The sequence below is a fragment of the Aegilops tauschii genome, chromosome 2 (genome assembly GCF_002575655.3).
Source record: "Aegilops tauschii subsp. strangulata cultivar AL8/78 chromosome 2, Aet v6.0, whole genome shotgun sequence".
NCBI classification, from domain to species: Eukaryota; Viridiplantae; Streptophyta; class Magnoliopsida; order Poales; family Poaceae; genus Aegilops; species Aegilops tauschii.
The window spans coordinates 26,767,554-26,839,642 of NC_053036.3; the positions used below are offsets into that span (position 1 = coordinate 26,767,554).

Sequence of the window (72,089 nt, forward strand, 5' to 3'; positions counted from 1 at the left end):
TCATTATTCTTTATAGCATACATGTCATCAAAATATTCATCATAGATAGGAGGCATGCTTTCATCATAATAAATTTTCTCATCAAAACTTGGGGGACAAAAAATATCATCTTCGTCAAACATAGCATCCCCAAGCTTGTGGCTTTGCATATCATTAGCATCATGGATATTCAAGGAATTCATACTAACAACATTGCAATCATGCTCATCATTCAAATATTTAGTGCCAAATATTTTAATGCATTCTTCTTCTAAAACTTTGGCACAATTTTCTTTTCCATCATACTCACTAAAGATATTAAAAAGATGAAGCGTATGAGACAAACTCAATTCCATTTTTTTGGTAGTTTTCTTTTGTAAACTAAACTAGTGCTAAAACAAGAAACAAAAAGATTTGATTGCAAGATCTAAAGATATACCTTCAAGCACTCACCTCCCAGGCAACGGCGCTAGAAAAGAGCTTAGTTGACGGGGTGTGAGTGCCGCTTACCTAGCCTCCCCGGCAACGGCGCCAGAAAAGAGCTTGATGTCGACTACGCAACCTTCTTCTTGTAGACGTTGTTGGGCCTCCAAGTGCAGAGGTTTGTAGGACAGTAGCAAATTTCCCTCAAGTGGATGACCTAAGGTTTATCAATCCGTGGGAGGCGTAGGATGAGGATGGTCTCTCTCAAACAACCCTGCAACCAAATAACAAAGAGTCTCTTGTGTCCCGAACAGGCCCAATACAACGGTAAATTGTATAGGTGCACTAGTTCAGCGAAGAGATGGTGATACAAGTGCAATATGGATGTAGATATAGGTTTTTGTAACCTGCAAATATAAAAACAGCAAGGTAACAAGTAGTAAAAGTGAGCGTAAACAGTATTGCAATGCTAGGAAACAAGGCCTAGGGTTCATACTTTCACTAGTGCATGTTCTCTCAACAATAATAACATAATTGGATCATATAACTATCCCTCAACATGCAACAAAGAGTCACTCCAAAGTCACTAATAGCGGAGAACAAACGAAAAGATTATGGTAGGGTACTAAACCACCTCAAAGTTATTCTTTCCAATCAATCCGTTGGGCTATTCCTATAAGTGTCACAAATAGCCCTAGAGTTCGTACTAGAATAACACCTTAAGACACAAATCAACCAAAACCCTAATGTCACCTAGATACTCCAATGTCATCTCAAGTATCCGTGGGTATGATTATACGATATGCATCACACAATCTCAGATTCATCTATTCAACCAACACATAGAACCTCAAAGAGTGCCCCAAAGTTTCTACGGGAGAATCAAGACGAAAACGTGTGCCAACCCCTATGCATAGGTTCATGGGTGGAACCCGCAAGTTGATCACCAAAACATACATCAAGTGAATCATGTGATATCCCATTCTCACCACAGATACGCACGGCAAGACATACATCAAGTGTTCTCAAATCATTAAAGACTCAATCCGATAAGATAACTTCAAAGGGAAAACTCGATCCATTACAAGAGAGTAGAGGGGGAGATGCAACATAAGATCCAACTATAATAGCAAAGCTCGCGATACATCAAGATCGTGCCAAATGAAGAACACGAGAGAGAGAGAGAGGTCAAACACATAGCTACTGGTACATACCCTCAGCCCCGAGGGTGAACTACTCCCTCCTCGTCATGGAGAGCGGCGGGATGATGAAGATGGCCACTGGTGAGGGTTCCCCCCCTCCGGCAAGGTGCCGGAACAGGGTCGCGATTGGTTTTTGGTGGCTACAGAGGCTTGCGGCGGCGGAACTCCCGATCTATTCTGTTCCCCGATCGTTTTAGGGTATATGGATATATATAGGCGGAAGAAGTATGTCAGGGGAGCCATGAGGGGCCGACGAGGGTGGAGGGCGCGCCCAGGAGGGTGGGCGCGCCCCCTGCCTCGTGCCTCCCTCGTTGCTTCCTTGACGTGGACTCCAAGTCTCCGGGGTTGCTTTCTTTCCGAAAATAACTTCTCTAGAAGGTTTCATTCCGTTTCGACTCCGTTTGATATTCCTTTTCTTCGAAACACTGAAACAAACGAAAAAACAGGAACTGGCACTGGGCTCTGTGTCAATAGGTTAGTCCCAAAAATAATATAAAAGTGCATAGTAAAGCCCATAAAACATCCAAGATGGATAATATAATAGCACGGAACAATCAAAAATTATAGATACGTTGGAGACGTATCTGGCGGCGACGAGCTCTGCTCGATGGTTGCGTGCGAGAGAGCCAGAGGAGGAGAGGAGCTCGGGGAGAGAGTGAGAGGGCCTGGGGTGTGCGTGTCGGCGTCTAGATGAGGGGGAGGAGCTGCGTGGCTAGCAGGAGGTGGCCGCGGCTCGGCTGTGCGCGCGCCACGCGCAACGCGAGTAGGCGCGAGGAAGACGAGGCGCGAGGGGCTGGGCTGGGCCTAGCAGGCCGGCTGTCTGCTAGGCCGCTAGTGGGCTGCCAGGTAAGGCCAGGTGAGTCCTCTCCATCTCTTTTATTTCTTTTTTTCTATTTTTCTGCAACTTTAGAGCTTTATTTAAAATACTAAAACTAACTCAAAAATCATGAAACTTCTCATGCCCACTGTTTGGAGTATTTCCAACAGTGAACATTTAAGTTATGATTATTTGGACTATTAAAATATTTTATAGCATTTAAATGTCCAAATGCAAATAACATATGATTTAATCCAGTGACCTTAGGATGTCCTAGAAAATTGTGCACCATTTTTGTCAGAGGTTTAGGACCAAGGCAAAGATGATGATCGTTTTAGAAGGGCATTTCAGGTTCATTGAAAAAGATTTTAGTAAATCCTAGTTGGATTAAGGGGGTGCTGGGCGTTTTGTCATCCCCATTTCAACTTTCTGAGTAAAGTAGACATGATGCAACACCAGATGCTAGCACTAGGCATTACCAGAACTAGGGATGTGACAACTCACCCCCACTAAACAAGAATCTCGACCCAAGATTCAAGCGTAGGGTAAGATGGAAGGGGAACGCATTACTAACACAACCTTCACGGTCCAGGTTGTACTTCATAAGAACGTTGATACGATCACCATCTTTGTCTCGATGTCTTGCTCTGAGAACTCCAACTAACATGACAACGAGAGGAAAGGGAAAACTCTAGAAGGATCGATCTTCTTAGATCGAACAACTCTGGATCAACTCATGGAGGGAGACATTGAAACATGTCTCGAGCTAAGACACGACACATACATCCAGAGGGATGGAGTGTAACAGATGACGAAGGTGCACTACGTAGACAACAATTTCACGCTTAAGAAAGTGGTGAACGGTTGTCAACGTAGCGAGGAGTTGAGTTGCCATGATACCATAATGAGACATCTTAAAGATGACTCGCGGGTATATTCCCTTAAGTGGCAAAAAGAATTACTTTTGATTCAGAGATCATTGAAACTCTTTATCCCAGCCTAAGGCAAATCACAACAATCATTTGGCGGACTACGAAGGGATGGCATACCCGGACTAGGATGGATGATGTGGACTACCTTGTTGAAGACAACGCAAAGGATGATTTTTGCTTATCATCGGAAATGGATGGGACCCATGGTAGGACCACTTTTGAAGGTGATCCTGACCAGAAATTACCGAGAAGGGTAGTCCATGGTTGAATGGCACAATGGCGGTGCAAGCTAGGAACAAAATGCTAATGCTGGGAATGATTCTAGTAACTGGGAGAAACTCAAAAGTAGAGAGTGATTCCACTGTTAGAAAGGTTATGGCATAATCGAAGAAACTGAGAGCGGATCCCAATTAATGCCGACGATAAATCCTAGTGCTTGCGCGTGCTCTCAAGAACTTGAGCATTTCCATATTCATCAAGGTTTTACCAATACCCGTGTCAAGGTCCTGGCAACACAACATACTACCATGATGAATAGTGATGGACGATGCAGATGCAAAGGGAGATAACACATTCTCAGATTTCTCCTTAGCGAGGCCAAGGAAACAAAATCTGATGATCGACCGAGAGACATTTAGCACTCTGCTTCTAATGTTCTCCTTGATGTGCTAGCGTAACCCATTTATTGATATGGTTTGGTATCTAGAACATCAGGTAGAAGCTCGGACTTCGGGAGCGCAAGAATCCATAAGGAATAACTATGGAACTAAATCCTACGGAATCCTTGGGAAGGTGGACAATTTTCACAATCAAGATACTACAATAATGGTTCTTTCGGCTGGGTGTGTTGGCCACAACATCCACTTTACCGGGTTACAAAGAGACCAATATTGTAGTTCTTGGGAAACGTTCCAACCATCACACCTGCCTGAGATTCAGATCTGGTTGGTGTCAGGATAATCCAGACTCATCCAGTCTAGAGAGAAAAATGAAAGTTTGCAACACAAATCGACGAGATGACGTTGCGAGATTCTCGAGAGATGAACTACGATAGCAAGCTCCAAAACATGAGCTGGTTCTGCTACACACCTGTGAACACACTGTCCTAGACAAGCATGACCACATGGTAGTCTTATAATAAAACACTACCGAGTTCTGGTTGGGAACCATCATCACGGATAACGAAGTCCTTGCATAAGTCATATGATTAGCTCTTATGAAGGAACTTCTTCTCCTTGAAAAAATCAGTTAGTGGCTTGGTGTGCTAGGGATACATATAGAATGAAGGTTGCAAGTCTCCAAACCACAGTATACTTCGCACATATGCATGACTGACTTGGGATGATTCCAGAGGAAGCAAAATGAACTTTCTCGAATTCACGGCGGCAACTTGCATCTAATGCACATGAATTAGAGGAAGTCACTTCTTTCATCCAACATATCCTTCATGAATGGGACAAGAAGAAAATTCTTACACAAGTTTACAACACTAGCTTAATGTTCAACATGAATCATGGACAAAATGAAAATGTTGCCAATAGGCTCAACAACAATCCATCGATGCTTCCCTATGATGGAATTCCACAATTATGTGAACCAGGTGATAGCATTGGTCAGACCAAAAGATATAATGGTGCATGCTCGAGGAATCAACCACGAGTGAGACAACATTATGAACATCGTTGGTAATGATTTGATTTGGTGATAGCCCATACTCAAATCAAGTTTTGGTAAGACAATAGGTCCAACAACTGATCACAGGGACCAATCGATGAAGATATCATCTTTCTTTGATACACACACACAAATAGATATACCTTAACATGAACTAAGTCGGATAAGATTTTATCTTCCAACTCTCCAAGTTGTTGTTTAGCCTATCCAACTAGCTCAGGGGTATTCAACACAGATTCTTGGAGAAGGAGTGGTTTATAAGAAAACCAACTTGATCGCGAGCTCAACATAACGGTCAGGTGACAACCTGGTAACACTTCCGAGAAGATATTCGAAAAATCACGAACCATCGATATGTTACTAAGCTCGAGAACAATCTTGCTTTTCAAGGCAAAACGATGTGATCAAAAGAGCAAGGGTTTGACAAAATCATCACTCATCGATCGAAGAGTGCAGCAACAAAAATGGACTAGGTAGCACGATCAGTCCTAGGATGGTGATTCAATAACCAACATGCTAAGGATGAGAATATTGTCCTTTAACTACCAAGCAACGCAGTTGCTAGGAGTATTGATTTCACACATCATGATTCACTTGTCGGTATTCCGGTTGCAGCAACACGGGAACTGACGACTGAACAACGATGGCGAGAGGTATCACTTTATCAAGAATTCATAAGATGGTGTGCAATTCCCATGACATTCTTGACATAAGACGGTAATACTTCAGGGTAGAACAGAATCAAAAGCTAGATTGGCATTTTGATCTGTGATACTCAACTATTTTGACCCAACCCTGGATATGGATGAGGTACTGGAGTTTGTTTCTCCTAGTCATTCTGAAATAGAATGGCTTGACGGACCACAGGAATAATAAGCATCGATAACACGGATGCGCATTTACTCCTGACTATCAATTGATAGACGATGGTCGAAATACAAATGACGAGGGACAACTCAAGGGGACATATATCTTTCTGAGTTGTGGATGCATAGATTAATATGTCGAACCAAGTTCAACAGGTTTCTTCCAGATAACTCATGCAGAAAGGTAGAACTGGCAGAATCACAATTATGAATGGAGAACTCCTCAAGAGTACTCTGATTGTGATCTTTTGGTTCAAAGAATTTCTGCCTTAATGGTTCATGGTATTTGGAAGAAGGAAATACCACGGACCTCGAGGACTGTCGCAAGGTTACTAATATCCTAAAGGAACTAGCAACACTATCAACATGAAGTAAGTAGGGTGAATCTTGGGATCAAGAACCCATGAATAGAATGCCTATTAACTAAATGGCATCACGAGATGCTTTTGAGAATGACGGCCAGAATCATCACACTGGGATATAAAGCATTGCTAGATTACTGGGTGATTCCCTAAGACACCTAGGGTCATAATAATAGCTCCAACATATATGTCGAGGCAATAGAGTACCTCAACTCGGCTTTTAGTGTGGTTAATCTGGCACAACGGAACATCGATAACGGAAGAAGGGATTTACAGATGCATCAGACTATTTCGAAACCTAGGATGACTCGGACAGCATAACGGCTATAAATGCTCAAAAGATTTAAGACATCCTGCAAAATAGTGGCATGACCACTCAACATCACAACATCAAGGTTTTGAGGCCAGCTATGAACATACGGAGGTAATAGAAACTGAACTGAGACTTGAATCCATCAATCCTATAAGTCTACAGATTAGTAACACGTCATCTTGATAGATAGACGAGAAGGCCTAGTTCTTAATCCCCGTAGAAAAGAAGAGGTTGACTCAGATCAGAAGGGCATAAGGTAAAGAAGTAAAAAGAGCCTTACGTTCCCTTCCACAATCAATTCCCTTACATAACTAAAGAATTTCTAGACTCAACTTCGACCAGTTTGGCTTGGTAGTCCTACAAACAGTCAGGCTCTGATACCAAAGCTGTCAGGACCCCGATCCTAAGTCACACCGATCTAGCATGTAACACATCATATCACTTTGCGGCCTCACGCACGGTATTCCCACGGGTGCCACCTTACCTGGCCCGGGACCGTTTGCACCTTTTGGCTCACGTATATGATAGTGTCGCTAGCATCCATATGACAGAGAAACCGGGCCGACATGACTAGTCGTGAACCCAAAGTGGCGCTAACTTACGGGGACAGGCATACATGAACCAGCATCGAATGTGTCGGTCATCAGCGTGTGAATCCGAGCTGTAGCAACTGGGCTAACAGGACTCCAAGAACCCGGGCTGTAGCAGGCTAGCAGGACTCCGGAAGTCACCGCGTGACATTTCCCCGAAGGGACAGACACAGGAACGAAGTGGGTCACATGCCGGCCAGTCTAAGTGTTCCGGAGCAGTAGTAACTGGGTTAGCAGGACTCCGGTAAACCGGGCTGTAGCAGACTACCATGGCTCAGTGGAAGCACTAGACTACATTTCCCCATAAGAGAGGCTACCAAGGATAAACAACTAGGTTGTCAGATCCCACACATACCAAGCATTTCAATCATACACACAATATGCCCGATATGTGTAAATACAACATGGCATCACAACAAAACTCTACGACTCAAAGTATTTATTCATTAGGCTCCGAAGAGCCAGATATTACAAACATGGGTCTGATGACCCAACATACAGAGCATACAAGCAATAAGCACATGCGGAAGCTTAACTTGTCTGAGTACAGACAACTACAAATGAAAAGGGCTGAGAAGCCTGACTATCTACAAGACCCCGCCGAGGGCACAAGATCGTAGCTGAGGTAACAAGCTAAACGTCAAAGTCCACGCAGAACTACTAGTGAGACTGAAGTCTCTCTGCAAAAACATAAATTAAGTAAACGTGAGTACAAATGTACCCCGCAAGACTTACATCAGAACTAACTACATATGCATCATTATCAACAAAGGGATGGTGGGGTTTAACTGCAGCAAGCCAGCTTTGACTCAGTGGCTATCCTAAACTACGACTGCAAGTAACTCTTTTGAGGTGGCGCACACGAGTCCACATATTCACCATATCAATACACCACTATGGATCCGCTCGTGTCTCTCTACGAGAACGCCATCCATAGCACTCACGCTTAGCTTGCACATTTTAGAGTATCCACTTTCACTTGTCTATGAACTATATAGGCAACCCAGAGGTCCTTTACCGCGGACGCGGCTATTCAAATAGATGATGTTAACCCTGCAGGGGTGTACTTCTTCACACACACTCTCACCACTTACCGCCATTTACGCGACATGTACTCGGCAACCTTCAAGCGGAAGCCCAACGAGGGCGTCGGCCACGGCCTACCTAAACACTCAAGTCTCTAGTCCAGGTTTATCGCCTATTCATGTTCCATCCGCAGGGAGTCTGGCCGAGGTTTCCACATACGGCCCCGAACGATGTGTACAGGGTTCCGCGACACCAAACGGGCGCCCGGCATACCCGGCCACGTGCCTACCGCATCACAGCCCACCCCTCGGGTCTGCGCTGCGCACGGCCTCTAGCATACTACAAACACCAGAAACTACTTGCAACTCCTGGACAGAGGACAAGGGTGGTTAAGAAGCCGAGAGAGTCAATTAGGGATCCCAATGTGTGGTAGTAGCTGTTCATGGATCACAAACATAGAACTCAGTTCCTAAGGACGGTATCAATGAGACAACCCACCATGTACTCCTACATGGCCTCTCACCGCTACCTTTACCAAATCGTGTTCACACACTTAGCTCACACACAGTAGGACATGTTCAAAACCATTCCAATTCATCCCTGATGAATCAGACCTGACTCAACTCTAAGCAGTAGCAGGCATGACAAACAACATGAATGAGTAGGCACATCAGGGCTCAAACAACTCCTACTCATGCTAGTGGGTTTCATCTATTTACTGTGGCAATGACAGGTCATGCAGAGGATAAGGGGTTCAACTACCGCAGCATGTAACAATTGAATCGTTGTTGTTCTAATGCAGTAAAAGAGAGCAGAGGCGAGAGAGTGGGATTGTATCGGAATGAACAAGGGGGTTTTGCTTGCCTGGCACTTCTGAAGATAGTATAGCTCTTCATCGGTGTCATCGAACTCATCGCCGAATCAACGTCTACTAAGGGGGAACAAATACCGGCAACAGAGAGGAAACACAATCAATGCAATGCACAATATGATGCATGATAATGACATGGCAATATGAGTGTGTTGGGCTAATGCAACTACAACCAGATGGGTTTGAGCTTATTTGAACCAATGATTCAAATACAAACTCAAGTTATGCGTTCATATAAGTGCATTAACATGTTTGACCTAAACAGCAAGGTTAAGTTTCTCTAACATGCATGAAACCAGTACAGATGGATAGATTGGATTTTTCTGATCATTTTTCATATATAACTTATTTCGTTCTGTGTTATGGTTGAATTTCTATGAATTTTAGAAGTTAGCACTAATTTCTGGAATTTCCTGAGTAAGAATAAATCCAGAAAAACCTATTACTGCGTCATGCTGACCTCAGCAGGTCAGTCGGCGCCGTCCAAGTCAAACCTGACCAGTGGGGCCCACTGGTCAGTGACACAACTAACTAACAGAGTTAGTTAGTGTTAGGTTAAGCACTAATCTAGGTTAATTAGCACTAAACTAAACCTAGCTAATAATTAACAGCCGCGGGCCCACTGGTTAGTGACCCAGGGGAGGTCAAACAGGGGTCAAACCCGGGTCAACTGGGTCAAATCACCGGCGTTTAAACGCCAGCGACGACCAGACGCGGCGGCGGTGCTCGGGATTGAGCTATGGTGCCCCGTTTGATGTGCGGCTAGGCTCGTTGGAGAGCTCTTGCCGGCGCGCATCGGATGGGGGTGGTAGACGGGCGTGTGGTGGCCGGAGCTGACGGCGACGAGCTCGGCAGCGGCGGCCAACGTACGGGTGTGCGCGGGAACGTGGCTGCGCTGTGCAAACGGGCGAGGTGAAGTGCTAGAGATGCTCTACGAGGTGCAGCGAGCTCGGTGGTCACCCGCCCGGAACCAAATGGTCACCGGAGCATCGGCGGCGGCGAGCGCAGGCGGCGGCAGAGTCGGGCGAGAGGGGCGCGGTGGCTACGGAGTGCAAGAGAGAGAACGGAGAGGGGGAGGAGGATCAGCAGCTCACGGTGAACACGAGGAGCGAGTCGGCGAGCTCGGGGAGGGGCTGAAGCAAGCGAGGCGGCGAAGGGGATCTCCGGCGGCCGATGGCGAAGATGAAGATGATGGCGTCGCTTCGGGCATCCCGCGGGGGCGTGCTTCATCTTGGAGCTCCGTGGCGTCGAGGCGGAGCCTCTAGACAGCACGGAGAGGCGAGGTGTTGGCTCTGGCCACGGCAACGACAGGCGGCGGTGACGAGCTCTGCTCGATGGTTGCGTGCGAGAGAGCCAGAGGAGGAGAGGAGCTCGAGGAGAGAGTGAGAGGGCCTGGGGTGTGCGTGTCGACGTCCAGGCGAGGGGGAGCAGCTGCGTGGCTAGCAGGGGGTGACCGCGGCTTGGTTGTGTGCGCGCCACGCGCAACGCCAGTAGGCGTGAGGAAGACGACGCGCGAGGGGCTGGGCTGGGCCTAGCAGGCCGGCTGTCTGCTAGGCCGCTAGTGGGCTGCCAGGTAAGGCCAGGTGAGTCCTCTCCCTCTCTTTTATTTCTGTTTTTCTATTTTTCTGCAACTTTAGAGCTTCATTTAAAATACTAAAACTAACTCAAAAATCATGAAACTTCTCATGCCCACTGTTTGGAGTATTTCCAATAGTAAACATTTAAGTTATGATTATTTGGACAATTAAAATATTTTATAGCATTTAAATGTCGAAATGCAAATAACATATGATTTAATCAAGTGACCTTAGGATGTCCTAGAAAATTGTGCACCATTTTTGTCAGAGGTTTAGGACCAAGGCAAAGATGATGATCATTTAAGAAGGGCATTTCAGGTTCATTGAAAAAGATTTTAGTAAATCCTAGTTGGATTAAGGGGGTGCTGGGGGTTCTGTCATCCCCATTTCAACTTTCTGAGTAAAGTAGACATGATGCAACACCAGATGCTAGCACTAGGCATTACCAGAACTAGGGATGTGACAGTAGTAATTCAAAAAAATTCCTAAGATCACACAAGATCTATCTAGGAGATACATAGCAACGAGACGGGAGAGTGTGTCCACGTACCCTCGTAGACCGAAAGCGGAAGCGTTAGGTTAACGCGGTTGTTGTAGTCGAACATCTTCACGATCCATCCGATCCAAGTACCGAACGTACAACACCTCCGTGTTCAGCACACGTTCAGCTCGATGACGTCCCTCGAACTCTTGATCCATCAGAGGATCGAGGGAGAGTTTCGTCATCACGATGGCGTGGTGATGGTGATGGTGATGTGATCCGCGCTACAACAAAAACTACCTGTAGAGACGTCATATTCCATACCTAGAGACGTGTTATTTCATCTCTAGGCAACCATAGGGTCGACTTAGTAAAGCGTCTTTGGAGCGTCTCCTCACGGACCGTCTCAAAACATATAGACACGCTGGCTAAGCGTCTGTACATGGCATGAGACGCTATATTGGGACGTCCTAAGGCATCTCTAGTTATGACACGCTATATTTGGACGTTCAAAAGCGTCTCTAGACATGTAGAGTCGTTGTGCTACATGTGCTCGCACGTCTCTACTAACAGGGCCATTTAAATCGCCATAGGTCCTAGGCCCATTCCTATGCACGCTCTGTACAGACGTTATATTCGTCTCTAAATATACAAAAAGGTTTTTTTAACCACATAATATTTTATTTTAAATAATATTTGATTCATTCCAAATTTGTACTTCGCCATTTCAAATCCAGTAACTTTATCATGCCATATGCTTGTGCAGAATGGTCAACAAATATTGTTATATAAAAGCATCCACCATATCACCAATCACATTCATAAGCAATCAATATCATTATATGAAGGGATCCACCCATATCACCAATTGTATCCACAACAATCCCATTAGCACAATTTCATTTAGTAGGAACAAACACTTTTGGTTCACAACTGAATCAAATCAGATCTTCATATAAAATATGCAAATAATTAAGAAGTGATCATACAAAGTAGAACTAAGTTTTCCTCTAAAGATAAAATCTTTATATAATACATAATATTTGTCCATCTAAATACTAATTCTTCTATAGTTGCTCATGGCTCCTGCAATGCACTCCTTTTCTAAATCTTGAGCTACCCTGAAAAAGAAAGATAACAAAGAAAATTTTAGAACATAGCTTGAAGAATAGTGTGAGAACAAATTTACTTTGATGATGTTCCATACCAGCGTTTGGTGGCTTGTTTTGAGGTTGTGCAGGAGTGGTTAATTTTGGTTTTTTTACCTAAAAAACACAAAGATTCTTCCTAAATATAAAGCCTTAAGCACGCACATTGGAGCATATGATGATTGCATGGAAGTGTACTTACATGTGATAGAGGCCATGCAATAACATGACCAATAGCATCCCTTACTATTTGCAATTGTCCATATGGTCTAACCAGTGTCTGATTTTCAAATTTTTGAAACAGCACAAACAGAAACCGCTACATATTGCTCTCCAAGCATGTTTCCTCCAACCACATATGTTTTATCTCTACTCACTAAAGTTCCTTCGGCCACAAATTTATCTTTGCTTCTCGGGTTCAACGAAAACAAAAAAACTTTCATTTTATCCTATTTTTCAAGAAATGAAGCATTCATTATCACAACACATGGAAGATTTCACTTTAAGCACAAAGGGATGATTGCACATGGATTAGACCAACTAACTATTCTAACCATTGTCATTCAGATATATATAATATACCTGCTTAGTGATGCAATGAAGTTGCACACTTGGTTCAGGACCACCTTGCTTGGTCGCATTGTTATTTTCAGCATGACCATTCTTTGCTTCAGGACCATCATGTGCTTTCTACAGTTGAGGTTCAGTTTAGGTGATAGTAAACTTATAGAAAACATAGACATTGTTTGATAACACAACGGAAATTTATGCACGCGTGCACACACACCTTAGCAACTGTGTGTTCATGTGGTGAAAATAAGCTGGTGCAACCCTCTTTGGTTCTTGTGCAATTGCTAGGATGCAATTCCTGGTTAGTCTTGTTCGGTAAAGTTAATTCTGCACACCCTTGATTTATCCTTAGCAACCATTTTTTTCTTGTGGTAACGATAAACCGGATAACACTCTTTGGTTCGCTCGCAGTCGCTAGAATGTAGTTCCTGCAACTTATGATGAACAATTGTTTAAGTATGAGAATGAAGTAGAATCTCGAAAAGGTGTCTATTCCGCTTAGTGACAGTAAGATTCGTGCTGGCGTCTATTCAGGAGCAGAGCATTTGCAGTGTCAGGCCATTTAATCAACCAATTTATTCAGACAAACAGCGGCGCTCCTATGCTGTAGCAGGAAGCATAGGTCAGTTAGGAGGTCAGGCAGTGCATGGGAGTAGGCGCGATAGGAGGTCAATCTGGTAAAGATTGAAGTGACAACACAGAGTAAAAAGATTGAAGCGACAACCAATGGACGGTGCATGCGCTGTATCGCATGGAGATGTATCCCGCCACGTATTACTTAGGATGGTCAGAAGAAAGCAGGGCCCCAGGGTCTCTACATCAGCGCCCTTTCAGTTTGCATATCAAAATATTGTCAACGCCTTCTTGTTTCATTTCGGAGGGTAGTAAAGCTTTTAGAATATAGATTATGCAAAGGTCTACAGCATATATACACTTTTAGACTGGCTGATATAGTCAGGTTCCAAAGGCGAGATTTCTTTTCGCCTGTTCAAGAAACGGGCCAACGGGTTTATATTTCCTGTATATAGCAGGCTGACATGTCAATTCAGTTTTAGACTGGCCGGTCACAGGCTAGGTGGATTCTGCCTATGATGAACAGTGTGGGTCTAGCCTATTTCCGTTTTAAATATTTCTATCTCCCCGCGCTTAGTAAATCCTAGACCTGCTAATTACTGGACATGGCACATATCTCTAGGCGATGCTCTTTGCACAGACAGTCTGGATATGAGGGTGTCTAGGCACCCGGGTCTTGAAAGGCCACTCTCAGTAAAATATTTATTAGTGAAGAAACTATTACATCACCTGCATAGCACTCAATGGAGCATATTCTTCTGCTTCGTTATGTGATTCATTTGGGAGGTCACTGCCAACAACTTTTTCATTGAGATCAACCTGAAACAAGAATAGGATAATAGTATATTAATACTCATATTTTTATCTCTGCAGAAAGAGGTGTGGTTTAGATACTAACTTCATTACTTCCCGCGGTTATAAATTCATTTCTCAAATCCTCTGTGGGGAATTTTCGCTTCAGGAACGAACGGATCATAGCCAACTCATCTGTCACATTTTCTACATTATCTCCTAGTGCCCGCAGTCTAAATTGAACGTTTCCTTCTTTCTCAGGATGCTGAACAAAAGTCAGTCCCTGAGATACTTTTATTTCGCTCCAATACTTATCACCATAATACCAACAAAGTTTTTTTGCCTCTTCCCCATGCACACTTTTAAATACTTCTCTATAATCACTAAATGAAAGGCTCCCATTGTTATCTTTCTTTCTTTCTTCCAGTTTCTCATGTTGAAATAAATACAAACATCTCATTATACTAAGTAGTTTTAAATTAAAACCTTTACTTTAATCACAAGTAGAAGTATACCATCACTATCTTTGTATTCGCATTTTTGTATTCACCGTCCTTCTTCTGCTTATGAGCTTCATCCCACAGTTCAGTCTTGCTAACCTTTCGATTGCTCTTAATTTCCTGTTCAACAAAGTAAATTAGAATGTCTGTTAGTGTTTCTGTTAGAACATGTTCAGTTTTCTTCCTAACAAAACTTTTCTGAGCCATCTTTAGAAGAAAAAGTTTGACCATCTCTTTTCTGGGCCTAGCATGGCTTTTTCTCCCGGTTGTATGTGGATTCTTCTGCTTCTTTGCACACTCAGTGTTCTTTTCGCATAATTTCTGGGAAAACAACACATCTAGTCAATATTAATGTCATCCAACTAATTATGTACAGCAGATTAAGTATGAGAATATAACACATTACCATGTGTGAATCCTGGCACCAAAACCCAACAAGAGTATCCCATTGATGTTCATTAACACCTTTGGGAACACATGCTACAATTTCAGCCAAAGACTTCTTGTCACGCTTGAAATATTTACTCTTCAAACGAGACTTATACACTCTCCATTTTTTGTTAATATTCAATAGGATCCAGTCTCTTGTAAGTTGTAAATTTTGTTCATCTGGTTGTACACTTTCAGAAGCTTGCTCTGGGATGTTTAGGCTTCGAAGCCGTCGAGGTATCCTCGACATGATATCTTTACCAAACAATGTTAAAATCATATGTTAAGGTCAAGCATCGAAGCATATGTCAAGGTCATGCATATGATTTCGCAAATTTTTTTGGAACCAATCAATTCTTATATTTGCCTCGCAAAAGATGTGTAAGAAAAGTTATCTTCCAAATGCTAATAACATAACACTGCCAACAAACTCACATAGTTGGTCTAGTCCTAAATAGTAACAGCAATGTCACAGATGGCACAGTCCAGTTTATCTTACATCTACTAGATAAATAGCATCTTTATGCTATACAAGTTTTTTAAATAGAAACTAGTTGTAGCAAATGGTATATGTTGGACAGGGGGGAGACAGAGGGTGGACAGGGTGGGCCACTGCCCACACCCTGAGATTTGGGTTTGACTCGTATACCATAGGATAATAGAGATGGGTCCGAGAAAAAAACAGAGCCCAACTAGCAGTGAGTAGACCTAACCAGCGTCGAACTGGACATTGTGGAGACGTGCAGAAGCCAGCCGCCCAGCCCATTATCTTTAGTACACACTTCCCAATCCCCATTCCTAATGTCTAATTGAATTCATTATTAATAAGGAGCTGCTGTGTTTATAAGTATATTTCCCTAAAAATAATATTTGACTGAAAAAATTAGCATTGTATGGCTTATTTGTTGTAAAAATATCCAAACAAATAAAGATATTTGGATGGAGAATTGCAATGTGCACTCTGGCCACGAACAAGAACAAATTCAAACGGACCATTGTCCACGACAGTGTGTGTGAAATTTGTGGGAAGGGTGACGAAGATGAATACCATGCGGTAATTGCTTGCACCAAGAGCAGAGCCTTGAGATATGCAATGAGAAAAGAATGGAAGCTCCCGGCTGAAAAAGAGTTTTGGTACACAGGGAAGGATTGGCTACAGATACTGCTAGACAAACATGACTCAGGTATGAGAATCAATATTTTGCTGCTGCTGTGGCGTGCGTGGTTCCTGCGAGACAATTGTGTCCATCAAGACAGGAGAGAATCAGTATCTCGATCGACGCTATTCCTGGTTGGGTACGAGGAAGAAATCAGAAAATTATCGCTGGTTGGGGAGGGGATGCACGGGTCTCTGAAGGCTGCTGAAACAGAGCAAGCGCGGGGCCATAAGGGGACACCTGAAGCGGATCAGTGGGAGCGGCAGCCCGCGTGTATGATTAAGCTGAATAAAGATGCAGCATACGTAGCAGAGACGGGACAGGCCTGAGCAGGAGCTGTCGCGAGGGACCATAAGGGCCAGGTGCTCTTCTCAGCTAGCAGATCAATGCATGTGTGCTCGTCAGTAGAGAAAGCAGAGGGACAAGCAATCCTGACTAGGCTCACTGCGCTGTCGGCGATGTATTGCGGATCTCTAATCATTGAGACAGACTGCTCCAGGATTGCAGAGGAATTATGCGAGAGTAACCAAAACAGGTCGGCGTGCTTCTCGGTTGTTAGTGACATCAACAGCACGGCTGGGACCTTCAGTGCTATCAAAGTCAATGCAGTTAGAAGAGGCAAGAACAAACTAGCCCACAAGTTGGCTGATAGGGGCAGGCGAAAAGGAGACTCGCTAATCATTGCGGATGTGCCAGAAGACTTGCGTCCGCTTATGCTATCTGAATGTGCTCTATGATTGTAATTCAGGTAGTCATTCTCAAAAAAAAATCTGAGAGCTGCTGATTGAAACCTCCCTTCAGCTAAGATGCAAGAATCAAAACTAAAACATAGTGGGACTGCACTAAGATGAGGTAGGAAATAGGACAGACTAAAAATACTACAAAATAGCAGAGTACATTGCAGCCTGTGGAACCAAACACTATCAGTTTTATGCTCCAGCGTGAATGGAATGTGGGGTTATTTGGCCAATCTATCTAACACCACTTGTACTACTTTTGATTTTTAACATATAAATTTTGATTGGACCAAACAGTTGCTCACATATTTTAAAGAAAATCTGTCAGAATTGATTTTTAGGCAAGCAAGCAATTCAACAAACACTTAGAGTGCATTGCCTACATGAAGGAAGTAAGGAGACGAAGGAGAAGAGGATCAAGATTTGAGATGCATATAAATGAAGGAGCCACTTCGGTTGATTTAATGATAAAACTGTAGGGGCTATGGGATTCAAGGGATCACCTGCTTGACATGGTGGAGGCTGAACGGTGTACCGATGGACAAACGGCGGAGCTTCGTGTGAAGGCTGAGATCAGCTCGGATGCGGCTTCGTGGCTGTGAGGACGAAGTCGGGAGGAGCACGGCTTCCTGATGGTGAGGACGACGGACGCCGACGAGGCTCCAACTAGCGACCTCTTGTTGATGGAGGAAGAAGGTATTCGTCGGCGAAAGGAGCTAGCGGCGGGGCGGAGCTAGCGGTGGCGGGCGGAGCTAGCGGCTGAGGGCCGTGCTTGAGGATGAGGCTGCCACCGCGCGGTGTGCGGGAATGGCGGCGCGCAGGTTCACATACTGTAATCGGGAGGTTGATAATGGGGAGGTGGGGAAGATGGAGACGAGGAAAAATAGCAGAGACGTGGGAACTCTTTCGCGGTAAAGAAAACGTCTTTAGCGCCAAATTTTGTTAAGCAAAAAATATTCCGGGAATGCCAAATTTAATTAAGTGTGAATAGTTTGGGAGCTCTAAGTAATCACATATATGGATGTGTTAAAAAACACATAATCGATAAATAATTTTTTTAGGTGTATCCTTTATTGGATAAATCCGTATGCTTTGTTCTTTTTTCAGAAAATATCAAACTTCATTGGGTAATATATGTATCCAAGTAATATCGATATAGCTTAATAAAAATAATAAACGCAATGGTAGATCGAAGTTGGGCTTGCCACTCCTCCGCGCGCTGCCGTGTCGACCGCGGACGCCGCCCCGGCGTGCCATCCCTTCACCTAGCCCTGTCGGCGACGGGGGTGGCAGCGTGCAGCGACTCCTCCAAGCCGATCTAGACCCGCTGGTCATTGATGCGGTGTCGGCGTCCGATGTGGCAAACGTGGCCCGACATTGCGCCACTCTTTTCACTCGTCCTCCTGTGCCACCCTCTTGGCCGACATCAGGGTGTTGTGTGACGATGTGTCGTCGCCATGTGGAGGTAATGGACGAGGCACCCTGGATGGCTCCTCCTCCTTCACGACCTTTGTCACGCCAGTTGCGGCGTGGCGATGATGTCAGTCTGTCGAAACAGTCAAACGTGTTCCGCAAGGGGGTGGCTCCTATTTGACGTGACGTCCGGTTTGGTCTCAGCAGTTTCATCAGAGGGGAGAGGGCTCCTCCTCAACATGTTTATTGGCCAGTGTTGGTGCCGTGCTTAAGTAGCCAGGGCAGGCAGACCGACACTGCTTCAATGTGACACATCGACCGGAGTAGGCTTCTCAGTCCCCGTGTTCATTTATGCTTGTAGCAGTGATCAACGTAGTACCTCACTTGAAGCACCGTGCCGCCACTCATTTCCAGCATCTCATGCCGCCGGTCGTAGTCCACATCCAACTCCGGTTGGAGCAAAAAATGCAGTTGGTCCGAAATAAACCTGCCACACCGATTCCAACAAATCGTGTGGCTGGCTCGAGCGTCCAACAGGACCACCATCACCATTTCCAACTCTCAGCGTGGCCGGTTGCAGCATCTCGCGCCATGGTGTTTTTGTTATAAATGACCGGCCCAACTAAAGCACAAGCGCGAACCTCCCTCTTGCTCCTGGGTTTCGAGGCCCCCAAAAGCTTCCATGGTTGGGTTCTAGGAATCATCCAGAAGCTTGTCAGTTTTTTTAAGTTGGTTATCTTTTATTTCAGTTTATTTCGGTCAGGCTTTACTATGTTTTCCTGGGTTTTCCTTTTTTTCCCTTTATCTTTTATTTTTACCTACTGTTTTAATTTTATTTATTTTTCCTTTCTATTTTTCTATTTCCCTTTCTGTCTTTTTTTTAATTCTTCATGTTCTTCCAAATGTGCGAACTTTTTTTTAGAATTCCCAATTTTTAATTCGTAAATATTTTTTTCAAACCGTTAACATTTTTCAAAGTCACAAATATATCTTGAATTTGTGAATTGTTCCCTAATTTGTCAAAATTTCCAATTTTTTTGCAAAAAACCTTTGAAACCATAAACCATTTTCAAATTTTTGAAACTTTTTCAAATACTCAAACTCTTTAAAGGTCATCAATATTTTTTAAATTCATTTTTTTAGTTTGTGATTATATTTCTTTGAATTGGTGAACTTTTTTTCAAATTCATGAACATGTCCAGAAGGTGTGAACCTTTTTTCAAATTCATGTTTTTTTTTTCAAGACCGCAAACATTTTCAAATTTGATTTTCCACCAAAAAATTAATTTTTTACAAATGTCAGTGGCCATATGTGGCCGTTCCCAGGATTTTAAGAATAACAAAAGAAATGTACTAGTTACTGTAACACTTCACTGATTTCACCAAATATCCCTTACTGCTTTTGATTTTTATGATTTTCAAGTTTCTCCATCTTCGTTCTGATTTTTATGATTTTCCAGTTTCTCCATCTTTGTTGCCTATAATTTTTTCTGGTTAACTGGGATGTCAATCGTGCAAAGTCGATGTCATGCACTTGCAAAATATTATTGAAATATTGACTAGACTACTTTCATTTTCTATAAACTAGCACAAAGAAGCATCCAATCAGAACAAGTGAACCTGAAGCACACTTCATCAGAAGGTTCCAAAATTTAGCAGTAGTACTGTCACGTGAATGTTAAAAAACTATTCAAAGAACTAAACGGATAGCCATACAACTGTTCATTCATAACAAAAGGGAACATACACATTAAAAAAAAGACCATAGGCTCGTTCATCACAGAGTCACATAGGGAACAATACATTCTGAAGAAGATCCACCCAGCTGGAATAATTATGTTGGAGTAATTCTACCTAGGAGCATGGATGACAAGTGCTCAACCTATATCTTAGCTGCAGTAACAAGCTAAAAGCACAAAGACTACTCTGTTTCATCTGAAGATGGTTCTCCACCCATGTCAAAAATATCACGAGGTTTGAATTTCACCATGGTATTCCAATTCTCACTTCTCGGATTTTGAATATAGAAGACCTGGTCCACTTGGGAAGAAAATACAAAAGGATCATCCTCTAACTTCTCCCCTGTATGTATTTTTCGGGAGAAGTACACATGAGTGAATCCAAACTCATCTCTTATAATACCAGCTTTGTGATGAACATCATACCAATCACATTTAAAGAAGACCACCTTGTAATCTTTGTATGACAATTCAAAGATGTCAGATAACCGACCATAATAGGACACACCATTTTCAGCAAGGTTCACGACACCACTATTTTGTGTCACGCGTCCTGTCTCGCGACTGATAGTATGAAACCTGAAACCATTAATTATATAGCCACTATAGCGCACCCCGCATTTGCTTGGTTTTGCGGCTAATGCTCTTATCTTTTCTGTGATATCCGATCCATCATCTAGTATAACCTGTATGTAAGAGTGGTTACATTGAGTTCACATGAAACTACAATGAAGGAACATGCTAAAGGTGAATTATACCTTTTGTTCCAACCAGTCAGCAAAGTGTCTACTAATCAAATCCTCATTGTCATCGTCCGTCAAATTTAAGTTACCCGGTTTCCTCTTCTCTTGGTCCACAAATTCTCTGTAATAATAAGACTAATAACATCATGATTTTTTCCAAGTTGTGAAAAATAAAAGAAATAGGAGATAGCATTGAAGCACACCTACGGAGATCATCAAGCTCATCAGAGTGTCGCAAGACACATCGATGTGCTTGAACTAGAAGCTGATCGTCCAATTGGCCTATAGTGACAGCCTTTCCAATTGGCTCACCAACACTATCAAACATGTACATGCCCTTTGTATTATCTGAAGGATCAGGGTTCCTAGATGTTCTTGTGAAACGTGTGGTTCCTTCTAGAAATCTTGAACAAAAGGTCAAGCATTCTTCAACAGTATATCCTTCAGCAATAGAACCTTCAGGATAAGCTCTATTGCGCACAAGTGACTTTAGCCAAACAAATGATCTGAACATCATAAAACAACAATGTTATATGCATAATGGGAAACAATAAATCAAATCATATACTTAGATGCACTGTGGAAAATAACAAATCAATCAAAGTAGCATACCCCTCTAGAGGGTACATCCACCTGTAATGCACCGGGCCACCAAGTTTAGCTTCTTCAACTAAATGCACCATTAAATGTACCATGACAGTAAAAAACGATGGAAGAAAAACCTTTTCCATATTACAAAGTGTCTTCACAATACTCTCTTGCAGTTTGTCAAGCTCAGAGAAATCTAACACTTTGGAGCATAGTTTCTTGAAGAAATTAGCCAGCTCAACAACTAATATCATGACATCTTTACTGGGATAACAGTGTAAAAGTGCCACAGGAAGGATGTCTTGTAGAATAACATGGCAGTCGTGGCTTTTGAGGCCAGTCAATGTCAATTCTTTCATGTTCACACACCTTGAAAAGTTTGATGCACAACCATCAGGTGTCCTACAATTCTTAATCACTGTACAAAGAATCTCCTTCTTTTCTTTATACATATTAAAAGGTGCATGCGGCAATTCAGTTTTACCCTTATCACCTTCATGAGGTTGAAGGCTAGATCGAATTCCAATTTCTCCCAAGTCAAGTCGTGCATTAAGGCCATCCTTTGTTTTAGAATCAATATCCAGTAAGGTTCCAATTAAATTTTCAAAGACATTTTTCTCAATATGCATGACATCTAGATTGTGCCTTAACTTGTTGTGCTCCCAGTATTCCAAATCAAAGAATATCGACTTCTTTTTGAAACAATCCTCAGGCTTCTTTTCAGGTTTACGTGCGACGTTACCTGATTTCTTGTTAGGCGCTCTTTTACGCTTCTGTTTTTCAGGACCTTCAGTTCCTTTTTCACTGTCTTTGCCCTTCTTTTTCCCTTTCCCTTTCTTTGCCACAACAACCTTTTTTCCTAAGACAAACACTCTGCCCTGCAACATCCTCAAAGCTGAGCTACCACTCATTGTTATAGGTGCAAGTTCCATCTCTTCGGTGTTATCAAACTCCTTCTTTCGTCTCCGAAATACATGATTCTGTGGTAGCCATCGGCGATGACCCATATAACAAAATTTCTTACTCTTATTTAGCCAATATGATCTTGTGAAAGGACCACAAGACGGGCAAGCATATTTAAACTATACATTTGATACTTAGGTTCAAATTGTATAATATGATTTACCGCAATCATTCACCTTACATTACAAAACATAAATCGAGAAGTGTCTTTACTAGAAGAATTTATGTGAAGTACATAAAGAAGTTTTCATCGATGACAAAAAATGGATGTCTCCAATGCTTGATTTTTTTCTGCATTCAAGTGACAAACAGCAGAAGGCTAGCTGGTGTAACTAGTTACTAAAAATCTACTCCCTCCGTTCGGAATTACTTGTCACAAAAATGGATGTATCTACAACTAAAATACATCTAGATACATTCATTTCTTGGACAAGTAATTCCGAACGGAGGGAGTAAGTAATATCCACTAGTTTCGCTTTGATAAATCAAGAACAGTAGAGATGACACACAACTTAGGTAATTCAAATTTTGCATCACACTGCTGAATATTCTTCTCTGGCATTCATAGGCAGTTCCCCCTAACCAGATCGACTTAAGAATATTATGTCATAAATGAGCGCCATCCAATCAACAGTACCACTGTTTTTAACAACAATTGTTATTCAACCACCAAAAAGGTTCACCGATTTTTAACAACAATTTTCAAATTGCAATAATACAGTGCATCACAGTAAGATAGAAAGGGAAAACACAAGTGATATATCTCAATTCGAGCTATGTTCCACATGATGCAGAGATATAAAAAAAGAAAACAACAACCTGCGGGCAATCTTCTGGCAGCAGAGGCGTGTGGGTGAGCTCGTTGCCGAGGTCGGCAGCTGAGAGAGAGGGGCGTTGGCGGGGAGCTGCGTTTTGGCGGGGCCAACCGGCGTCCGGGTCTGATGTACATTGGATAAACATTTCAATTTCCATAGTAAGAAGCAAATGAATCACATAGTAATTAGTAAGTAGCAATCATTTGTGATCATACGCAGCGAATGAATCAAGTTCGATTTAAATTTACAAGCAATCACAGAATAATCTTCAATTTGTTTAGAAAATAGAAACGGAGGGAAAGAATAGATGCACTACATTGTGGCTGTTGAGGAACGGAGGCCGGACTGCTGGATGTTGCTGCCGCCGCGCTCGGGAGGCCGGAGGCGGACTGGTGGCCTGGCGCCTGGGGGAGCCGCGGAGGAGAGGGCTGGGCGCCGGAGGCCGAGGGCAGGGGAGTGAGATGGCCGGATGGAGGGGAGGGGAGGGGAGGGACCGAGGGAGAGGCAGGAGAGCCGGCCGCCGCCGCCGGACCAAGAATCGCTCGCCGCCGCCAGAGCCTTCAGCTAGCGCTAGGTTGGGGAAAAGTTGGAATCGAGGAAGGGAAACACGGTCGGCTACTCGCGCGCCTGACCAGACCACCACGTCCCTCGTGTCTGGTAACAAGCGTGGCTGCCTGGTTGTGTTTGGGCTCATGGGCCAACGGCCTAGTCACTCATTACCTTATAATACATGTAGTATTTGTTTTGCACAAAACTTTTTCGTAGTCAAGGATTAGCGCAAAAAGGGCCGGCCATTCCAACGAGCGAACCTAAAAAGAGAAATGCCACCAAAAAAATGGACTAGAACCCGCGACCCATCGCGATATAGCAGCTTTGTTCCCCACTGCACCAGCGACTCACCATATGTTAAATTACAACGCTCAAAGATAGATATTATGTACAGAGGTAGATCCGCCTTTTAATCATTCCTTCAAGAAATGAATAACGTTTTCTCGAACAAAATTTTAAAACGTGATTTTTACAAAAAAAGAACGTGAATAATTATTGACCACAGATGAAACTCCAAACATTTGTTGAATTTTTATAAGTTTCAAATAAACATTGAATTTTTTGTGAATATATGCCGAACAATTTTTTAACTACACAGTGTAAATTTTTGTGATATATGATGCACAAATTTTAAATATACATTGAACATTTTTGTAATATACGTTGAACTATTTTTAACTACACATGGAACAATTTTGTTATATACACTAAACCAATATTAAATATATATTGAACATTTTGTGATATACGCTGAACTTTTTTGAATTTTGAACATTTTTTTAAAGTAAAAAAAATAAATCCATGAACAATTTTTAAAATCATGAACAAAATTTGGATTTCGAACCATTTTCTTGAAAACAAAGTATAAAAGTAAAACGAAAAAGGATAAAATGAAAGAAAAGAAACAGAAAAAGGACACAAAAAGGTTTAAAAAAGTAAAAAACGGAAAAACTAGCAAAAGAAAAAAAACTCGGTTTAAGGAACCTACTAGAAGGTTCCCAAAACCAGGTCTCGCTCGAAGTGAGTCAGCCCGTGCGCCTCGTTCGCTCGCTTCGCTTCAGCGAAGCAGCGACGAACGGACGGACACGGGCGTCATATAGGATCTGCCCCGAATTCCCAGGAAGGCCCCCAGCTCCGCCATCGCGTCAAGCGACGGGGGAGCTTGGGCTAGGGGGAAACCGGCGTCGGGTGGCAGGGGAACTTTGGCTGGAGGGAGGATATCAGCATATGGCGGCTGGGGAACTTGGCTGGGAGAAGTAGCGGGGGGCTGCGTGGGAGCTCTGGCCAGAGGGAACAACCATCGAGCAGCGGGGGAGCAGAGTGGAGCGAAGCAGGAGTTGAGGCTAGGGGCGAGTGGCGGTGGCGTCAGATCTATGATAGGTGGCGACCGTCGGCGGCTTGAGAGCTCTGGCTGGGGGCAAACGGCGGCGGGAGAGCGGCGGCTGGTGCCGAGGTGCCGAGCAGCGGCGGCGCTAAGGACGAACCCTCATAGTAGATCGATTTGTTTAGTCCAGGAGCCGCGTATAGTAGTACAAAGCATATTGCAAAAATACCAAAGGGTATTTAGGTCATTCCACTAGGATTTATCAAGTTAAATAAATTAAAATTCAGCAAAACGCCACTCAGGGCAAATGATCAGTAAATTAATGTAAAGTATATATAAGTCTAAATCAAATGTTGCAACTCATCAAGTGCCAAACTATAATAGGGCAAATCATCAAATCCCTTGTATCTTTCGGATGACTAAGGATTTTTTTTCCAGGGAGAGATGATCAAGGTTTTTGTTTTAACATGAGAATATTAATATAATATTACTTAGAAGAATATTATGAATGTGATGATTAAGGTCGCAATCAAATAACAAAATGCCTCTTGGTCAATTTGTTCTGCAATTACTCGGGTCATCCATTCGAATTTTACCACAACTACAATTTTATTTGCCTTTTGAGTACACAAGATTAGATTATAGTCGCATATAAACGTCTCACAAATCGTCTCTAAGTTAATTAAAATTATATACCTATTTTCTAAATGGCCAATTATAAGCAAAAGTTTGTGACGCCCCATAAACGTCTTAAGAAGCGTCTTTAGCTTGCTAGTGTTCATGGGCACAGAGATGAAGACAAATAGCGTCTCAGAAAAAGCGACCATACAAGCCGTTTTTGTTGTAGTGGCAGGGCTTCGCCTAAGCACAACGACGGTATGACCGGAGGAGTAAACTGTGGAGGGAGCACCACACACGGTTAAGAGACAACTATTGTGCCTTTGGGGTGCCCCCTGCCCACGTATATAAAGGAGGGGGGAGGAGGAGGCCGTCCCAAGGGGGGGCGCCAAGAGGGGGGAGTCCTACTAGGACTCCGTTCCTAGTAGGATTCGCCCCCCCCCCCATTTCCTTCCAATGGAGGGGGGAAAAGGGGAAAGGAGGGAGAGGGAGAAGGAAAGAGGGGGGCCGCGCCCCCTCCCCTTGTCCAATTCGGATTGGGAAAGGGGGGCGCCACCTCCCGTGGCCTCCCTCATCTCCTCCACCATGGCCCATTAGGCCCATTAACTTTCTCGGGGGGTTCCGGTAACCTCCCGTTAGTCGGAAAAATCCCCGATCTTCTTCGGAACCATTCTGGTGTCCGTATATAACCTTCCAATATATGAATCTTTACCTCTCGACCATTTTGAGACTCCTCGTCATCTCCGTGATCTCATTCGGGACTCCGAACAAACTTCGATCACCAAAACACATAACTCATAATACAAATCGTCATCGAACGTTAAGCGTGCGGACCCTACGGGTTTGAGAACTATGTAGACATAACCGAAACACATGTCCGGTCAATAATCAATAGCGGAACCTGGATGCTCATATTGTCTCCTACATATTCTATGAATATCTTTATCGGTCAAACCGCATAACAACATACGTTATTCCCTTTGACATCGGTATGTTACTTGCCCGAGATTCGATCGTCGGTATCATCATACCTAGTTCAATCTCATTACTGGCAAGTCTTTTTACTCGTTCCGTAATGCATCATCCCGCAACTAAATCATTAGTCACATTTCTTGCAAGGCTTATAGTGATGTGCATTACTGAACACGGAGTGACAAATCTTAATCTTGATCTATGCGAACCTAACAAACACCTTCGGGGACACCTGTAGAGCATCTTTATAATCACCTAGTTACGTTGTGACGTTTGATAGCACACAAGGTGTTCCTCCAGTATTCAGGATTTGCATAATCTCATAGTCACGGGAATATGTATAAGTCATGAAGAAAGCAATAGCAATAAAATTAGACGATCATTATGCTAAGCTAACAGATGGGTCTTGTCCATCACATCATTCTCTAATGATATGGTCCCGTTGATCAAATGACAACACATGTCAATGGTCAGGAAACTTAACCATCTTTGATTAACGAGCTAGTCAAGTAGAGGCATACTAGGGACACTCTGTTTGTCTATGTATTCACACATGTACTAAGTTTCTGGTTAATACAATTCTAGTATGAATAATAGATATTTATCATGATATAAGGAAATATAAATAACAACTTATTATTGCCTCTAGGGAATATTTCCTTCATGATTTGGGGGAAGTGGCCGGGAGGGGGGGACTGGGGATGAAAAACCGCGTGGGGGTTAAAAAAATAGCAGTAGCGCTGGCCCAGAAAAGCGCTATAGCTAACTTAGCTATAGCGCTGCCTGCCAAAATGCTCTACTGCTATAGGCAGTAGCTATTTATTTTCCTTTTTATTTTCTTTTTTCCTTTTCCTTCTCCTTTTCCTATTCTTATTTACTTTTCATTTTTCCTTTCTCCTTTATTTAAGGAAATTATTTATAGCGGGGGTACAAGGAACACGCTACTACTACATTAACTATAGCGCTTGTCCTCAAAGCACGCTACTGCTACACATTTCTCCTTTATTTTTCTTTTTATTTTATTTTCCTTCACATTTTCTTTTTTACTTTCCCCTTCTTATATTTCTTTAATTTTCATTTACTTTTCTATATGTTTTTCATTTTATTTTATTTTCATTAGCAGTAGCGCTTTTCCCAGAAAATCCGCTGCTACAACAAACTTAGCAGCAGCGGGCTTTACCTAAGCTCGCTACTACTATTCCTAGCCTGCCGAGAACAGTCTGGGAATTGTAGTAGTAGAGCTTCTTCCTGCAGACGTGCTACTCCTATAACCTTAGCTGTAGCGCGTTTTGTGACCAGGCGCTAGCAGTAAATAGCAGTAGCGCTTTTTTTTGACCCGCTCTATTGGTAAGCTTCTGTGTTTAAGGTTTTCCCTAGTAGTGCACGAATATGCCCGTTATATTGCAGAATAACACAGGAGCGGTACAACCAGGGGTCGCACCAGTAGTACTAGTCGGACGAAGCCATCCCAGAACTACTGGGCTACCACCACCCACAACCGCTCCACAAACAGTAGGGAGTCACCTGTGACCGGTAGTTGGAGGGGTACAACCGTCTGGACCAAGTATTGGCGGTGGTTAAGTCCAGAGCGATACAACCGCTCTAGCCAGGATAGTACCGGTACGCCAAAGCCATCCAAAAACTACCCGGCCGCCACCTCCCTACTACCGTTCCACAACAGAAGGGTATCACCCCTTTTTCCGGTGGTTGGAGCAGTACTAGGCCGGTACAACCACCGAGCAGTGAACCTGGAGTGTGCCAAGTTCCAGGCGGTACAACCGCCGTCCTGGAGCACTACGAACCCTAAGGTATCACCCTAGCGCAGTGGTTGTCCCGAAAGTACTAGTTGGCCGGTACAACTGTTTCCACCAGCGTTACAACCGCTAGTGAAGCAAAAACCAGAACTGCCATAACTACTGCAATTGAACTCCAAAATTAGCAAACTCCAGCTTGTTGGATGGAAGACGACAAGCAATATCCAACTGCGAAGGAGAAGAGATGACAATAGGATAAGGAAGAGGACCTTCCCCAAATAAGAACCGACAAACTCTCCAACACTGAAAACTCAATGAATATGAAGAGAAGTTATGAATCTTCAAATTCCGTGGACTTCTTTTTAGATCAATGAATTTTTCCAAGTTCGATGAACTTTTTCTCCATTTTGATAAAGTTTTTTTTCATATTCAGTGAACTGTTTTCAAAATCGATGAACTCTTCCTTCAAAATCGGTGAATTTTTTTTCAAATTCAATTAACTTGTTTCAAATTCGGTGAACATTTTTTCCATATTCGATGAACTTTTTCCAAATTTGATGAACTTTTTTTCCATATTCGAATATATAAGAAAAAGTCAAAGAAAAGCCAGAGAAAACTTAAGAAAATAAGAATAAGGAAAAAAGAGAACAAAAAACCATAAAAAGCGTGGCACGTCTTGTAAACACAACAGTTAGAGGGTGCTCCTATGCAGCACCTACAACACTGCAAATGGGAACTAACGCTCACAGTAGTCCCTCGTGGGTCGGCACACGAATGCGACGCAGACGCGAATTCTATTCTGTGGCACAAAAAAATAGCATAAAATTAAATAGCCTCTTACAGGAATCAAACACACACCCTTACACTGGTGTATGTGTTAGGCTAACCACCGGACCTACTTAGCGCTAGTGACTGAATTCCTCGGGACCTTCCTAAGAACAACTGCAGCTGGCTATTTATTGCACAGAATATTGTACGGTTTACTTTATAGATTAGATTTTGAATTTCTTGTATACAGATTGGGAAAACATGATAATTTTGGGAAAAAATGTGAACAACATTTGAAAGTTCTCAGATTTCAAAAAAAGTTCACAAACATGTACAAAAAGTTCACAAAATCAAAATAAGTTCATGTATTAAAAAAATCACAAACTAAAAAAACATGAAGTTGAAAAAGTTCATGAAATGTCGAAATAAGTTCACAGATTAAAAAATCATCAAATTTGGAAAAAGATCATCGAATACGAAAAAAGGTTCATCGAGTTAAAAAAAAGTTCATTAAATTTGGAAAAAAAAAAGTTCAACAAATTTGGGGAAAACACCAACGGGATGGATCCTCCGTTCATGTGCCTCGAGGAACCAGCTACGATGCGAAGGAGCACGTCGCATGGGTGAAAAAATGTTTATACAATGTAAAAAAATGTTCGTGCAAACTTTGAAAATGTTTCATCCCATTCAAAAAAATGTTCAATATGTATTTGAAAAACTGATAACACATATTCTAGTAATCTTCCAAATATGTATGTAAAACATGGTCATCATGTATTTGACAAATATTGAACATGTATGGTGTATCAGAAAAATATTGCATGTGTATAACAACATTTATTGAAAAAGGTAGAACTGTGTGAAAAAAGGAAGGAAAAACTAAAAAGTGAAGAATAAATACAAAAGGCTGGATCAACAAGAAAAAGCCAAAGAAAACCCATCGTTCATCTAATATGAAAAACAAGTTCATTAATTTTGGAAAGAGTTCATCGAATATGAAAAAAAACTTAATCAAATTTGACAAAAAGTTCAACGAAATCAAAAAAATGCATTGATTTTAAAAAGGTTCACAGAATATTGAACTTTTCTTCAAATTCTGTGAACTTTTTTTTAAAATCAACAAACTCCTTTTGGAGTCCGGTGAACTTTTTCTCAAATTTAATGAAGTGTTTTCATATTTGATGAACTCTCTTTTCAAAATCGATGTACTTTTTTTGAAATTCGAATATATTTTTTCAGATTCGACAAACCTTATTTTCATATTTGACGATCTTTTTCCAAATATGATGAACATTTTTTCCATATTCAGGTAAATAAGTAAAAGTCAAAGAAGAGCAATAGAAAACTTATGAAATAAGAATAAGGAAAAGGAAAAAGGAAGAAAGAAAACAAAAAACCATACAACAAAAGCGAGAAAAAGCATGGCACATCTCGCAAGCACAATAGTTACAGAGTGCTCCTATGCAGCGCTTCGAATGGCAAAATAAGAATGGGAAATGGCACTCACAGCAGTCCCTTGGGGTCCGGCCCACAGATGCGACACAGACACAAATTCTATTCTGTCACACAAAAACTTACCAGAAAACCAGCGTCTTACATGAATCAAACACACACACACACACACACACACACACACTTACTTTGGTGTATGTGTTAGGCTATCCACCTGACCAACTGAGCGCTAGTGACTGAATTCATCGCGAGCTTCATAAGAACAACTACGGCCGCGCTATTTATTGCACACAATATTGTACGGTTTAATTTATAGCTTAGATTTTCGAGTTTTTGGAACAGTTTGGGAAAACATGATTCTTTTTTGGAAAAATGTGAACAACATTTGAAAGTTCTAACATTTAGAAAAATCACCAACATGTACAGAAAGTTCGTCTATTCAAAAAAGTTCACAAAATCAAAAGAAGTTCATGTATTCAAAGAAAAGTTCAAGAATTACTAAAAAAAATATGACGTCGAAAAAGTTCATGAATAGTTCGAAAAAATTTCACATATTCGAATTTTTTTATCAAATTTGGTAAAATTTCACCGAATATTAAAAAAGGTCGGTCCAATTTTAAATAAGTTTATTGAATTCCAAAAAAAGTTCATTAAATTTGAAAAAAATCATTCATTCTGAAAGTTCATCATTTTGAAAAAGTTCACAAATTTTGAAAAAAGATCTCATCGATTTTCAAAAAGTTCATTGAATATAAAATAAACTTCATCAAATTTGAGAAACTGTTCATCGAACTTGAAAAAATGTCATTCATTTTAAAAGAAGTTCACAGATTTTGAAGAAAAGTTAATCAATTTTAAAAAAAACTTCATCAAATCGGAAAAATAGTACATCAAATTTTAAAAAATATTCGTGAATTTGAAAACAGTTCATCGAACCAGGAAGAGGAAAAAAGAAAAAGAAAGTGAAAAGAAAAAAGAAGAAGAAAAGGATAAAAAGATGAAAGTAGGCACTTGAAGATTTGTGACTAGGTGGTTTGTGACCGAAGAGAAGATGCTCGAAGCAGGAGGTCGCCGCTTCGAGTCGCCAGCGTGTTCACTTGCAGTTTGTTTTACTGTTTGAAAAACAGAGAATGCAAAGTTAGACGGGCGCCCGTTTGTGAAAACGCAGGCCCATGACGGAGGGTATAGGCGACCGTTTGTGAAAACGCCAGCAACGGGCGGAACATCCTATAGCATGCTCAGCGCGGCGTAATCTCAAATTAAGAAATTCAGTGGCCCGGCCCATTATATAGCGTTCATTTTTTCGTTTTTGTCTCAGCGCGGCGTTTAATTTGTACTTTTTCCTGTTTTATTTTTCTGTTACTTTTTGTTTTTCCTTAAATTCAATTTTTTTATAAAACTATTCATATTTTTTTTAAACTAATTGTTCACTTTCGAAATTTTCATTTTTAGGATATTCCAACCAGTAAGTCCGTTTCAAAAATTGTTTGCAAATTTAAGAAATGTGCCTGTTTCCAAATTTGTTCAGGAGATTCAAAAAATATACCATTTTTAAAAATTGTTCAGAAGTTTCAGAAAATTTTCATGTTTTTAAAATATCGCTTGAGGTTTCAAAAAATATTTCCATTTAAATAGTTTTTCAGAAAATGTAAAAATGTTCTAATTTTTAAATTTCTTTGCATAGCTTAAAAAAAGTTCCAATCTTAATAAAATGTTTGTGTTGAAAATATTGGTTTGGAATTTGAAATATATGTCCCCGTCTTGAAAAAAATTTGTGTTATAAATTTTGGTTTGGAATTTCAATGAAATGATCCCTTTTTGAAAGTAATGTCCTAGTTTAAAAAAAATTCCAGAAGTTCAGGAGTTCAAAAATTGAAAAACAATTGTTCAATATGTTCAAAAAAGTTCTTTTTTTTGAAAATGTCTGAGTTTTCCAAATTTCTTCACTAATTTGGAATGTGTTCGCGTTTAAATTTTTTTTTTTTTGCGTTTGAAATTAGAAAAAATGTATCGGCTCTAGTTATGGTTCGTAACTATTTCGCGCATCACTATATTCAATAACATACGCTAGCTCCACTGGTAATAGCACCTCTTCGGGAACATGAGATCCAGGGTTCGATTTTTACTAGTGTCCAATAGGATCTCCCTCAAAATGTGCATAAGCCCCGAATAGGGTTTGCCATAGTTACATCCTTCGCCCTTGCTAGATCCTATTTAGCTTTTAAGAAGCTGGTTTTAGGGCTGGCCCAAGTAGATTTTTTCCATCGGCTCAGGTTTGGCAGGGTCTTTCTAGACGTTTTTTCTTTTGATTTTTTCATGCACACTTTTCACATGTTTTTTCTTCTTCTTCTTTTTTCCTTTCTCGTTTTCATCCTCATTTTCTTTTTAATTTTTACATCTTTATTTTCCACCAACTTTCTTGTGAATTAGTGAAAAAAATTAAGTTTTAGAAACATTTTTCGCATCCGCATTTTTTCCCAATTTCCAAACAATTTTCAAACTCATGAACCTTTTCAAATTAGTGAAAAAAATGCAAATTGGTAACAATTTTTAAATTCCCAAAAATCTTTTTTCAAACTCATGAACTTTTTCCAAATCCTTGACCTTTTCCAAAATTTGAACTCATGATCAATTTTCAAATTTGTTAATATTTTTCAACTCATGAGCTAATGGCCCCGTCCTAGCTGGCTCCCTTCGAGCGCTGGAAGTGATTTGTGGCGTATAACGCGCTGTATAGCAAGCGCTCCTTGCTCTCACAATGCGGCGTCCCACCAAATTACATTAAAAAGTTGTTATTGTGTTCCGTATTCTTCGTTTCCAGTCTTATCCCTTTCTAACCTTTTATATATTTAAAAAACTCTAAAATATTTTTGGGTTAGTTCATTTAATTATAAAAATTGTATACCATGTACTTATAAAATGTTCACCCACTACTTGTTTGTGTGTGATGTCTAGAAGAATAGTTTGCAATGAGAGTAACATATACCCTGGCACTTGCAGTTTCATTTGCCAAATTACATTAAATTTTAAGTCTTTACCAATTGTTACTGGCTAAGTTCTTACACTACTTCCGATAACTATTATCGTTTCTAGATAACTAGCCGCCCATTTGATGGTTTTATACTAGATTTATTTTTGGGATGTCCGATAAAATTTCCTAGTAAATGAAAATATTGTTATAGTTTTAGCGGTTTCTCTTACTTTTAGGATTCTCTTATTCGATTTTTCAGAATCATTATTTATTAATATATTTTTTCAAATTTCTGAGCAGGAAATTTTTGTTCGAGTTATTTTTTTACTGAGTAAGTTCTTTATGTTATTGGGTATTTAATTGATTTTTAGAGTGCCTATTTACGAACAAGTATACTTCGACGTCAAAAGATAAAACCACATTAATAATGAGTAAAGTGGCCATTCAAGGGTGTCTTCTTTGTGCACAAAAGGTCCTTTGATCTATTAAACATATTCAACATTAGTACAAAGTACCCCAGAAAGTAAAAAAAAAAATACAATTACAAGTAAGGCCATGGACCACCTACCGATGGCTATTAGCACCAAAACGAGCTGAAGGAGCACCACGGACATCACTACTTCCTCATTGAAGGCATGTAAACCTTGTTGTGGCTGAGAATCAGGGAGTATTTGATCTATGGCCCCAATTGTCCAACACACAAGAACATGATCCGTTGCCAACGAAGAGAATCAAATCACATATAAGAAGGATCCGACCCGCAAACACAACAACAATCATAACATCATATGGTTTCCACATCCGCCGCAATTCATAGATAGTTCGATCAAATAGATCCGTTGGGACCACACTAGTAGAAAAAGGGTCAAATGAGACACATTAGTGTCGGTTTGCATTTGAGCCGGCACTAATGTGTCCATTAGTGCCGGTTCAAACGGTTAGGTGGGAGGAGATCTTTAGTACCGGTTCGTGGCGAACCTTTAGCACCGGTTCGTGCCACGAACCGGTACTAATGAGGCTGTGGCCCCACGAGCACCTTTAGTACCGGTTCGTGGGATGAACCGGTACTAGAGTTTCTTACTAAGCTGTTTTTTAGTCCCACCTCGCGAAGAGAGAGGCACTAGGAGCGGTTTAAAAGCCCTGAGTGCAGAGACGATGAAGAAGAGGCGCAATGCTCACCTTTACGTTGCTTAGCTTAAAGCCTTGAGGAATAGGGTAGACTGCACGGAGCTATGTGCAGTGCAGTCTACACTATTCCGAAAGGCTTGAAGCTAATTAACGAGCATTACGCCTCTTTTTTATTTTTAATAACTTATTACAACTTCGAACTTCTTGTGTTACGGCAAAAACTGGATGCACTTCATGTACAAACTGGACAATACGGCAAAAACTGGATGCACTTCGTGTACAAACTGGACAATCTCTTTCGAAGTATCAGGGCCGGTTTTGGACGAAAACTCATCTGTTACACCGGCACTTCATTTAGTACCGGTTCATGCCACGAACCGGTACTAAAGAGAATGGGGCCCGGCCAGCACCTTTAGTACCGGTTCGTGGCACGAACCGGTAGTAAAGAGGTTGTGGCAGGCTGTTTTTAGTCCCACCTCGCTCCCCTAGCAAGATTTTTACCACCTTAAATATGTTACTTCTCAAACTATCACAAGCACTTGGTCTTCATTGAACTCTATGTGTAGAATTTGTGGTCGCAATATGAGTCTTCACCGGTTTCTAAACCGTTGAGGACTCATATTGACAATTCAGATTGTACACAAAAAGATAATTGATAATCAATGTATTTTTTATGATAATCACCTCGTGTACAAACTGGACAATCTCTTTCGGAGTATCAGGGTTTCGGACGAGAACTCATCTGTTACACGGGCATTTCAATGTTTTTTAAACTTATTTGAACTCCAGCCTATTTTTGCGTTCAGTATGCATCATCCAAAGCGACGTCATCAATTTCCAACACGTTCTGACATCATTTGTTGTTTTTCAGTCATTTACCGATTTGTTTAGAGAGCTAAATGACGGTGAAATTGAAAATCACTACAAAATGAACTCTGAAAATGTTGAAACTTGGCATGGTATCATCATTTCACTCGCATAGCATGTGCAAAAGAGTAGAGAGGGTCACGGAGAAAACTGGACGCACCTCGTGTACAAACTGGACAATCTCTTTCGGAGTATCAGGGTTTCGGACGAGAACTCATCTGTTACACGGGCACTTCAATGTTTTTTAAACTTATTTGAACTCCAGCCTATTTTTGCGTTCAGTATGCATCATTCAAAGCGATGTCATCAATTTCCAACACGTTCTGACATCATTTGCTATTTTTCAGTCATTTACCGATTTGTTTAGAGAGCTAAATGACGGTGAAATTGAAAATCACTACAAAATGAACTCTGAAAATGTTAGAACTTGGCATGGTATCATCATTTCACCCGCATAGCATGTGCAAAAGAGTAGAGAGGGTCACGGCGAAAACTGGACGCAACTTGTGTACAAATTGGACAATCTCTTTCAGACTATCAGAGTTTCGGACGAGAACTCATCTGTTACACGGGCACTTCAATGTTTTTTAAACTTATTTGAACTCCAGCCTATTTTTGCGTTCAGTATGCATCATTCAAAGCGACGTCATCAATTTCCAACACGTTCTGACAACATTTGTTGTTTTTCAGTCATTTACCGATTTGTTTAGAGAGCTAAATGACGGTGAAATTGAAAATCACTACAAAATGAACTCTGAAAATGTTGGAACTTGGCATGGTATCATCATTTCACCCGCATAGCATGTGCAAAAGAGTAGAGAGGGTCACGGCGAAAACTGGACGCACCTCGTGTACAAACTGGACAATCTCTTTCGGAGTATCAGGGTTTCGGACGAGAACTCATCTGTTACACGGGCACTTCAATGTTTTTTTAAACTTATTTGAACTCCAGCCTATTTTTGCGTTCCGTATGCATCATTCAAAGCGATGTCATCAATTTCCAACACGTTCTGACATCATTTGCTATTTTTCAGTCATTTACCGATTTGTTTAGAGAGCTAAATGACGGTGAAATTGAAAATCACTACAAAATGAACTCTGAAAATGTTGGAACTTGGCATGGTATCATCATTTCACCCGCATAGCATGTGCAAAAGAGTAGAGAGGGTCACGGCGAAAACTGGACGCACCTCGTGTACAAATTGGACAATCTCTTTCGGAGTATCAGAGTTTCGGACGAGAACTCATCTGTTACACGGGCACTTCAATGTTTTTTAAACTTATTTGAACTCCAGCCTATTTTTGCGTTCCGTATGCATCATTCAAAGCAACGTCATCAATTTCCAACACGTTCTGACATCATTTGTTGTTTTTCAGTCATTTACCGATTTGTTTAGAGAGCTAAATGACGGTGAAATTGAAAATCACTACGAAATGAACTCTGAAAATGTTGGAACTTGGCATGGTATCATCATTTCACCCGCATAGCATGTGCAAAAGAGTAGAGAGGGTCACGGCGAAAACTGGACGCACCTCGTGTACAAACTGGACAATCTCTTTCGGAGTATCAGGGTTTCGGACGAGAACTCATCTGTTACACGGGCACTTCAATGTTTTTTTAACTTATTTGAACTCCAGCCTATTTTTGCGTACAGTATGCATCATTCAAAGCGACGTCATCAATTTCCAACACGTTCTGACATCATTTGCTGTTTTTCAGTCATTTACCGATTTGTTTAAAGAGCTAAATGACGGTGAATTGAAAATCACAACAAAATGAACTCTGAAAATGTTGGAACTTGGCATGGTATCATCAGGGTTTCGGACAAGAACTCATCTGTTACACGGGCACTTCAATGTTTTTTAAACTTATTTGAACTCCAGCCGATTCTTGCGTTCAGTATGCATCATAATAAAACAGAAAATAAATAAAACAGAAAAGACAAAAACTATATAAAAAATTTACTCAAAAATAAATAGCAGAAAATAAATAATGCAGAAAAGAAAAAAACTATATGAAAAAAATTTATATTCACAAAGAAACTAAATACAGGAAAAAAACTACTCAGAAATAAATAGAAGAAAATTATATAAAAAATTGTTGGGGCGCTGTCCAGTGGGCCTGCCAGACCTAGGGTTTGCAAATACAGGCCCAGAAGGGCCAGCAGGCTCACAGGGCAGCGCGCCGAAGTTAGGCCCAGAAGCCTGCTATATAGAGAAGTTCGAAGGAGCAGCCGCGGCTGGGTTTATAAACCAGTGCGGCTGCCCTTTGCTCGGCGAGGTGGGACTAAACATTGTGCACCGCCGGTGGCAGCGCACAACCATTAGTACCGGTTGGTGGCTCCAACCGATACTAATGAGTGGGCCTTTAGTACCGGTTGGAGCCACGAACCGGTACTAAAGGGGCAGTTTCCCGCCCCTTGGCCTCGCGAAAATTAGCCTTTAGTACCGGTTGGTGGCTCCAACCGATACTAAAGGCCCCTCCTATATATATGGCACTTACGAAAAATTCAGTTTCATCGACCATCACTTCTCCAACTACTCCACGCGACATCGCCGCCGCCGCCGCGCCGTCGCCCATCGCACGCCGCCCTCGCAGGCACCGCCGCCCTCGCCGCCCCCGCCGCCCGTCGTCGCTGTCACCGCCGTCGCCCCGCCGCCCGTCGTCGCCGTCACCGCCGTCGCCGCCGCCGCCCGTCGCCGCCGCCCCGTACTACGTCGCCGTCTCGATCGCGCCGTCGCCCCCGGCCCGCCGCTCGTCGTCGCGCCGTCCCCGTCGCATCGCCATCTCGCGCCCCGCCCCCCCGCTCGTACGCACACACACATATACACACACACATACACACACACATATTGTTTTTACTTATTTTCTGTTTTCTGTTGTTTAGATTAATGTTAGATAAATTACATAGATAAGAATGTTAGAATGTTAATGTTAGATGAATTATATGGAAAAGATGTTAAATATTAATGTCAATTTTAGATGAATTAGCTAGATATTAATTAGGTATATATATGAGATTTGAACTAGTTGAATTAATATAACTAGTTTATTTTTAGTATGAAAATTAACAGAACAAGTTTATTTTTAGTAAGAAAATTTAGGTATATGAGATTATTTGAACTAGTTGAATTAATATAACTAGTTTATTTTTAGTAATGCTTAGTTGAACTAGTTGAATTAGTAGAACTAGTTTATTTTTAGTAAGAAAATGTAGGTATATGAGATTTGACGATCTAATTAAAATATTACTATATATAGCTACTTTATATATTTTAGTAAGAAAATTAATAAACTAGTTTATTTTTAGTAAATTCTTAGTTGAATTAGTTGAATTAATAGAACTAGTTTATTTTTAGAAAGAAAATTTAGATATCTGAGATTTGATGATCTAATTAAAGTCTTTTTTCATAATTAAGCATGACTTATATATGCTTCATTTGCTTCAACTTATAATTTTAAATTTTCACTATTCTACTAGCGCATCCCCTGCCATGCAAGAATTTTTGTCTTGGATAAGATAGGTTTCAGTGCTATGGAAACTATGGAGGTAAAGAGAGTTTACCTGAAGACCGAGCATGGTTATACTTTCAACGTCAAATTATACAACGCAGACATGTACACCTATTTTGAATGCAAAACTTGGCAAGCACTATGCAAGGCTTATGCATTTGAGCCTGATATGGTTATCACCTTTGATATTCGTCCGGAAGATGATATTGAAGGTAATAGAGACATATGGATCGATGTGCAGACGCCTCCAGTTCTACCATTATGTGAGTTTCTCAACCATATTTATGTCTTTGATATTGTTTATTCAAAAATAGTTGACAACTAATTTCTATTGACAGCTTATTTCCATTCAAGCAAACATGTCCGGCGCTTGGTAGACAGGACCTACAACTGTCCCGGAGCTGAACTAAACTGCGAGGAGATAAGTCATTATGTTTCATGGCTTGAGGATCTTCATACTGTTAAGACAAATTTTCTTCCTGCACTTAGAAATGTTCACTACTGGAATCAGGGATTTTGTCGTCTGCCAGTTCTTTGCCGTCCGCTAGCAGACGGCAAAGAAGGTCTTTGCCATCAGCTACCAAAAAGCAGACGGCAAACAACTGGCAGACGGCAAAGAAGGTCTTTGCCATCTGTCAATTCTTTGCCATCAGCTGGCTGACGGCAAAGAGAGAGGTGGCCCCACTAACGAGCCGATTAGAAAAAACTTAACGGCCCCCCTCTTTGCCGTCTGCTAGCAGACGGCAAAGATAAAAAAATGCGGACGGCAAAGGATTGGCCGACGGCAAAGGCTAACTAACCTAACCTAACTAACGGCCGATCGAGCCCCCCCCGCCCGTTACTCCTCTCTGTTTCTATCCCTCTCTCCTCCCGGACGCCACGCCACCAGATCCACCCACCGCCGCCCGGCGCCGCCCCCGCCCCCACCCCCGCTTGCCCCGTCGCCCCACCACCCCGCCGTCCCCACACCACCCGCCGGCGCCCCGTCGCCCCACCATCCCGCCGCCCAGCGCCGCCCCCGCCCCCGCTTGCCCCGTCGCCCCACCACCCCACCGCCCCCACCCCACCCGCCGACGCCCCGTCGCTCCACCATCCCGGCGCCCCGGCGCGCCACCACGTCGCCGGCCCACCCACCCCACTGCCCCGACCGTCCCATTGCCCCGACGCGCCAGCACGTCCCCGGCCCACCCGCCCCACTGCCCTGACCGTCCCATTGCTCCGGTGAGTTATTTTTTCTTTTTTTCTGTTTTTCATTTTTTTGCTGTTTAATTGTTAGTGATAGATTTAGTGCTAGATATGTGTTATATAGTGTTAGTGTTAGAAGAAAAGAAGAAAAGAAGTAGAAGAAAAAATAATATGTAGAAGAAAAGAAGAAGAAGAAGAAAAGAAGTAGAAGAAGAAGAAAAGAAAAGAAGTAGAAAAAAGATGAAAGAAGAAGAAGAAGAAAAGAAGTAGAAGAAGAAGAAAAGAAGAAACGAAAAGAAGTAAAAGAAGTAGAAAAAAGATGAAAGAAGAAGAAGAAAGGAAAGAAGAAGAAGAAGAAGAAGAAGAAGAAGAAGAGAAAGAAAGAAAGAAGAAGAAGGATAGAAGGAAACACCCCGACCCCCTGACCCCGACACCACACCCCGACACCCCGACCCCCTGACCCCCCTGACCCCGACACCCCGACCCCGACACCACACCCCGACACCCCGACACCACAACCCGACACCCTAACCCCCTAACCCCGACACCCCGACCCCGACACCACACCCCGACACCAACACGACACCCCGACACCCTGACCCCTGACCCCGACACCCCGACACCGACACCACACCCCGACACCCCGACCCCGACACGACACCCCGACCCCCTGACCCCGACACCCCGACCCCGACACCAGACCCCGCCACCCCGACCCCGACACCCCGACCCCGACACGACACCCCGACCCCGAAACAGCACCCCAACCCTGACACGGCACCCCGACACTGACACGACACCCCGACCCCCGACACCTCCCGAAAAGGTGCTCTTTGGCCGTCCAGAGGCCGACGGGGTCATATATTTGTGAATTATGAGTTAGGTCATATATTTTTCGATTTTGTTATGAAAAACATCATATATAATTGTGTTGATCGGGTAGATTTAAATGTGCAGTTGTTTCATCGCTGCGAGGTTTGGTGTTCGACGACCTCGCCGTGCGTTTGACGAGCTCTGCCCCTTCGTTCGTGGGTGAGCACAAATGACATGTCCTCCTCCCCCATCAATTATTTGCTCTGTTCCGGTGTTCGTGCCGATGAAACTTGATAGCTAGCTATATATGTGTCTTGAATCATCAGTATGCGTAACCAATATGTGTCTCCCGTTCGAAAGCGTTATAGTTATAAATATGCATGCATTTGCATATTTATAACCTTGATTCTTTCGAATTGTCCAACGCTATCCATGGATAGCCCGAGTATGTGTAGATTGGGTTCGTTTTCCCATATGCTTTGCTCCGGATCCGACGCATAAATTTCGTCAGTGCCTCCCCTGTTGTTCTCCGGGTACACATCCTCTCTGTTTATTGCAGAGACGTGTATCAAGAGAACAGCGGGGAGGTGCTGCCGAAATTTTGCGTCGGATCCGGAGCATAGCATGGGAAAATGAACCCAATCTACACATACTCGGGTGGGATTAGGACCTATCATTACCTATTAGAGTGTAGGTTGCATGGACGTAATAAAATTGACAAAGTAGATCAACTGATGAATATATACATGGTGAATTATGTATATATTTGTTGTGTGTCCAGTAGCTCTGAAAGTCAAGATGAGTGATCGTGCGTGGATGTATACCGGTCACACTGGTCAGAACAAATGGAGCGCTGAATGGTTCACAAAAACCAAGGGGTTTGTGCAAGCCGCATTTGCAAATGGCCAGAGGAAAACCTGGTGCCCCTGTTTCCGGTGCGGCAATTGGGAAAAGAGGACAGAGGATGAAATGGGAAAACACCTGCAGAAGAGTGGTTTTACGCCCAATTATACGGTGTGGACATATCATGGTGATTCTGCCCAACGTGACAGAGCTGAGGTGGATCGTCGTTGCACCGACGAGCATGGTACCGGGGTGGAAAACATGGTGCAAGACTATGATGATGCTCGGGATTCGGACGAGGAGATGGAGGAATCTGCAAAGGCCTTCAATGAAATGTTGGAGTCTTCAAAACGTCCGCTCCACGAGCACACTGAGCTTTGTCCGTTGGATGCCATCTCACAAGTAATGGCTCTGAAGGCTCAGTTCAACTTGGGCAGAGAATGCTACGATGCAATAATGACAGTATTTGGACGCTTTCTACCCAAAGGCCATGTAATGCCTGCAAACCTGTACCAGTCGGACAAAATCCTCTGTGCACTGAAGATGCCCTATGAGAAGATACATGCCTGTGAGAAAGGATGTGCCTTATTTAGGCTTGACTATGCGGACTTGAACTATTGTCCCATTTGCAAGTCTTCCAGGTATGTTGTGGTAGACAACGGTATGGGTGAGAAGACACAGACCAAAATCCCCGTTAGTGTTCTTCGGTATATGCCAATCGTACCAAGACTTCAACGTCTTTTCATGGTCGAAGAGACGGCCAGACAGATGACATGGCACAAAACAGGCAAAAGAACTGAATTAGATGCAGAATGGAATCTGATGATGGTACACACATCGGATGGTGTTGCGTGGAAAAAGTTTGATGAATTACATGCTGACAAAGCGGCAGATCCGAGGCATCCTCGAGTCGGCATCAGCACGGATGGGTTCAGTGTGTTTGGTATCATGGCAGCCCAATACAGTTGTTGGCCCGTATTTGTCTTTCCACTCAATCTCCCCCCGGACAGATTATGCAAAGAAAGAACATTTTCCTAACGTTGATCATTTCAGGGCCCAACTATCCGGGGAAAAATATGAATGTGTACATGCAGCCGCTTAAGGACGAAATGCAAGAAGCCTGGGATAATGGGTTCAAGACATACGACGCCTATAGCAAACGGAACTTCATAATGCGTGTCTGGTACATGTACTCGACGCATGACTTGCCGGCGTATGCGCTATTCATTGGCTGGTGTGTGCATGGAAGGTTCCCGTGCCCCACATGCAAGGGAGCTCTTGAGTTTCGTTGGCTCCAGGCCGGTCGCAAGTTTTCTTGCTTCGACATGCATAGACAGTTCCTGGATCCTCGCCATAAGTTCAGGAAAGAAAAGAAGAACTTCATCAGAGGTAGAGTTATCAAAAACTCTGCACCACCTGCGTTGACAGGCCAACAGACCCTGGATCAGTTAAACGCTCTCGAGCCAGATCCAGAGCGTCCAGGGTACTTCAAGGGGTATAATTCTAAGCATGCCTGGACTCACAAGACATGCTTATGGGATCTGTCTTACTTCAAAGACCTCCTTTGCCCACACAACATCGACGTGATGCACACTGAGAAGAATATCGCCGAGGCACTTTTTGGTACATTGTTCGGCATAGATGGGAAGTCAAAGGATAATACTAAGGCTAGAGTCGATCTGGAGGCGCTATGTGATAGGCCGTTACAAAACATGAAAGAACCGAAAGGAAAGCAGAACTGGACGAAGCCAAAGGCATGGTTCAATCTTGGAAGGCCAGCTATGAGGGAAATTATCTTGTGGGTGAAAATGCAGTTGATGTTCCCCGATGGGTATGCAGCGAATCTAAAGAGGGGAGCGAGTCTTGATAAATTGAAGATATTTGGTCTCAAGAGTCATGATTGGCACATATGGATTGAGCGGGTAATGCCGGTGATGTTGCGTGGCTTCATCCCTGAGGATGAATGGCTAGTACTGGCAGAACTCAGCTATTTCTTCCGTGTTCTTTGTGCGAAAGAACTATCGCCTGGCGTGCTAGAAGAAATGGAAGAGTTGGCGCCGGAGTTGATCTGCAAGTTAGAGAAGATCTTTCCATCGGGCTTCTTTAATCCAATGCAGCATTTGATTTTGCATCTCCCGACCGAGGTAAGATTGGGGGGGCCCGTGCAAAATCGTTGGTGCTACCCAACTGAGAGGATGCAGAAGACGCTTCGACAAAAATGTAAAAATAAACGTAGAATTGAAGCATCGATGGCTGAGGCATTCATCACTGAGGAGGCGGCAAACTTCGTGACAGCACACTACGAAGCCAAAAATCGTCATTTGCATAATCCGAAGCCTCGGTACAATGCTGACGAACCTCAAAAGGGTGGATCCAACCTCAGCCTACTCAAAGGGAATCTCGCACCAGCCAGTGCTTCGAAACCAGTATCTTTGGATAACGAAGAATGGCGGACCATTACGTTGTATATCTTCAACAACCTGACAGAAGTGCGGCCGTACATCGAGTAAGTTCTCGGTACATTGTTTTGCAACTTCTATTTCCTTTGAACTGCTCTTATTCCTGGATATTTCATACAGTTGATACGTCGCCATATTCTCGTATGGAGCGGTAATCCAAAAGGATTCCGTCGAAGAGTATGAGCTTCTCGCAAAGCAAGGAGGCGGCTATCCCGGTTTCATATCTTGGTTCAAACAAACGGTAATTTCTATTAGACCATTTCATTACATTCGCTAATTTCTGCCTAATGCAACAATCCTTTTGTATTAAACTTGTAGGCTAATTCAGAGTCTATGGACGCCGAATTGAGACAAGTCGCTAATGGTTTTGACTATAAGGTCCGTTCATTTGACAAATACGACATCAACGGGTATCGCTTTCGTACCTATGGCAAAGAGCTATCTATGGCCGACCGAAAGTCTACAAATTATTGTGTATCTGCTATCGGCGAAGGAGGTACCGAGTATTATGGGAGAGTTGAAGCAATTTATGAACTTATATTCTATGGTGACAACCCACCGAATGTCGTACTCTTCAAATGTTATTGGTTTCAGCCGAAGGAGACTAGAAGGACTCATCAACATATAGGGCTAGTTGAAATCAAACAAAGCACCCATTTAGATGTTCCTGATGTCTATATTACGGCTCAACAGGCGACCCAAGTATTCTATCTACCCTGGGCCTGCCAAACTAATCCAAATCTGAAAGGTTGGGATGTCGTTTATGAAGTGCCGCCACGTGCTAGACTATCTCCCCCAAAGGAAGAGGATTATGAACCTCACATTAACCCAGACACATATGAAGGAGAATTCTTCCAAGAGACACGTCTTTCCAAAAAGCGTTTCAAGAACCGCTATACTTCACCCCAAAATATTGAAGTAGACAGCGATAGTGAATCCGACATAAACCCAGAGGAGGAACAAGAAGAGCCAGAACAAGAAGAGGTTACTGCTGCGGATGACCTGTCAATGCTTGACCGATTACGTCAAGGTGGCCTTCCACATGTTGATGCCACTGAACCCTATAAGCCCGTCATTGATTATAGTGATGATGATGATTATGCATTTATTGATGATAGTGATCGAGATTATTAGTAGTGTCAGGTATATAATTTTTTTATGTTGTACTTGATGATGATACACTTAAGTGATATACATATTATTATTCATGTCGGCATTTTTTTTATGTTGTACTAATTTCGTTTACTCTTTGTCATGGCAGGTGTTGAAAGATGGTGGCCGCTGGTAAGTTTCTTCTAGTGTTTTGCTTAACAAATGCATAAAGACCTAGACTTAGCCTTATTTCCTCCCATATGCTTACCACAATGACCTAGAGTTAGCTTCTTTTCCTCCAAAATGACTTAATAAGCTTACTGACCTCCAAAACCATCCATTTTACCTAAGTTAGCTCTAAAACGATCTATACTTGGCTTTGTTTCCTCCAAAATGACCTAAGTTAGCTCTAGTATGCTTAGTTAACTAGGTTTGCTCAATAATGACATGTACTTAGCTTACTTATGTCAAAAATGGCATAATTAGCTTAGTTAGCTCATAAACAATCCATTTTACCTAAGTTAGCTCTAAAATGACCAATTATACCTTACTTAGCTCATAAATGATCCATTTTACCCAAGTTAGCTCTAAAATGACCCATTTTACCTAGACTAACTCCAAAATGATCCAACCTATGTTAGCTCTAAAATGACCCATTTTACCTAGGTTAGCTCCAAAATGACCCATCTTACCTAGGTTAGCTCCAAAATGATGCATTTTACCCAAGTTAGCTCTAAAATGACCCATTTTACCTAGATTAGCTCATAAACGATCCATTTCACCTAGGTTAGCTCACAAACGATCCATTTTAGCTAGTTTAGCTCCAAAATGACCCATCACACCTAGGTTAGCTCTAAAATGATGCATTTTACCAAACTTAGCTCATAAACGATCTATTTCACCTAGGTTAGCTCATAAACGATCCATTTCACCTAACTTAGCTCAAAAACGATCCATTTCACCTAGGTTAGCTCCAAAATGACCCATCTTACCTAGGTTAGCTCTAAATTGATGCATTATACCTAAGTTAGCTCATAAACGATCTATTTCACCTAGGTTAGCTCATAAACGATCCATTTCAACTAAGTTAGCTCATAAATGATCCATTTCACCTAAGTTAGCTCATAAATGGCATATACTTCTTCTTCTAGTCACCTTTTTCTAACTTTCTTATTTGCCTTTTTGCAGATTTCATTCACTTCATGGAAGCTAGCTTGCTACGATGGAGTGCTTGTTTTTTCCTTCATTCTCCTCTAGTATTCTTCTAGCTTGCTATGATGGAACTTGCTATCTTGATGAAACTTTGCATTGTAATATGTATGGATGGAACAATGTGTATGTGCAACTTGCTATGTATGAATGGATGGAACTATATATGTATGCACGATGAAACTTATGTGCTGGATATGTCATATGTTTGTTGTTAAATAGCCCTGTGAAATATATATATATATATATATATATATATATATATATATATATATATATATATATATATATGTCATATATTTGCTGTGAAAATTGCTGGATTAAAAAAAACAGAAAAAAAGAGGCACCTTTGCCGTCAGCCGCTGATGGACGTGGGACCAGAGTCCAACTTTAGGGTGCAGTCACTGCCTCACCGCCTCGAGCGGGACTCAAGCCCTAGCTAAAGAATGGACATGGGACCAGAGTCCACCAGACCTCCAAGACCAAGAAGGCCATCAAAGACAGAGCGGACTAGCGGCAACCTCGACGAGAGAGTGGAACATGTAGTGACATTCTAACATAGCTCTGTACAAATGAGTAATGTACAAGTGCCCAAAAATAAATAAGGCACTGCTAAGTATTTTCAAATTGGAAAAATATTTTTGATGCACACGATTCCAATCACAAATGAAGGAAACACATAATTCATCCTCTGAACAATGCATTCAAGAGTTAGAAGCGAAGATTACAACACAAGGGTCAAACGCATAAGTGGCAGATGACACATTTAGATAAGATCAGAATGCGGTACTTGCTGAATAGAAGCAAGAAATTAAAGAGCTCAAAAGGAAGCAACAACAAGAAATAGAAATTGTCAAGATAGATCAGGAAAGAAAAACCTTTGCTTTCAAAAAAAGCAACAAGAAATGGAGGCAGTTCTTAGTCATCTCTTAAGGAAGTCATCACAGTCTTCCCAGGAGTCTGTTTCACACACCATTTACTGATAGTGCATTATTGTTTGTCATGATGCTTTCTCCCAGGTCCTATTTGTAGTGTTTGATAATACGCCAATTTGGATGCTCATTTTAACTCTCAAGTCTTGTTGTTAATAAAAGTTCTGATTGCAATGTTTCATTACAATTTTTTGGCAATTTAAATTTAATTTCTCATACAAATTAAACTATGCATGATTAGAGTCTATATAAAACATGTGACAGTACTGGTGACGAAAATTGAAGCACTCACCAGCGTCGTTACTCTACTTTTAAGCACCCACGTCAGCCATGTGAGTAATATTGTCAGCCCATATGTCTGTATCGTGGACCGGTCAAAACTAATGCCCAACTTATTCCTGATGGGGCGCCATCGGCGATAAAATCTAATGCAGACCCACATGGAAGCAGCCATATCAGCAAGGGATAATTAGATTTATGCCCCTAGTTGTGTCCCACTCGTCTGTTTTACCCCTAATTCCCAAAAGTCACCGGTTCTGTCCAAGTCACTTTGCTCCTCTTATGCTTTTGCCCTTTGACCGTTTGACCGTCAGTTTGAAAACTTCATAACTAATTCATACTAAATCAGAAAAATGCAAATAAGATACCAAAATGTTCAGAAAAACATCACCTATATGTCAGTGTCATTTGCATTCATGAAAAAAGTGTTGGAAAGTGCCCATCCGAGTTTTAGCTCTTATGCTACCACCATGAATAGTACAATCCAAAAAAGTTCAAAAAATTCAAAAAAAAAATTGGTGGCAAAGAATGACAAATGTTTTAAGTGCCTGCCAAGTTTCATCAGGGAATAACATTTTTGGGTGCCGCGGCAAAAAAAAAACAATCAGCACTCCAAAATAGATTATTTTTTGCCACGACTTCCACGAATGTCGTTCCCTAATGAAACTTGGCAAGCACTTAGAACATTTGTCATTCTTTGCCACCATATTTTTTTTGAATTTTTTTGAATTTGTTTAGAGTTTACTATTCATGGTGGTATCAAAAGAGCTAAAACTTGGATGTGCACTTTCCAACACTTTTTCATTAATGCAAATGACACTGACATATAGGTGATGTTTTTCTGAACATTTTGGTATCTTATTTGCATTTTTCTGATTTAGTATGAATTAGTTATGAAGTTTTCAAACTGACGGTCAAACGGTCAAAGGGCAAAAGCATAAGAGGAGCAAAGTGACATGGACAGAACCGGTGACTTTTGGGAATTAGGGGTAAAACAGACGAGTGGGACACAACTAGGGGCATAAATCTAATTATCCCTATCAGCAACTGCTGGCCCATCTATCAGTATCTTTGACCAATCAAACCCACGAACCGATTACTAGTGATAGATTATCGTCATAAAAATGATCTTAGGTGACTGAAAGACCTATCATAGGTGACAATCTGAGCCGTCATCGAAAATCGTCTTTAGTGACAAATTTGAGTTCATCAGCTATGACACGATCTTGTGTGAAATAAAAGTGGTACCATAAAGCATTTATTTTATGTGATGGCGCTTCGGTGGTGGTGGGGTTGACAGTCGGTAAACATCAACAAACAAATTTTGGTGACGAAAACCGGTTTTATGAAACAAGTGGGTCATCACAAAAATGACTACGTTTTGTACTGTTGGTATAGTGGAGCGACGCAACAATTGGAAAGGTCTTCCAGATGATTAAAAAACTGAAGAGGGAGCTCGCCATTTTGCAGAATGGCCCCCGCCAAATATTCCCATCACATGTAGATATAAAAACTACAGATCGGCTGGGGGAGTTATACCACATGGAGGAGATCTTGTTTAGGTAGCGTTCGCGTGTGGATTGGCTCACTAAAGGCGTTTCTAACCGATCCCCTAAAAGTTAAGGTAGTATCTGCCGGAGAAAAGTTAGTGAGTAAATTTTTACTCCGCCAACGGTGACCGCACCTAGTCGATCCCCTATATTTAGTGGAGTAAAAACCAAAGTTTCTTGATTTTTTGTCCTAGCAGCATGAACTTCAAACACTGCACAATACATATCTTAAAGACATTCAAATTAAAACATGCATAGCATAACCGTCATAAAAATAAAGTTTCATCATTTGTTTATTTTAAATTAAAACATGCAAAGGTCACCCAAAAGATATCACTTCGAATGTTTGATCCAAAATCACCACAAACATAGCATGTATATGTTGTGGATTGAGCCAACCAATGGCATGCACCACCAACCCCTCGGCTACCAACACTCAAACAAGGTCGTCGGCGAAGAAATCAACTCCACCATCCTCTCGGCCACCATCAACACCACCACCCTCTTGGCCACCACCATCAACACTACCACCCCCTCGCCACCACCATCACCACCCCCTTTGTCACCACCATCACCACCATCACCACCAGCACCCACTTGGCCACCACCAACATTCCAAAGAGAGGCTTCCAAGATCGCCCACGAATGCGCTCCCAATACTTTCTAGCAGTTTCATAGATTTTGTTTGGATTCATGAAAATGATAGCATGTTCTTCGGCCTTCTTGGCATTAGAAATCCTCTCCTCCTCAAGTGCAAGCCCACGCTCCTCCGTCTTCAACTTTCTCTCTTCGGTCGCCAACTTGTCATTCCATTTCTCATCCTCCAACACCTTGAGCTCATTCCACCTCGCCATCTTCTCTTCTTTGCGTTCGGCCGCCAACACCTTCTTGGTCTCGATCATTGCCACAATTTCTTCTTTGTAAGTGCCACCGAATGCATTTCTCTTCTTTCTTTATTTTGCAATCTTGTTTTCGTCTATTGTTGGCATCTTTGTCAACCTCGTCCTCCTCCTCAACGGATATGCTCAACCTTGATCTCTTTGGAGTGTTCTTCACGATTCTTTGGATCCACTTCTTGTTCTTGCATAACTCTTTGTAGCAATGATGAAACATCAGGGGCTTGTGGCCTAACTTGGTGTTTCTATGCTTGAATAGTTCTTTGATGTAGAGGCCATACTCTACCACTAGCACACCGCTCGGTGGTGCATAATTCACTTGGTTGATGCGACCAGACCATCGGCTACATTGGTCATGAATGGTGCTCCAATAATGCCAAGAGAACCTTGCTTACAGCTTGATCACACGTCCACGGAGTTGTTGTGGTGGTCGGTAATTCTCTCCCAAAACATGGTCTTGATTTGATCAGTTCTGATCGTTGCATCCATGGAGATCGTGCACCAAGCATCGCAAAGAGAAATATCCTCCTTTTGATTGTAGTTGGTGGTGCGGCACCTTAGCACCTTCGTGCTTGCTTTGGTCACCTCCATAACCTCCTCTTCCTCAGCCAACTCCTCATCGGCCACCACCTCTTCGGCCTCCTCATCCTCCTTGGCCTCGTCCACTTCCCCAATCACCTCTTGTTCCATGTCTTAGGCTGCCTTTGAATGATGCCAAAATGAGTCGTAGTTGAGCTCATCAAGTCCAATGGCAGCCGATGACTCCAAAGGCGCGAGGAATACAACCGTGCTCATCTCCGCACTACGTTAAGAACCAAGGTTATCAATCCAGTACAGTAGAGATAAGTATTTCCCTCAATTAAGAACCAAGGTTATCAATCCAGTAGGAGAACCATGCAACACCTCGTTAGCAGTACCTACACAGAGAATAACAAATACTTGCACCCAATGCAAACAAGGGGTTGTCAATCCCTTGGCGGTTAATTGCAAGGATCAAATATCATAGTAATAGATAGATAAAAAAATGAAGTAAATAAAATTGCAGCAAGGTATTTTTGGATTTTTAAATATGATAAATATAGACCCGGGGGCATAGTTTTCACTAGAGGCCTCTCTCTTGAACATAGCATACGGTGGGTAAAAAAAATTACTGTTGGGCAATTGATAGAAAAGCGAATAATCATGACGATATCCAAGGCAATGATCATGTATATAGGCATCATGTCTGAGACAAGTAGACCGACTCATGCCTGCATCTACTACTATTACTCCACACATCGACCGCTATCCAACATGCATCTAGAGTATTAAGTTCATAAAGAACGGAGTAATGCCTCAAGCAAGATGACATGATGTAGACAAAGTTAACTCAAGCAATAGGAATAAACCCCATTGTTTTACCCTTAATGGCAACAATACAAAAACTTGTCTTGTCCCCTTCTGCACTGGGATAAATATCACCGCAAGATTGAACCCATCACAAAGCACCTCTCCCATTGCAAGATAAATCAATCTAGTTGGCCAAACAAAATCAATAGATCGAAGAGAAATACAAAGCTATAGCAATCATGCATAAAAGAATTCAGAGAAGACTCAAATAATATTCATGGATAATCTGATCATAAACTCACAATTCATCAGATTCCAACAAACACACCACAAAAAAGGATTACATCGAATAGATCTCCAAGAACATCGAGGAGAACATTGTATTGCTGATCAAAGAGAGAGAAGAAGCCATCTAGATACTAGATATGGACCCATAGGTCTGTGGTAAACTACTCACAAATCATCGGAGGGGCAGCAAGGTTGATGTATAGGCCCTCCGTGATCGATTCGCCCTCCGACAGGGTGCCGAAAAAGGCCTCCAGATGGGATCTCGCGAGAAAAGGAACTTGCGGCGGCGGAAAAAGTGTTTCTAGTTGTTCTCTGTTGGTTTACCTATTTTAGAGAATTTATATAGACGGAATTAGGTCAAACGGAGCAACGATGGGCCCAAGAGGCACCAGGGCATGCCCTGGTGGCTCGTGGCAACCCCCTTCGTCTTCTAAATACCTCCTGAATCTTCTAGTGTCTCTTATGTCCAGAAAAAAGTCAAAAAATTTCGTGCCATTTGAACTTCGTTTGGTACAGATTTCCTGGAAAACCAAAAACAGACAAAAAACAGCAACTGGCACTTGGCACTAAGTTAGTAGGTTAGTCCCAAAAAATGATATATAATTGCATATAAAACATCCAGGATTGATACTATAATAGCGTGGAACAATAAAAAAATTATGCATACGTTGGAGACATATCAGCGGCCGTCGTCCGCGCCGGAGGAGTTGCCGTAGGGTCCGCCGGGGTAGTTGCCCGAGGCGTTGGCCTAAGATGAGGACGCCGATGTGGCCTTCATCTTTTTTTTCGCAGCCACCTCGGTGAGCGAAGCCGTCGCTGCCGCCGTCGGATTTCGATCTTGTTTGGCTCCGGCGGGAGCGGCAGGAGCAGTTAGAGGAGGAGCTTGAACTCGGTGGGTTTTCTTCATCCCCAAACTCTTCTTCAGCGTAGGAGGCGGCACGTGGGTGATTTTCAGCGGCAAAAAGGCGGCGGCGATGGCCGACGGGTTGAGGGAAGGTCCGAGCTATCCATTCCAGCCGACCAGATGGTCATCGGCGGCAGCGGCGGGAGACAAGGCAGCGCGGGCGGGGGAGGGAGAAAGAGATGCGCCCGTTTTATTCAGACGTGGCGGGGGTGAGTAAATTAAGGGAGATTTGAGGGGATATTGGGAGGTGGAGTAAATTTTTTACTCCATTATGTCGGTTAGGGGATCGGCTAGGTGTGTTGTAAGGGAGTATAACTGAATTTTTACTCCCTTATGGCCTTATTGGGGATCGGTTAGAAATGCCCTAATGGAGGTAGAAATACCTAGTACTTCCAGTACCGTGCTACTATGCGTCGGCAAAAGAATTTAATCAAAATTTTTTTGCGCGAGGACGGATCAATGACTCAAGACCCACCCGAGATGGCGGCCCAAACTAATTCTTTCTACAAGAATATATTCATAGCTGAAGGTACCTTGGGGATGGAGGTCGTACTAGATGTTGTTCCAGCAAAGGTGATTCCGGACATGAATGTGCGTAATGGCGCCTTTTTCTAGCGACGAGGTGAAAAAATCTCTCTTTCAGATGTACCAAGAAAAGCTTCGGGCCCTGGCGGTTATCCAGCTCACTTTTTCAGCGACATTGGGAGTTATGTGGCACTAAGGTCACTAATGTTGTCCTTCATATCATGTGTGTGATCTAGAGGTAATTAATGAAACAATCCTAGTGTTAATTCCAAAGATAAAACATCCTACTCAGCTATCTTAGTTCCAGCCTATAAGTCTTTGTAATGTGCTTTACAAAATATTGCCTCGAAAGTTATTTCAAATAGGTTGAAACAGATATTGCCTCAGATTATTTCGGTAGAGCAATCCACCTTTGTGTCTAGAAGGTTGATCACAGATAATATCATAACTGCTTATGAGTGCCTTCATTTTATGAAAAGGAACAAAGAAGAAAGAAGTATATTTTGTGCGATCAAGTTGGACATGATGAGTGGGCATATCTGGAAACTATCATGACCATGATGGGTTTGCACCATCCCGGGTATCTTTGATTATGAGGATGGTAAGTTCAATTAAATTCCCAGTCCTTTTCAATGGAGGCAAGTTGGAAGAATTTGAACCATCCACGGGGATCCAGGAGGGGACCCAATTTATCCATCAGCGTGCACCATATTGGTTCTTGGTTTTTATCTCTGCAATACTAGGCTACTTGGCAGTTGGCACTTCACTTTTGCTAGTTTCATCATGCACATGAAAGCATTTGACTGGAAACTCCTCCCACTGATGAGATGCAACATTTAGTTATGTATGCGTCTAAAACATACAGTTTTTAGGCTTGAACACTAGTAATTTATGAACCTCAGCTGCCAAAAAAAAGATAATTTTTTTCACGAATGATGTACTTACGTGATACTATTACCTTATATAATTTCTTCTTATGAAACAATTATATCAACTGTGGACCAATGTATCTTAGCTTATTCATCCCCGTTTTTCTTACATTCCTACCGCCAGATATTATATGTAATATTTCCATCATGCAACATATTTTATTACTTGTAGATTGTTTGCACCGATTGATTTGCAAAGATCTGGAAAGTCAATTGTCATCAAGCTCTTTACTGTCTTTCTGTTTTCTTCTGTGAAAAATGAATCTTGTATGTAGTTATTTAAGTGACATGTGTTGAGGCTTTCTACAGTCATCAAATGTGCGCGTTATTGACTGATTTAATCTCCTTTTGCAGTCCAGAAAATGTAATACGTACCGAGAAAGGCTCACAGCCGCTCTATATATAAAGCAATGACCAATTCAACATACAACTCAACACACACCACTCGGCACCACAACACACATACTCAAGGCACGATACAAGGGTGATAAGGATAGATATAAGCATCCTACTGCTCCAAGCAAACTACAGGTAGGAAGAAAAGGGCACTACTTGAAGCTTTCGGGGGTCTCTCTTGACCAAAGAGATGCCCAACAAGATGAACCAGGAGCTCCAAGACGGCGCCTTCAAAAAGGATATGACACCTTAGTGTCACCACCGCTTGATCCAGGGATTCGGGTTTCCCCCGAAGCATCAGGGGGAACAAAAAGGAACCGAGACGACGCCTTCAAGAAGGGGACGACACCATAGATGTTGTCGTTGTCGACCTGGCAGGGACATAATGGCTTTTCAAACCGACGAGGCCTCTTCATCACCCAGATGGTGTACATGAAGCCACCGCTCGCCGCACAACCACCACCGGTCATTGCACCCTGACCACCATGCCACACACACGACCATGGTAGCCAGACCACATCCGAGCCACGAACTCTGCCCACAAGCACCGCCGCTCCTGATACATCCATTTTGCATCATGTTTTCCTCTGATCTTGAACATGAATATAATGTGTGAATAGTTCCCTTTGTTCTTGAGGACATGGGGGAAGTCTAGTTATAAGTAATCATGTGAAGTCGGTATTCGTTCAATGTTTTGATGATGTGTATGCTGTTGTTCCTCTAGTGGTGTCATGTGAACGTTGACTACATGAAACTTCACCATGTTTGGGCCTAGGGGAAAGCATTGGGGAGTAATAAGTAGATGATGGGTTGCGAGAGTGACATAAGCTTAAACCCTAGTTTATAAGTTATTCTGTATGCGCCTGATTTGGATCCACATGTTTCATGCTATGGTTATATTTATCTTAATTCTTCTTTCATAGTTGTCGATGCTTGCGAGAGGGGTTGATCCTAACAGGGTTCTTTGTTCAAGTAAGAACAACACCCTAGCACCGGTCCAGCCACATATCAAATTACCAAAGTAGTGAAGGTGAATCAACTAAACATGATGAACGTGACTAGACAAGAATTTCCGCGTGTCCTCCAGAACGCTTCGCTCATTATAAGAAGTACTCTTTGCTTATCCTTTGCTATAAAAAGGATTGGATCACCTTGATGCACTCTTGTTACTATTGCTACTTGTTACAAATCGCCTTGCACAAAACTATCTGTTACTACTATTTATAGCATTTGTGAAAGTGTTAGTTATCGACTAGTGGGTGGTGAATAGGTGATTTTTATGAAAGTCTTCGAAATAGACAATGTCTTCAAACACGCGAAACTAAAGCAGCAACTACACATGATACAACAGAAGATAAACTACACTAGACATGCTAATGCGTCACAACAGTTGAAGTGGTATGCAAAGACAAACAACAACTAGGTAGAAGAGAGCAGTGCAGTAAGTGTAGGGGAACGCAGCAGAAAACAAAAATTTTCTGACCTACGCACCAGCCCAGGACCACTATGGAGACTGCATACATGGTTTGATCTTTTTGTTACCGACTCGTAGCGCAGCGGGAAGTAGAGTCGATGATGATCGGCGGTGCAGATCCCCGCAGCTAGGATTTACAACCTCCCAACCGCGAGGATGTATACCCTCATCTGCTCCTCAGACAGCCCTCCGGGAGGCGGTCGAACAGCCCCTCGGACGGTGTCGCGGACAGCCCTTCGGGAGGACCTTCGAAACTCGAACGGTCACTCGGACAGCCCTTCGGGAGGACCTTCGAAACTCGGACGGTCACACGGACAGCCCTTCGGGAGGCACTCACGAACTAAGACCGAAACTACGATCTCTCTACAGAGTTGCACACATACGGTGTCATCTATCCGGCAGGGCTTCGCCGTCCAGAACTAGTTCCTGCCGGAACCCAGACAGCCTTACGGCTCTACGAAACTCTTTTCGTGGGAGGGAGAGAAGAAGCCAGATAATGCATGGCATGTGTATGAGAGCAAGGGATGAGTGTGGAGGGCTTCCCCTCCACCTCTGTTTATAGGAAATCCCAAGGGGGTAGGGTAGTTTCACAAAAAACCCAAAATGCACATGAATGAAGTCCTTCCACAAGGACCTAGGAGTGAAACCAAGGAACAAGAGGGTCCCCAAGGGGGGATACCCCATGTGGCCGGCCACACCCCCATGAGGGGCCCAAAAAATGGCTCCTATCCATCCATGTCATCCCCAAGATCTTTTGGAGCAAAGCCCCAAAAGGTGGCTTTCCATAAAGTAACCATAAAGCTGATTTTCACTATTCACGACGACATTTTTCAGCGTATGATCGAACTGAAAATATTTATGTGGGCTAAGAACATTTCCAGTACCCACTAAAATGATTTTCAACGCGTTCCGAAACAATTCCGGTTTTAGTGATTTTCATCTGCGAAACGCATCTGAAGTGGCTCCGGCAGCTCCGGAACATTTCCGGTTTTTATCTCAGAAAATTCCAAAAAGCTTCCAGAATGATTCTGGCATCCTCCAAGAATTATCAGGCATGTGCCGAAACCAATTTGACTTAATGGTGTATCCCGAAACAACTTTTCGGTATCATCGAAACTTATCCGATGACCTCTCTCTGCGGTACGATTCCGCTGTCCGAAACTTTTCGGTGTCCGAAACTTTTTCGGTGATTTTCTCTCAGACTCCCTGTCTAGTATTCAGCAGATAGATGACCCTTAAGCGTGTGACCCTATAGGTTCGGTGAAGTATAGACATGACCCGGAACCCCTTCCGATCAATGATCAACATCGGAGCCGTGGACACCCATATTGACCCCTATACCCACACGAATAAATATTCGAGTGAACCTCCAGTTGCCGTGTGCTATTCCTGTTGCTTCGCGATATGTTACAAATACCCGAGGTGAGACATGTTGGCATTCCCGTGGATCAACAACTTGTCCACTATGCTAGTTACCTCGTTACCGGTATTGTTCTCTTTTCTCGTTATCGTGTTCCGGCATCCCCGTGATCAAATCACAAAGTGTCTGGCCAGACGATGATGGATACCGTAACACCGAGAGGGCCTAGAGATATCTCTCCATCGTTGGAGGAGCAAATCCCAATCTTGAGCTATCAAGTTACTTGACACACTTTTCCATGAACCCGTAAGCCGCCGTAATAGCCACCCATTTACGGATGACGTTTAACAAACCCCAAAGTTCATGAAGCAAGCATGAAGAAACTCGATACTCTCATGGTCTAAGGAATCATGCAAACGTTAACCATCTCTATGTTATGTACCAATAAACTTGTGACGAATGTATCTCATAGCATAACATCAATTCGGGTCGATTCAACACAAATGTCCTTCCTGACATTGTGCCCTCAAAGTTGCTTGGCATAGACATGCCCATGATTGGGAAAACATAATCATCATGCAACACTTGAGCTAGTCTTAGAGGCATGACTAGGAATACATTTTATCGTTTATTACTCCACACGTGCATATGGGTTCTCCCCAGAGCCTTTATGGATATACGGGCTCGGGAACCACAACAGTTATAGCATGGAACATAAACATAATTATGAACAGGGAGATAATCAATAACATTTATTATTGCCTATAGGGCATATCTCCTACAGTAAGATAGTGTGAAGAAAGAGAAGCAGTCTAAGGGTAAGTCTTCACACAATATCTTCGAATAGAACGAGCAGACAAAGTCTTCACGAAGCTAAATAGTAAGTAAAGGAGTGAAGTGATAGAACTAGGTGCTCGGAGAAGACACGTGAATTGTTTGACCAGTTCCAACAGTTGTGACAGTTGTACGTCTGGTTGGGGAGGTTGAGAATGAACTCTGAAGACCGCGTCTTCACTTTATTTCCCTTGAGTTAAGACTCGCAGATCTCACCCAATCTCTCTGGTAAGTCTTCAAGGTAGACTTCCAAACCTTCAAAGACTTCATTCACTGGCAATCCACAATGACTCTTGGATGCTCAGAACACGACGCCTAACGGGCTGGAAGATCACAGTCTTCAAGTGTAATAAGTCTTAGGTTCATGCGGAATAGAAAGGCTTCAGTGATGCTCAATCACTTTCGGACTCTGCATGTTTTGGGTTTGTCCTTGCAATGATTATCTCTCAAAAGCTTCGGAGGCGGGTTGCTCTCAAACGACAAAAGTCGCGCACTAAGTCGGAGCAGCCATCAACTTATGGTGGATGTGGTGGGCTATATATAGCCAGGAGGCAACCCGACATGATATGTCTGGAATGACCCTGGGTCATTGGGGAACTAACACGTGTCCAACGATCAGATTTCAAACACACGCGATAGCTTTACTTGGGCTTTAAGTAAAGTTGACTCAACCAACTTTGGATGAGATTTTCTCTCATTGTCTTCACTCGAAGACATATGATTTTATGTTGAGCATCACGTCAGTTTCTGATTTTGTTTATCTGGACCCCACATAATAGTATGGTGGTTCCTATGACTCAAAAAAGAAGAAAATGAAACTACCAAAAGACTATGTCTTCACACTTCATTGTCTTCAGGCGAAAGTCTTCGTGGACCATTGTCTTCAAGATGAATGTCTTCGCGAACCACCATTATCTTCAATATCTTCATACATTTTTAGGGGTCATCTTTGATGGGTAAACCGAATCGATAGGGACTTCTACCTGTGTTATCTTGTGAATCTCACAAACACATTTCTCCCTCAACCAAGTTTGTCGTCAATACTCCAGAAACAACAAGGGGTGGCACTAGATGCACTTACAATTTGCAGAGAATATCTTGCTGAAAACCACTTGTCATTTCCTTCTACTCCTTGTTGGGTTCGACACTCTTACCTATTAAAAGGACTATGATTGATCCCCTATAGTTGTGGGTTGTCGGCTCCCACCACCAAGGCCGCCGCCCTGGCATCCAAGACCCCGACACTACCCCACCCGAGACGCACAGCTACAATGAACGAAGAGATGAGAGGAAAAGGCCACTCCTTTACCATTACTGGATGTCCCCCAGCCCCAAAAGCCACCCTTGGTTTGGCGAGAACCGGTCACCACCGCCCCGCCCTGCCTCTCCCGAGCAATGGACGAGCTCCTCGGTGGCACACCAACAACCAACGGAAGGCAAGGATGATTCCACAGCCCTCTTGGCAGGGGAATCGTCCCTCAACGGTGGACGCCAGCTGGGAGAGAGCCAGCCCTCTGATGATAGGAGCACACCATGAAGAGGGGATGGATCGAAGGATGAAACAGTCCACCTACAAACAAGTCGGCGCCGACGGAGAAGCAAACTGTCGCTGCAACTGGAACCGCCAACGTGTCGTGTAGCCACAAGCAGTAGGAAGGCCACGCACCAGACCACACCCGCGCCACCGCAGCTACCACGTCGAGCCATTGCTCTATCCCGTGCCGGGCGCCGGTACAAAGCCGCCAGGTCCGACCAAGCACGCGTCCACTGGCCAGACCTCTGCCTGCCAACCCCACCGCCAAAGCAGTAACAGTCGCGCCGCCGAGATATGCAGCCCCCACGGGACCCTCCTGCTGCCCGATGGGCCAGATTCCACCAGCCGCCGCCACCATAGGCAGTGGCCCCGCCGCGCCAACCCTCCGTGCCCGGCCCGCAGCTCCATAGCACCATCGCTGAGCTCGACTTGCATTGCCGCACCAGGATGAAACGTTGCGCCGCCACACTGGATCACCGGCCCGCATCGAGCCCACACACGATAGGGGGAGAAAGGGTCCCGCCACAGCCAGCACCTACCGGGCTTTGCCCGGTGGCGCGGACCGGCGGTGGCAAGGAGAGGGAAGAGAGGAGTGGAACTATGGGGCCAGCGCCTAGGGTTGGCCCCACGGTTGATCATGGGAGTGACACGAGGGGAGGGGGTCGCAACAACCAATTCTCTTGCCGAATCGTCAAGAAAATGTAGAGCCTGTTTGGAACTGCTTTGCTCCTTAAAATTCAGCTCCGCTTGAGAAAACACAAGCCAAACAGAGTAGCTCCATGATATCCCGCTCCACAAAAAAAAACAATCTGGGGTACAAATCCCAGTTTTTTAATAAGCTCTTCAAGGGGTGCTCCAAAAAACTTTATAAGTTGGAGTTGGGGGGAAATTAGTCACCACTGCCACCAGTAAGTGGATACCCCGTCGTTTCCCCCCCTCATTCAATCAAATAGATCCTTTCCATCAAAATTCCCATTCTTGAGGCTGGAGCTAGATGGAAGCCAAACATTCTCTTTGGTAGTGCTACAACTTTTGTATGAAACTGCTCCAAAATGGATTGGTGGAGTGGAACAGATTTTGGTGAAGCAGAGCTGTACCAAACAGGCCCGTAATCAATATGTTCAGCCTCAATTTTCAGGAGGGTCCTACTGAGTTGTATTTCAGTGAGTTCCAAGGGGAACAAGGCGATATTGCCTTTCTCAAACTGATCATCCCAAAGGTGCTAGAGGTTGCCGTGATTATGATGGCAACTTCTCATCCTGGTTGATCTGAAAAATTTAAGACCTCCATGTTTTACTGAAATCTGCTGCCTCACTTTATGATTTATTACACATGAGAGGATGCATATAGTGACGACACTAGCACAGTTGTTTTTCTGTTCCAGCAGGCTACTTGGTGCTTTGTGCTAGTTCCATGCATGGAAGTATTGATCTGTCATTTCTCCAACGCCATACTTTGAGGCTTCAGTTATGCATGGTGGTATTACAGTGGAGACTTCTCGTGTTAAATCCATCCGCACCATGGTGTCTAGTGGGAATCAGATTTACTATGAACTGATTATTGGCAATGCCGCGTAACCTGTATATGTTATTAGTTTGCATGCCTCAGTATGTGCTCCTTGCAACATTTCATTGTGACAGGTTTGCACATTGCATATCCTAGTTTCCTGATAATTATGCACATCAACGTACACTTATGTACACTTGCAAATTTTGGTGCAATTTATCTTGACAGTATGTGTTCACTTGCAACATTTTGTGCAAAAAGTATACAAAATAAAATTGTGTTCGTTCAAAAATAAATTGTGTGTCTCTGAATACATACTATTCACTCTCACCACTACTTGCGGAAGGTCAGTGATTATCCACTGGAACCAGGAGGGGACAAGCATAAATAATTTAGCAGTCGTTTCAAATTTCAAAGTTGCAGCAATAATAGGCCTCAAACAAGCTTTTGCTGCAAAGCATGGAGCCTACATCTCAGTATGAAACACAGACAAGCAGAAGCATGGGAAACTTGCTACAGCATTTGCTCCAACTGTAAGATACACAAGTTACATCTTAACAAGAACATGAGAAAACAATATGCTGGTCGCATAGGCTACATTCTACATTATTACTTAAATTAACTAATAAATATTGCAAGAAAAAGTAAGACACTATGAGAAGTTTCCACTGCATGAGATGAGATTCTCCTGATCAGTTCTTAGCGGGGAGAGCATTCGTTGTCCATGATCCGAGCTCGGTTGTCCAACTCGACGAAATGCTTCAGGTCTTTATAGGGCAGCACCTTGGCATCTTTCCTCCGCGGCTCGCCCAGCACCGGACGCTTGTCGATCAGGTGCCACAGCCAGCCAGGGTACTCAGAGTCTGGTTGGATCTTCGGGTCAGAACCCTCTTTCAGGATATTTGCCCCAAACACACACGTACTCTTCATTTCTTTGCTGAGCGCGGGTTTAGTGTCAGACGCGCCACCTTTTCCACCCTTCTTTCCCTTGGTCGCAACCACAAAGCCTCTTGTCCCCAGCAACTGGGATAGTGAGGAGGCTTGCTGGCACCGAGTGAGTAGAACAAGTTTGACCGTTGAACATAAAAATAGAAAAGCCAAGCCCACTGCTGCTCAGCCGCTCACATGGGCCGCACGGGTCGCATGCATGCATCGCTACACAAGACAACACGAGCAAACAACACAAAATAATCTGCCAACTCGCACGAATTGTAATGCATTTGATCCAATGCTTGTCAACGTGAAAGAGACCAAACTATATCTCAGCTAGCTGAGTTTTAGCAAAACCGTATTTGTTAATCGCGTTTAAGTGGATGCTAAGGGATCCCATCTTTGAGCCGAGGCGTCCATTATAGATCCGATGGGCCACGTAGTAATTTTCAGACTTTCATTAAAAAAGGCATTTTCACTGGACACTTCGCCATAATCTACAAGAGTTGGAGAATATGTATCACCCTTTTCTAGTCCGAATGAATGTCACAATTAACGGTCTTAGGAGTATCCGATGTCAAATGAGGCAAAACATGAAATAAACTTCTGAAATTGGGTAACTTGGAGTAATTTTACTAAAATAAGATAGTAGTTATTTGAGCACAAATATGGTGTATAAAGAGGAAATTTACTCAAACTTTCAAAGTTTCAATACTCCCGCATCAAGTTACGGTGGTACATATGATCCTATGTTATCTAAGAGCGGAAACCCAAAGCCGGTCACCTCAAATCATACTCAAACATCCATGGACGTGTCCAACCAGTGCTCGAACAGTAGATAGAAGAAAAAAGGTAATAGAACCGGAGCCCTCGTATCATCTCTATACATCCGAGCTGTCCATGAACCCTCATATTCAGACTATATATGGGGACGATATGAGGGCTCGCGCACGCGTCTGGATGCACATGATCAGTCTGCCACGTAGGACGTGGCCCACCCCAAACCATATTTTCTCTTTCTTTACTCTTTCTTTTCTTCTTCTTCTTCTTCTCCTTCTTCTTCTTCTTCTTCTTCTTCTTCTTCTCTCTCTCCATCTTCACCAATCACATGTATGTGACCGGACATATAGGGGTGAAAATGAGGAGCATGGTTACATGAATGGACATATAGGGGCTCACAATGACACGCCCGGACATTGACCGGACACATCCACAGACATATGAGGGGCCAAAATTACCAAGTCCGGCCATGGATGCCCTAGCTCTCCACGACCTTACATCAACGACTTGCCAAGGAATAGTCAATTCATTAATAATTCAATATATGCCGAATGTGTGAAAGGCCATGATAAAAGATATTTTGAGCTACATTATAGACTTCTCGGTGAATGCCTTGACATTGTTGTGTAAAGTGAAGAGGAATAATACTCTATCAACACATGCATACATAATATGCTATGGCTATTTTTTTTTGATAAATGACTTTATTACTTAAAATATTTAAACATTACACCCGACCTCTGCATAACTGAAGGCGATGACTATTGAGTAGTTGTGGATAATTGGAGGTAAATTCATCTTGATAAATACTTGGCTGCAAATTCAGCAATATTCTTATCGGAACTCCCTCCTTCCTGCATTGCCTCTTTGGCCATCTTCATCCATTTTGTGGCATTTTTGCGGTATTCAACCTTTCCCTCCCCATCCATCACCTTCCTGATGCACCTCTCCACCTCCTCCCTTCTCACCAAGCCTTTCTCATCTGTGTGCATCCCCACGCCGATGCCCCATGCGCTCTCCACGTACTTTGCCGTGGTTGGCTGGTCGGCCGACCTCGGCATCGCCACCATTGGCACGCCGGCAACAAGTGCTTCTGTCGTTGAGTTCCATCCACAATGAGTCAAAAAGCAACCTGTACATCCAAAGTTGGCAATATCATTGGCAAATGAATCAGATAACTAGTACTGTATTTGTTTAGAACCTACGTAGTACTTATCAAAGATTGACAATTTTTTCATACCTGTGGCCTTATGCGCGAGAACCTCAAGCTGGGGACACCAAGGGACAATCAATCCATTTTCCTTGCATCTGCCGTGGAGTTCTTCAGATATCTTCTGTGCCTCGTTGGACCTCACGACCCAGAGAAATGGCCTGCCTGAATCGCAGAGCCCATTTCCAAGCTCGTCAAGCTCGCCGGCGTCGAGGCTGTAGACCGTCCCGTAGGACGCGAGGACTACCGAGCAAGGGGGCTGCCGATCCAGCCATGCCATGCAGGGCGCGTCGCTGCTGAAGAAGCTGACGCCGTAGGCCTTGTTGGACGGCAGGCGGCCGTCGTCGAGGAAGAAGGACGGCAGCGTCGGGCCGACCGTCTTGGCGCGCCATCTGGACTCCATGTACTCGGCCTCCTGCGGTTCGAGGTCACGGAAGGAGTTGACGAGCACGTCGCCGGCGTCCTCGAGGCCCTCGAACTGCCGGATCGACACGTCTAGGTATTTGGGGTACAGCTCCGGCGACACGAGGAACGGCGACAGGTCCTCGGGCCCGAGGTCCACGCTCACCGCGCCCCGGCGACGCAGCGCGCTCCCGTCGGCCATCGGCAGCGGCGCGCGCCCCGCCCACGCCTCCCCGTAGATGAGGTCCACGGCGCACGACTGCGACATGAACGCGGCGGTCGGCACGCCCGCGGCCTTCGCCACCCGGGGCGCCCAGGACATGTGCGGGTCGTAGACCATGACGGACGGCGCCCTCCCGGCGAGCGTCTCGGCGGCGATGACCTGCGCCAGCGTCTCTGACCCCACGGCCTCGGCCCTGCGGCAGTACTCGACGGGGTCCGGGCAGGAGGCCATGCCGCCGGCGTCGAAGCCGTCGGAGAAGGCGGCGACGCGGAAGGGGTCGCCGGGGGGCTGGCCCGTGGAGAGCACGTAGCGCGTGGCGGCGAGCGTGGGGCGCAGGCCGTGGTACGCGAGGCGCCGGCCGAGCTGGAGCATCGGGTTCATGTGGCCTTGCGCCGGCAGCGGCACCAGCAGGACGTGCGCACCGCCCCGGTGCTCATCGCCGGACGACGTGGTCGCGCTCTCCATGTCTCTGTTTTCTCAGACGAAACTCTGTTTTGCTCTGCTTTGGATGTTGCAGTCAAGGGAGTGAGTGTACCATGAAAGTGTTGGCAAATATATAGGGGCGCTGCAGGATTGGAGTAGAGTGGCGGGCAAGTAAGATACTATGGGATGGGAAGCTTCTCCGAGCATGGCTGTGACCTACCAACTCACTTTCACGCTTAGTTAATCACGTTGACAGGGAAGGTGCTCATGTAGTTTCCCCATGCCAGGACTTGCTCTTTTTTTCAAGAACAAAGACGCAAGATGCGTCCGGCTTTATAACTTAATAAAGCCCACAACAAGGCGAGTAGTTCACAAGCTTATCAGCCAACATAGCACCGCAGCGACCACATATTCATGCCGAAATACATAGGAATGAGCACGCAGGCTCAACGGCAGCAACAAAAGGAAATATGCATCCCGAGAAGATAAATGCGATGAAGATCGGATGCTCCTAATCTTGTCCACGATAGACAACATTGCTTCAGCGTCCCACCGTTTTCCCTAAGGCATCCATAGCTGCAAGAACAAATGATATTTGAAAAGACAACCATCCGGGTGTGATGGGAAGACTACCTCTATGGTAATTTTATTTCTAAGCATCCATAATGCCCATAACAGCGCCCCTACACATCGCCATACGATCCTACATGTGGACCCATGTTGGGCTTGGATGATTTCGAGCAAATCTACAGATGGTCGGGTTCCACGATTGCCCCATGGCCTCACGCACTGGGCTTCCGAGCAGTAGGGATTTTTATCTTTCATAAGGTGGATAAACTTATATTTGAAAAAAAGAAGATGAACAAATTTCTAAGATAACTTAATCTTCATTAGATTCTAATTGGAGGTAAATGGATTAGAAATAATTGTTGTGTTTTAAAATTTTGTTCAGTGCACCCCCTGTTGAGCAAGGGGGGACTTTCTGGAGAAGATGAATGTGACCATCGATGAGGAGCTCACATTTGAGGTCAACCTAGTCATTTAAATAAAGGCACAAAATTAAATGTTTTTTTTCACCAACCAAGCAGAGTGAACCTTTTTCGGATGCCCTCGTTGGAGAGACCAACAAACTACAAGATGGAAGGTGAGAAGATGGTCTTGATGTTTTTTGGTGAACCTGATGACGACATCATGGTGTTCTATGACTCCCGCGACTCACCAGAGTTCTCGGTGGTGATCCATAGTTTGTAGGCATGCTAGCTATATGTCATTAGTACTTCATTGAACATGTTATGTGGTATTATTGTTATGTTGAAGTGTTAAATTGTGTTGTATATATATGGTACTAGGCTATATGGTATTACAATTATTGTTAAACTTAAGAGTTACAGTTATCATCATTATTAAACTATGCTACATGATAATAGCCTATATGATATTATTATTATTGTTAAACTTAAAATTTAGCCATTTGGCTGAAGACGCTACTGCATTATTTTTCTGGGCTAGGCGACGATACCAGTGGTGGGGGAGCATATGAGCCTACCACTAGAGACTTGTTAGCAGTGATGGGTGCCCTCCACTGCCCCGCCCGCCATCGATGAGCCTTTTTCGCTTGCCATTGCTAGTCTATGTTGCAGTAGTGATTTTAATGGCAATTTCATATTTTGTTAAGCATACATTCTTTTGCATGGTTTTTTGTAACTTAATGGCACCTTTGTGTGACAAATATAGTAGGTGATGATCGGCGATGCAATAGTTTAGTTAGCTACTGAAGCTCATTACAACCACCATAGCGGACGAATATCAGGTATATCTTTAAGTTCTATTAGTCATTTTCTCTAATGCCTAGAATGCAAGATTTTGTTTTGATGATTCAAATATATTACCATGAACATAAGATATAGCTATCTCCAGTAAAACATAATGCGGTACTTAAATTTGTTATAAAGTGGTACTTAATTTTTTATATTTTCTCTATTTTGTTGTGTGATATATATTATATGGTTTTAGCATGCGTGTAGGTAGATATATTATTTAAGTATCTCTATGATCCTAACAATAATGATCATCTATCACATGCTAGCCCTACTCCGCACTACTAGGAAAAGGCTAATTAGTGGCGCACCTGTTTTTGCATTAATGGCGCACTACAGGTGCGCCACTATTATCACGCCATTAGTAACAAAATAGTAATGGCGCACCTCTGGTGCGTCATTAGTATCCCAGATAGTAATGGCGCACCTATAGTGCGCCATTACTATGCCTATCTGGTGTGCCATTACTATCTGACTTAGTAATGGCGCACCACATAGAAGTGCGCCATTACTAACAATTATTTTTCAAAAAAAATTCAGAATTTTTTTTTCAATTTTTTTTGGTTTTTCTTAATCTCGGGTCACTATGGCTTAATCTCAGGTCAATATGCTTAATCTCAAGACAAATCACACTCCATGGTCAAACTTCCCGGAAGGTCACCCATCCTCACACTCCTCACACTACTCCAGCCTGAGATCCAACCCCAACACCAGCTCACTTCACAGGCACTTGTTGATATATCTATCATATCAATCCTATTAAACCTTGTTGATGTCTAGGACTTTGTTCATGTTCATGAGTGTGATGAAATTTTGAAAAAATATTTCAAACTTCCCGGTCATATTACGTATCATATTTTGAAAAAAAATTCCAATTTTTTTCCTGTTACTAGTGGCGCACCTAGCAAATGGTACGCCACTAGTAAGTTTGAATTTTTTTCATTTTCCCCCCTCTAGATCTTAAAAGCCCCGTATCTTTCGTTCTGTTAGGTTTTTGGGGATTTTGAAGATGTTGAACGAGGTTCCCCTAGTTCAATTCGTATGTAACTTTTCGAGTAGATGATTTTTCATATAAAAAACTTTTTAATCCGAGTTCGTATGCAAAAGTTATGCCCATTTAGTAAATTCCAGAGAGATTTTGCAAATAAAGTCGAATTTCATATTTGTAAATTTTCCCAACAACTAGACCACATATCACATGGAAAACTTATTTTCTTTTATTTTTTTGACATTTCCATCATTTTTCTTTTATTTTTTTAAACTGAAAAGGCGGTCTGGGGGGTGCATTTAGCACCAGGGTTACTAATGGCGCACCACACACCAGGTGCGCCATTAGTAATTTTGAAAAAATAAATAAATAAATTGTTAGTAACTAGTAATGGCGCACTGTCCACTAGTGCGCCACTACTAACAATTTTTTTTATTTTTTTTATCAAAGCTACTAATGGCGCACGGTGGGTGTGGTGCGCCATTACTATATCAACTAGTAATGGCGCACTATCCCCTGGTGCGCCACTGCTAACATTTTTTTCAAAACTACTAATGGCGCACCACACACCAGGTGCACCATTAGTACGGATTGCAACCTACAGATGAAGAATCTGCTTCATTGTTCCCACCATCTATATCAGATGTTTAATAAGAATAGGAATCGAATAAGCTGCTGATTGACTGAGGAAGCATTTGAAAAGAAAGGAAGGGTGATGCTTGTTATGTCAATAATGGCGCACCTATATCTGGTGCGCCACTGCTATATAGCAGTGGCGCACCACATACATGGTGCGCCATTAATGTCCATATCAGCTATAGCCCTTTTCCTAGTAGTGCCGGTTCTTGCCTTATCCTCAAAGGTAATTATGTTAGCCACGCTTGCTCCAAGGGCTCTAACTAGTGTGTCTCTATTTTTTCTTTCCTAACTATTCAGTTCTAACAGTTAAAAAATAATAATTTCTAGTGTAGATATTGGTGATTTAGCTCAACCATTATTAATTGATAAACAATTGCACCATTCTCGACCATGACGCTGGCTTCAACCTCTTTAAGTTAGATGGTTATGATGTTAGCTTAATCACCTCATGATTCAATTACTAGAAGCCTTGATAATTCAAGTGCACAAATAGAATATAATCAAAATTAAATTGTTCGCTGGTAAGCATCCAATGAAAAATGGTAGTGTAAGAGTAGTGGGCAGAAGTATGTGGGTTTGGTTTAGTAACTTACAAAGTCATATGCTATATTTTCAGTACAACTCAGGCTAGATTAATGAACATTGTATTACCTTTCCAATATTTTCTATTTACATCCCTACCCAATTACATTTTAATATCTCTCCTATTTGTTTCCACTCTGCTGTCTATGGGACGTGCATGCCAACTTGAAATGCAATATTTTGCTACTCCCTCCATTCTAGAAAGTGGCATGGTAGAAATTATTTTGGAATGGAGGGAGTACCATCTATTTTTTTACTTAGTAGCACTACCACAAAATTCCAAATGACATGAATGTTCTACAATATTCACGTGGGAAATTATTTGCAATGCCACGAATGTTTTGCATAAAGTGGTGTCAACCCAAATATCTTCTCCATGTTCTTTTTTACACATGGAGAAAATATCTTTTCTTGCAATATTTATAAAAAGAACATGGAGAAGATATTTGCATTATCACCACTCAGACTAAAACAATATGCACAAAACATTTTAAATAAAATTTTGAAAGAATATATATTAATTTAGTACATCTGTTAGAGTTGTATACCCACCTGTTAAAAAATGCATGATGTTTTACACTTTCTGAAATTGTAACTTTAATATGTATACGCTAGAAGATTAAATGTATTGAGAAAATCATACAAGTCTCAATTTTTATCTAATATATTTTCAACAAGTTTTTACCTAATAATTGTTAATGACAACAAAGTTTAATCATCATTAATAAATGACATTATCTTCGCAAAAATAATAATAAATGACATTATGTATTTTATACCAAAGATAGCAAAAATGACAAAAGCTGAATATCTCGATCATCGTGAGTATATGTAGTTTATCTTTGTATAAAATTTAAATAATAAAATTAAAACTTGATGAAGATGATGCTCACGCATGCGTGCAGGCCACTTTGCTAGTTCTGAGAAATAGTTTTCAAATAGCAAGCAGTTACTAGATAATTAGTGCCTAATACATAATATAAGTTAGTTTGCACTTTTAGAGTGGGCACCATGTCTACACATATACACATAACTAGAAATGGGATGATCTAATTTTTAATAGTATGTGTATTCTTTACTTGGGTAATTACCTCCCAAAGGTCATCATCAAAAGACAAGAGACTCTTGTGCTTTGTCGCGCTAATACTTTTAGTACACACAACACATTAACACTAGCATAACCAAAATGGTTCTAATTATTATTGCAAAAATGGCTCCTAAGCCTGGTGACTTTGTTGTTTCTTTGCCCTTGGAAAAGTGCGGGGGCTCAGCAGGAAAGTGGCAGCCAGGACATGTGCTTCCACGTGACATCGCTCTCATCGCAAACACCTGTAAAATCTTCAGCAATCACCATTAGCATGCATGGTATCAAGAAGAAAAACACTTATAAATATGTCAGCTGTATATACCATTGCACTCATTCATGTATGATGACAATGACACAAAAGTTAGAATCTTTTTCATGACTACAAGAATGATACACAAATGGAAGATCATAATGAATTTCCCATGCCACCATAAATTTGCATAGTCAAGAAACACTGTGACCTAACTCAAACCATGACTCCAAATCCCGCGCAAGCAAGAGAACTTCACAATAATGGCAAAGCTTAAGGTAAGTAGGGGGGCACCGCCCCCTCCACCCTCAATTTTCAAATTTTGTATTTTGCCACCCCCTCTCAAAGACAATCTTCTCAAGCCCAGCTATTGCGCAGCAACATGAGGGTGCAAGAGACTGCAAATACTCTTGGTAGAAGATCATGGCAAGGCTAGGAAGTTCAAACTTACAACTGCCCTTCGTCGCCACCAAAGTCGCCGAGAGTGGCATCGACACAAAAGACATGATCACAAGGAGAGAAAGTGTCGTTTCCCTAAGGAAGATAAGTGGAAGTGAGCAAGAGTAAAGGAATAGAACTGGAATTATTTAAGAGTAGCACAAGGAAAAACTTCTGGTATAGCAAAAAAATCATCGGCCAATTCTCATCCAAATCAAAGATTTCTACCAAGACCAAAATATTCTGTTGACAAGATTGTAGTAACTATCCAATGATTGAACAACATTTTAGAAATTAAATCAAATTAGAACAGACAATCTAAGCAATTAAGAAACAAAAATTTGAAACCTAAGTGCGAAAAAATGCCATGATCCCGCCGTCCCCACCCGGCATGGCTGGGCACTCAATGGGTTTTCTTGGCGGCACACGATCTCGACACCAGCGATCGGTCCATGGTCGTGAGGCATGATCTCATGAGCAATGGATGGCTAGGTATGGCCGCTTGTACATCGATGTTGTAGAGAAAGCACACCCGCAGAAGGTTTTCAAGGACAATGATGTCAGTGAATGTCGGGAATGAAAAGTTCTGGATGGAGGCCAACCAGATCGCCGATGTTACCGATGATGGGTTCAAGGCAACCAACATCGGGATATAAGCCAGTATTTACGAATAAAAAGGGCCGGGCACTGGGTTTTGGACACGAACGCCAGCCATGACGACCTTCCGGCATGCATCGATTGGGGGACCAATGGTGTCGTCGCTCCCGTCTAAGACCAAAGACAATG

At 42.7% G+C, this 72,089-nt stretch overlaps 2 protein-coding genes and 1 pseudogene across 4 annotated transcripts; all 3 read right to left on the bottom strand.

Annotated features, from left to right (window-relative positions):
* Positions 1 to 20,139: 20,139 nt before the first annotated feature.
* LOC109758365 (uncharacterized) lies at positions 20,140 to 23,892 on the bottom strand. 3 transcript variants are annotated; one of them, XM_073507753.1, is made up of 6 exons: positions 23,597 to 23,892; positions 23,285 to 23,403; positions 21,527 to 22,482; positions 21,118 to 21,420; positions 20,930 to 21,035; positions 20,140 to 20,857 (listed from the first exon to the last, which is right to left on the bottom strand). In XM_073507753.1, exons 3-6 carry the CDS (start codon positions 22,432 to 22,434, stop codon positions 20,354 to 20,356), a joined length of 1,821 nt encoding a protein of 606 aa, XP_073363854.1. In that variant the 5' UTR covers positions 22,435 to 22,482; positions 23,285 to 23,403; positions 23,597 to 23,892; the 3' UTR covers positions 20,140 to 20,353. The 3 variants fall into 3 exon arrangements, with proteins under 3 accessions (XP_073363854.1, XP_073363853.1, XP_073363856.1); XM_073507755.1 differs by lacking the exons at positions 23,285 to 23,403; positions 23,597 to 23,892 and having other exon boundaries at positions 20,405 to 20,514; positions 20,621 to 20,857; positions 21,527 to 22,863; XM_073507752.1 differs by lacking the exons at positions 23,285 to 23,403; positions 23,597 to 23,892 and having other exon boundaries at positions 21,527 to 22,925.
* LOC141040661 (uncharacterized) lies at positions 23,593 to 51,145 on the bottom strand (annotated as a pseudogene).
* Positions 51,146 to 63,928: 12,783 nt separating this feature from the next.
* Positions 63,929 to 65,590, bottom strand: LOC109758361 (UDP-glycosyltransferase 79). Its single transcript, XM_020317213.4, has 2 exons — positions 64,485 to 65,590; positions 63,929 to 64,376 (listed from the first exon to the last, which is right to left on the bottom strand). Exons 1-2 carry the CDS (start codon positions 65,542 to 65,544, stop codon positions 64,039 to 64,041), a joined length of 1,398 nt encoding a protein of 465 aa, XP_020172802.3. The 5' UTR covers positions 65,545 to 65,590; the 3' UTR covers positions 63,929 to 64,038.
* Between the last annotated feature and the right edge of the window lie 6,499 nt (positions 65,591 to 72,089).

Bases quoted from the DNA above. Each gene is read 5' to 3' on its own strand.
- LOC109758365 (XM_073507752.1), bottom strand. From the start codon at position 22,509: ATGGGTCATCGCCGATGGCTACCACAGAATCATGTATTTCGGAGACGA. The intron at 21,421-21,526 runs GTATGCTACTTT...TATGATGTTCAG, and splicing joins TGGATGTACCCTCTAGAGGG to ATCATTTGTTTGGCTAAAGT. The intron at 20,858-20,929 runs GTATAATTCACC...TCTTACATACAG, and splicing joins CTGACTGGTTGGAACAAAAG to GTTATACTAGATGATGGATC.
- LOC109758361 (XM_020317213.4), bottom strand. From the start codon at position 65,544: ATGGAGAGCGCGACCACGTCGTCCGGCGATGAGCACCGGGGCGGTGCG. The intron at 64,377-64,484 runs GTATGAAAAAAT...TTGGATGTACAG, and splicing joins TCTCGCGCATAAGGCCACAG to GTTGCTTTTTGACTCATTGT.